We start from the raw sequence: 72,089 nt of genomic DNA, 5'->3' as shown, positions 1-72,089 counted from the left end.
TCTTCTTTTTTTTTTTCATTTTCCTCCTTCAAGTTGTTGTTGTTGCGTTTTGAGTGATAGAGGATTACGAGTTAGGGATCAATCCGTTCACTTATTATAATAATGGAATGTGAATCTGCATAATGCTAAATGAAAAGAGATAAACAAGTTTAGCGCATAGGAACATACAGTGGGGAGAGATCACCTAAATGTTAGTTGGCGTGTCCACGTGTCTCTGCAACATTAACATAATCCACAGTATAATCCAGAGGCCGCCGCTCCATAACGAAGCAGATAACGAGTGCAAGACACCACTCCTTATGGGAATAAAACTCGGCTAAATGAGATGGAACCAGGCGTAGTCCTCTTATTATGTGATAAATAGGATTTTCCAAGTTTTAAAATTTCTGGCAATTTTTTCCCCACACTTTCCCACTTGCTTCTGTTCTGATGACTACAGCAGTCATATTATTTCTCCATTCTCGCCGTGAGGAGAAAGTTTTCAGTTTCTCCCCACAAAAAAAAAGGCAGGCTAATTGCATGTCAATAATTCAATGCTTAATTTTAATGACCAGGAGAGTTCATTTATTCTCCGTCTAGGCTGGCTGACGATGTGATTAATCGGGATGAAAGATAAAGCTTGCAGAGGGGAGAGGGGGAGAGAGGGAGAAGGGAAAAGGCAAGGGGATAGATAATGTTAGGATCGTCTATTCTCTTCCTTCCTCCATCCTTCCCAGATGGCAGAAAGGTCTCGCAGACTCCTGAGTCGGCAGTTTGGAGGAGTGTGTGGGCTGCTGGGGCACATACCGAACAGGAGGAGGAGGAAGTGGAGGTGGAGGAGGGACGGCGGGGGAGACGGTGTCTCTCGATGCCCTTGACGTCTCTGAGAGCAGCCATTGAGGATCTTCTCGCATTTGAGCACTTTATATGGACGCTAACTATAGCTACTTATGGTTTCACAAACATCCCAGACAGCACAACACAACGGTTTAGGAAAAAACATATTGAAAGTTTTGAAATCCACTGTTGACTTTGCATAATCCCAAACAGGATGCAACCAATTGTTTGCACTAAAAGCTAAAGGTATTCCAGGCAATTTCTTTTAGGAATTGAGCAGTAAAGCCCCCCCTACAAGGTTTCTTCCCCAACCGGATTGGAAGAAGATGAAGGCATCACAGACCACTCCTTACAATAGGAGCACTTCCTCCGGGCCTAATGGCCTCTGAGCCACAGCTTTTGTCCCCTGATTAGGCAGTCTATTCAGGGCTCAGTCCTCTAATTGCGTAGCCTGTTTAGCTACCCAGCATTACAGTAAGAATTCATGAGACACAATTACTGCACCCAGGAAATCTCCCATCCAATCCGATCTGCAGAAGGACTTCGCTGAATAAAACCTCCTTGAGTCTAGAATTCAACCTACCGTCAAAAAAAAAAAAAAAAAAAAGTGGAGCAAGGTTTTCTCTCCCCTCGCAAGAGGAGGAAAAAAATAAATGTATTTATTCGAAGCTATCTCATAATTAGGCCCTAGAGTGAATGAGTGAGTGAGGGAGAGCAGGGGAGGAGACGGGAGAAAGAGGGGAGAGGGGTGGGGGGAGGGAGAGAGAGAGAGCGGCATTCAATAGCAAAAAGGCCCACAGATACAAAAGGCAGAAGAATGACAGGCACAAGAGTGAAACCTGCTCGGAGAAATGAGGAGGAGGGAGACGGGGAAGATGGATGAGGGGGGGTGGAGAGTCGGATTCAAACCTACAGTTTAGCTACAGATAACATTTCATCACTGTGGCTTTGTGGCAAGACTGAAATGTGGAAGCAGCCCGAGGTGAGCAGCCCACTCTATGCTAATGGTCCACAGTGACACTTTAAAGAACCTTTGAGATGGGACAGTGGTCTCTGGAGTCCCATCCACGTGGCAGCTGAGTGTTATTGCTCCGAGCCAACAGAGGACCTTTCTAGAGCCCTCTTACAATTCATACACTTTGACACAAACACACAGTTTTCTCAATGCGTGGATTGAAGTTACAGATTTTAGTCCTTGTGGTTTACTGTTCATTAAGGAAACACTCTGGACAGGCTGCCAGTCCATCACACAGACAGACAGATGCACATTTACACTGATGTTCACACATCTGGCAGCTTGAAGATCTAAAACCGGTTTGCACAACATTAAGACAACGTGGACAAGATGTGACTTTACCCAACCATTGTGCTATTTGTTTTTAAGGAATGGTGATATTTTGCTGGAAACTATGTTCAATTCACTTATTGCATTATTCCATTACCACTCTCATGTCCGTACGCCAAATATGAAGCGATTAGCTTAGCTTGGCATAAAGACTGGAAACAGCTAGCCTGGCTCTGCGTAAAGGGAAACAAATATGGAGTTCATGATGGTTCAGATAAATATTGTACAATCTTGCCCAAAAACTTTTTGGACATTTTTTCTTCATTTGCCCACACAGGTAAATGTGTCCTTTTGACCTATCCAACTCCAGTTCTGGAGGCTTGAGCCAAGAGCATTCCCAATACCTGACAGTCACGTCTTAGGGTGCAGGAAAACCAGAAAATCCAGTAAAAGGCACCCAAATACAGGGAGGACCTGCTAACGGAAGACCCACTAAGCTGTGAGACAGCAGCTCCTTAAATAAGACTCCGTCTGCTGAAGCTACTCAGCCCTTAGACAAGACGGCCAGTTAGGGAGATAGGAGATATGGTTAAAAGGGTGACTTTCCTGCTGCAATTCACGTGGACGTCTCCGTCACTCATCAACATTCCGTCTGCAGCACTTGGCTGAAGAGTTACCAATCAAAAAGCATATTGATTCCTAGCAGAGAGTTCTTATACAGTTTGGAGCAAGTGTGGGGAGAGAGCGTTTCAAGCCCTCTTATGTGGCTTGTAAGTTCTGAATTTGCCCAAGATTAGCGTCCATAAAGAGGATTACTGCTTTTCTATAGAATATTTTCAACACTGGTGTAGTCATGTCAGGAAAGTTCAGCAGGGCTCTCGGAGCATTGTGTTTACTCACCTGTCTCTCTGTTTTCCCTTTTCTTTCACTGATTCAAACAACTCACACACCTCACCCACCCTGAGCACTCACCGCGGCCGAGTCTGGTGGCGTTCTCAGTACGTTAGCCTCAGTGTTATCTGCACCGGGAGCCTGTCTGTCTCAGGCCTGCTCAGAGCGGTTTACCTGAATGGCCTTTGTGTCCCAGTGACCCCCCTTAGAGCAGGTCGCAGCCCGAAGCCATTCCACCCTGGATCTGACCCTCCTCGGGTTTCCCCGCTCTCAGAAAAATAGAAAAAAAAGAAGAGAAGGAAGGAGGGGAAGAGTGACAGAGAGATGTAAAAAGAGAGGTCAGAGGCTCAGGTGAGCTTAGCGTGTAGCCTGTCAATCAGACATCATACGGCGTAGCTCAGGGGAGGCTCTCCCTTCCACTGCGCTGCCCCCTCTCCTCAACCTCTCGTGCTCCTTTCACCTTTATACATCTTTCAAGGTGCATTCAAAAGTACTCAGAGTTCTACTTTTCTCGCATAGTGCTTTTGTAATGTTCAGATATTTTGACAGAGGGAATCTAGTGCAGTTTTCACACAGTTATTACATCCAGAGTTGGACCTGAAATGTGACCCAAAACTTCCCGCACCACAGATCTTACTTGATAATGCTAATATCAGAGCATGCTGCGTTGACTTTGGCAATGGGTGTATGTCAAATATGAAACAACAAAATGACAGCCAGAAGAGACAGATTAACAAAAATTGTTAGCTAAAATAGCAGGACATGCTAACTCGCAGGTCCAACAACCCAAGCTGTGAGGCAACGATGTTACAAGTGAGAATGTGGTCACAACTCGTGTTTATCCTCCCTGATTTTGCAATTAGTTTAGCAGCCTATTAAGCACACATGCATTGTCTGGAGATGCCAATCTTAATGGTGTCATTGGCTGATAAAGACGTTCCCAGTCTACATGGGGGGGGAGATAGCATCACCAGCTGCAGAGGCAAAGCATCATTACGCTGTGCCTTACCTGCCTGATGCAATCAGTGAAAATAAAACAAAGTGCCCTCAAAGGAGCTCAGTGAAGCCTGCTAACCTCATTACAGCAACACGGTGATTTCAATTGATCCAATTACCGTTTGCTGGAGTGGAGGGCCCCGTAATGTTAGAGGTGGAAGAGAGTGTTGGGGAGTACGCTTTAATCTCACCGCGTTGTTGCACATCGCACAGTTAGATCGGGATCGGATGGAAAGGTGCAGCCGTTAAAACCCGACAGAAACACAATATTCACTGTGTGGATGCATTTCCTGCGGTGAGAGGTAATCAAGATGCCATTGTTCTGAGTTACAGAAGGAAAGGACGTACAGGACAAAGGTTATCATGCGGTGGCATTCATACAGCCAAGTTGAACGAATGACTCGACCGAGATAATCTTTCATTTTACCTTGGGGGACGACCGGCCTTAGACCGGTGGCTCCAATAAGCCCTGTGGAGTGAATACATTATGTTACAAATAACATAAGCACGCACGTGTCCACAATCATTATTTTCACATGGCACATTAAAGTAAAAGATGCTCATTATCAATTCATATTCATTATTCAGCTGCAAACCACATGGCTGTCAGTGTTGTGTGAAGGGGGTGGGTGAGGCTCGACAAGATACGAGGCGTTGGAGTCCGTGGAGAAATGCGGGGGTGGGTGGGCAGGAAGCATGTAACAGATAAGGTCATCAGTGTCCCACTATCTGGGCTCGGGGAGTTTTCCCTCACACACACACCCTAGAGTACACCTGTACACCTGGACCTGCTCCCCTGTGGTCTATATGTCGCTGTTATGAATAAGAATTTGTCCTGAATGAGTTGCCTGGTTGAATCAAATGAAAATATAAATCCAGTGTGAAGGCTCAGCTACTACTGCAAATAATGCCTGTTTTCCATAAATAAACATGCCTTAATCAGACTGCTAATGAGCCGTATAGGATGCCCAGGGTAACTCACTGGGGGCGTCGCTCAGCCTCTGATGTGCACAGTGAGAGCAATCGGGGGTTTGATCGGAGCCCGCCAAGAATGAGACGCAAACTCCACAAGGTCGTTTGTGTTTTACACATCTGCTACCTCTCTGCTTCTCTGTCTCTCACCCTCTGGATATGGTTTCCCACTTCCCTACCACGTCGCTTTCTGCCTCTCGCTCTCTCCCTCCTTCTGTCTGGCGGTCATCCTTGCCCTCGCCATCTGTTTCACAGTACGCCACACACAGAGACGGTGGGAGGTAAGAGGGAGACGGTGTTAAAGAGAGGATAAGTGAGGAAGGGAAACATGAAGGATATACAGTACATGATTCCGCAGACATTTCTAAAATCTCTTGGGTCATGTCCTAGAGCTGCTTTCATGGAAATCTATCACAGACAGACTTCTGATAGACATCTACATTTGTCTGTAGCGTGAGGATGTGTAATTCTTGACACTTTTAGATGATTTAGAACTCATTTTCCATTAATTCTGGACAAATTAATGAATATTTTTGGTAAATATGCTTTTCCTCCATCATGCCGAGAGTCAGTTGACTACATGACAGAAGCCTGTCAGCTTAGCTTAGCATCAAGACTAAGCAGAGGGAATAGATAGTCTGGCCCTGTTTGGAAAACCAAAACTAAGGCTGCCTTAACTGTACTTTCTTACACATTTAAAATGTAACCAGCACCTGTTATCCAAGTCATAAGATTAGTTATTGCAGCAAACTGCATAGGGATCTCCTTCAAGCTGCCTGTTCATCTGCACACAAAACTAAATGCTCCCAAACATCAAGGACGTAGTTCTGCTTATAGCGCCCACTTAGATAGCACAGTAGATTGGTATGCTACCACTTGTAGTGTAGAGGCTGCAGGGACATGTCCCGGCAGGTCGGCGGGTCACAACGAATGGTGGCCTTTGCATATTGGCGGACTTACAAGGTATAACTTTCAATTAAATGTAGCCGTTGATTTAGCATACAAGCTTGCTACAGAATTATAGCTAAAAAAAGAAGAAAAAAGATTGGCAACAGTTTTGAGTGGACCCAGGTTAAAAAATACTCCAGTTTCCCTAAAATTAGAAACAGCAGTAAGAAAGTAATAGTGATGAAATGGTAAGCCTATTTAAAAACATTTTACCAAATCCGACAGGACGCTACGAAATGCTTAACAACTCTGTTTTAATCATAGCTCCTTTTGAATCAAAGATAGAGATGCCACTCAGTATTACACTAGCGCTTGCACCAGACTAGGACAAAAATCTCCCAACAGAAACCTGCAGATTAAAGTTAAATAAAGCATGCCAATGCAGTATTACTAGTGAAAGAACTGAACAGACTTCCCAAGAGTCCTAGCTGACAGTGCAAGATCTCAACAAGGGATTTTTAGCTGATAGCAATTGACATTAAGAGCCATTAGGTTAAAGGAGCAGAGGTAGAGGATGTATTCAAAGGCTGCATGAATAGTAATGAGGTGAGTTCATTAGCAGGACTCGCTTCCCCTTCCCTCCCTGTAGAAACGAATGCAGACACCTTTGCGACCCCTCTGCAGTCTGGTCCGAACTGGCTCTGAAGCAGCCAGGCCGACGCCAGTATCCCACCGCTGCGCGCTACAATAACCACAGGCAGCAGAGCATGAAAATGAAATCACCACTTTCAGGATCCAAAGACAAGTGTTCCACCCCATGTGTTGGAACCAGATGGCAAGTCTACCTGCTCAAGTGCCGCCCATGTGTCGCTCCGTGCTCGTAGGCTTCGTCTCCGGTTACACGTAGGGGTTAACAAAATTTGCTCCAGCTATTATATGGGATAGTGTGTGTGTGTGTGTGTGTGTGTGTGTGTGTGTGTGTGTGTGTGTGTGTGTGTGTGTGTGTGTGTGTGTGTGTGTGTGTGTGTTTCCTGAGTGGGAGAAATCTCTGTGGGCTCACTTACTTTTCTGGAAGGAGAGAACAAGTCGCATGCTGTTTTACAAGAGGGGAGATAAATCTGACGGGAGTGTCAAGTAGCAGGCGTCATAGCAGCCAAAAGCAAACCTCTGCTGGCTGGCCAGGTTCTTGTGGCATCAGATGGCTGAAAAGTCCAAACAATCGCACAATAACAGGCACACACACACTTAACTTGGCTCAGGGACGGCAGCCAACAACAGTCAGTTCGTTGGCTGCAGGAGAACGCTACGGATTCTCCTCACCGAGCCAATGTTGTTTTTTAATTAGTTCTGTAAGTGAAGAGTGGATCTGCTTTTGTCAAGATGTTCGCCGTAACTCATCCTACAGATGTTTTTGTTATGTGCGTATGTAACAGGTTCATATTGCTGCCTAGCAACTTATATTTAGTTTCAGTGTTTATATTAAAAGACGTTTATAACTTAATATATTCTCACAGGATTGTTTCTGCACTCAGCATGATTTTTCTACCCATTCCCACAGCAGATTGGGAAATAGTCACAAAATTGAAAACTAGTGATTCTTATATGTGAACTTTACATTTTTTTGTGTTGCTCAGCTTGTAAACGGTGCCAATGGAAAGTTAATTAAGAGCCTTTTTCATGGTTGACTCATTGATTTAACATATCCTCTTGACTATGCGACAGCCAAAGCTAGTGACGTATTCAATATTGAGAAAGAACACTGATGGTGGGTGGGGAGGTAGATGGATCAAACTACCACAGGATCATGAGACCGCTGTGTTCAAGATGTCCCAAAGCGTTTTCCTGAACCCAACGTTTTGCTGCTTTATGTCGTCCTCACTGATTCCTTTGAAAGCACCTAAGAGTTGGTTCACACAAAAGATGTCCTCCATTAAGAGGTATCCATCCATCTCTGAGATTTCTACTGCCATTAAATACAATGGAAGTAAAGGGAAGTTTGGGTACCACTTTAAAACCTTTCCATTTGGTAATTGTTACCCTTAAATTAAAGATCAACCTACCTATTTACTTATAGAGCAAGTTTCTAATCAGACTGACTTGAAGGTGACTCATCCAGCTATTAACATCTTCTTCCTAAATCCTTGCCCACTCCCTTCTCACCAGCCACTTTATACCATTTCTCCACCAAAATAAGCCCATATATGCAGTTTAATAATCCAAAACCCACTAAAACTGTTGATAGAATGAAGCGTTTGGTAACCATCAGTGATGAAAATGGCTGTTTTCTGACAGGAGTCGGTTGCTTTGTTATTTAATAATAATACATTAATTAAGTGTATGGTTTTACTGTTGTTTTACTGTTTACGGTGGCCTGAACTTCAATAAACTGTGCAAAAATAAAATAGCAACAGTTGTACTAGTTGCTGGAATTTATTTAAGCTGCAAGAAACTTTTGCTGCCAAGGAAATGTCATTTTTTGAGCCTTCGACTTGGCTTAGCCGAGGCTACGTGAGTCTTTAAAGGAGTCATCACCTGGAAATCGCAATTTCTCTTGTTAAAACATGCATATCTGTGTTTGACCTCAGTTGAAACTTGCCTGAAAGGCTGGAGTTTGAAAGTGGCGCCGTTTTTTCGCTTCTGCTCTTTTTCCGAACAGGAATAGCACACAAGGGTGTGCATTCCTAAAGCACGAGATTTTGATTCTGCGCCTTCGGTGACGTCACCGTGGCGGCTACTTGCATAAGCCCACCCCTCTTTCACCACCCAACCCCGCCCCGTCCGCTACCTGAAATCTCCGAAGCGCCGCCATTATGTTTTGGAGTCTGCATGCAGGCAAGCCCCCCCGGCTCTGTCCTTCCTGCGGCGAATCAACGCGCGCCTCATTACATATTATACAATGCACATCCGGACCAGTCAAAACCTCGCGCGTAATCTCGCGTGATAAAATCGCGGTACGAAAAAGGGTCAGAACAAGCTCAATGTTTGATTAAAATTTTTTTTTTTTTTTCTAATAAGTTTTACGAATTGATCCAAAGCGATCCAAGGGGGGCTGGATACGTATAAAACCAGGTGATGACTCCTTTAAAGAAAACCAATCATATTGAACACAGACAAACTAAAACGTTTACTGTTGATAGATTACTTTATTTCAGTTATACTGAAGCTTTCACAACAAAACAATAATACCAACCCGATGTTATAAATGCAGTATTAACAACTTACTTGTATCACTTCCCTATTTTCCTATTGTTCTTCCACTCACAGCCTCCTTGTATTCAGACAAATCAAGGCTGGAACTAAGAATGCAAAAAAGTTCAAATATCTCCAAAATAGGCAACAGTATCTCTCCGAGGATTGAATGCCAACGCAATGATCTCCAACATTCACTGAACCCCCCATCGCGTTGTGTGCCAGCTGTTTGGAGCCAGAGGAGTAGAGCTTAGGGGTCGAGGGAATCTCCACGCTTCAGTCGAGTGATGTAATGGCCCCCACCAATCAATGGTGAATGTTTACTTCTCTAAAGTAGCTCACCATTCCTATATAACCATCCTCCATTATATTCCCAGTTAGCAGGAGGATGACTGGATGGAGCTACAGAGGGCAAAACCGTTCTGTGCTTAAGATCAAACCTAGGGCCAAAATAAATATTTAGATAAACAAATATTCAGATACTTCCCATTTTCTCAGCCATGCCTGTTCGCTCGGCCTTCTCGGTACTTTCCACCAGCCCTTCTGTGTTTCCGTATACTCAATACGCCCTCTTTCATAAGGTGTGTGAGTAAAGACAATACATTACAATCACTTAATTCTTATTAATCATCGTTTAGTTCAACTTTATCAAACTTTATTTGAGTCTATTCATTCAATTGTAGTTGACATCACAGGATAAACCACATCCTTTCTATTCATATACTGATTCAGTGATGATTATCACACTTTTTATTATTATCTACTTTTAGCATTTTAAAGGTTTCTTTTCTATTTAACCTCCATCTCCTCCCTTTTGTGATGACAGTTCAGTTATTGGAGACATAGAGGTCACATGACCAGCACTGGTTCATCTTTCTCATTTTCTAGTGTAAGGTTTCCTGAATCGAGCATCAATGTCCGTTTGTTGGTTCTCTTTGACACCATCTCCAAAAAGCTCATTTTCATGAGCGAAGAAAAGTCATGTTTTCAGCTTTAGACAATGCATACTTCCAGTTTAAGTTTTAGAAGAAGGAGAATTATCTGAACACTTAATACGTTGGTGTTTTTTCTGAAGAAAAAAAAACAATGGTCACTGACAAAATGTTAATCTAAATCATAATATAAACAAATCATCTATATATTTATAGACCACTAGCAAATTATTTATTAACCATTTCCAGAGCTACTAGATTATCGTTTATACACCTGTCTTATTTGGAAAAAAAAGTGTTTAGTTTAGTGTTCACAGCAAAAAATAATTACAAAAAACATCAACAGGACATCTCTTCTCCCTTTTGTCTCACTCAGTGTGAAGCATCACAGACTGGTCGGCTGTTAACATGAGTGCAATCTGTGCAGGTTGCATGGTAAGTCCTATGACCTCTGGGTGGTGAAGTGAATTTTCTCATGCAGCTAACTCTTGCTATCATTAACTCTGCCTTGTGCTGCTTCAAGACAAGACTTGATTGTCTCACTTGGTTTATGGTTCTTACTCTACATGCAAACACACACACAAGTCCTCCCCGGTCTCACAGGGAGGGACAGTGGCTGTAAGGAAGGATTTACAGGGCCCGCCTGTCCTCCCAGCAGTAGGCTGATTGGAGGGGCTGGCTGTGTTTGTTAAGGTAATGGGCCCTAGGTGAGCTAATTCACAGGGTACACGCTCCACGCTCTGTCACCTCAGGAGAAGCGCGCTGGAAAGGGAGGTTGCCGGCGGGGGCTGGGACTATAGGTGGTGGAGGGGGGGTGAGGTTTCCAGCTCTCCCCAAAATCCCCTCAGCCTTGCTCCGTCTCCTCCAGCTCCACCTGAAAGTGATTACCAGGCCAGCCGTGAGCAAACAAGCCCCATATGGAGTGTCTATAGTGGGGCTGAGGCCGGAGCCTGGGGAGCCCTCCTCCACCTCTTTGGAGAGGAGAGGCCTGAGCAAACACAGCTAATGAAGTCTTAACAAGCAGCCCCGGGTTAGCGCGAGCCCACTAAATGCCACCGAGGCTCTTGGAATTGTGTCCAGCAGATTGGCTAAATCTCCTCGAAGCTTTCCTTTACAAGATAAAGTTGCATTAGCATATCTCTGTCTCGCCATCTCTGAGGTAAGTCCAGGATCTGGCCGGCAGTCACACTTGATGGGCTTCCTTTTCTTCAGTGGGAGCACTTGATTCCGACGGACAGAATGGGGCTTTAAATCGAACACATTAACTTGGGATCCCGATGCGTTTCTGGATTTTGTTCACTGGTCACACAGTGTTTCTGCAGGGCTCTGGTCTGGTCTCTGGTCTAGTCTCTGGTCTGGGGAGACAGTTTCTCACAGCGCGGATGAGTGGATTCCCTCAGAGTAAACCATTATCTCTGTACAGAGCAGACTCAACACCCTCTCTTGGCCTCGTCTAGCCTCCCTTCATCAATCTCCCACACTGTGACCGCCACCTTACCCTCACTCCCTCCTTATTATGTGTCCTTCTTTTCACTCATCCCAAACACCAGGGTTTATTATTGAGGAAAACATCACACCATCCGTTTGCGAGCGCAAACTCACTCAACTCCACGGCACCGGCTAGCCGAACTCTTGTTTCCTAATCAAAAGCAAACAGCCATTAACGGAGCTTATCTCACACCGGCGAGTCACTTAATCAATCCGTGTTCTCCCGATGCTCAGCTCGCCGAGGGTTATTCCATTCGTTCTGTGGGTCGAGGCTGCCTCACATGATAAAGACCTGGCTCCAATCCAAACACAATACCAGCAAACTCAAACACCAGCTCTCCCCGGCCTCTGCACACAATGTTGCAATATGCTTGGATGGGAAACTGGGAAGAAGATGCTTTTTTTTTAACACTGCTTGCACTGTAAGACCACACACTCGCCTCCTAGCATTCAAAACTTTGCACGAGTGTGTGTGTGTGTGTGTGTGTGTGTGTGTGTGTGTGTGTGTGTGTGTGTGTTCGCAGTAGAGGACAAAATGCCTATTCAAAAACACATCACTCATGTTGGTGAGATGAATATCGAGTTTCGAACAGATGCGCCGATCACATGGTTGGCTTCTCGTGCTTCGTTGCAAGCAGAAGCTGCGTGATTTTGATCCCTTCAACCGTCTTATGAAGATAATAAAGATTCTCACAACATGAAAAAATTTTAAATTGTGCATCTTTTATGTGGGTGTTTTAGGTTTGAAGTAAAACAACTTTTCAATATCAAAGAGATAGATGAGTGTGTGCAATGTGTTAGTGACTCTATCATTTGTTAATAATTATTATAATTATTATATGTGCTATATTTCAAGCAAAGTGCAAAAGTTAGAAGTTTTGCTCGTGTATAAAACCATTTTAGTATGTGTGTAACTATATTAAAGGTACATTAAATAAATATTCAGGGGAGGAAGCAGTATTTACATAATTTAAAAAGTACCAATATCACAAATAAATGAGTGAACGTGTACTTAAAGTACCAAAAGTAAAAGTGCACGTTATGCAGCAGAATGTCCCCTGAGTTATATTCTTCTTATGTATTCCAAGATTTTCATTCATTAATATGTAAGACAGAATAGTGCCATGGAGTTTAATTTAGCAGCCGGTGGAGGTGAACTAAAGTTCACCAACCTGAACTTTTTAATGTGTTGCAGTGCATCATGTTTGTATGTAGCATTTAATCAGCAAGCAACTGCAGCTGTTGGAACAAAATACAGTGTCGGAAAAAAGTACAATATGTCCCTCTGAAATATAGTGGAGTAGAATTATAAAGTACTAGACAGTAGAGAGATGAATGTAAAGTACTTAAAGACTGCATTAAGTACTTGAGCAAATGTACTTGTACACTTCACACATCCATAAAGTCCACACAGGAGATACGAATGCCATGAAGTGTGTGTCCAGACGTTATCAGACATTAAAAAAAAACTACAATAAGATCACTGTCAAACCGGGTCCCCAGACGCACAGTGTAAGCATGTTACGGCTGATATGAGCCAGTGTGTCAGTGCGCCGCGCTGCTCGCTCTTTGCCTCGCGCAATTACGCCTCCCGCGGAGCTCTATGCAAGCGTTAAACGAAACATTAGCACCTCATTTAAAAAATAAAACAGCTTTTCACAAGGACAGACAGCTCCCTGGGTAGTCTTATCATGCGCAAATTAGCCAATTTACCAAACCTCTCTCTCTCCCCCCCTCTCTCTCTCTCTCTCTCTCACACACACACACACACACACACACACACACACACACACACACACACACACACACACACACACACACACAGAAACAAGCATCCTCGTTGCCATTGTTGTGACACTAAAGACCGAGAGTGTTAAAGGAAGTTACAAGGCGCTGAACACAAAGTTCAGTCAGCCCGCGAGCTTATGGAAATAGTAGGTTATTAAGAGCGCCGCCGTCTGCTTCATACGTCTTTATAATTACTTTTTTTTTTATGGCGAGAGCGTTTGAAATGACGGTGGAGCTGTTTGAAATCGGTTTGTGGTAATTCATTACGGGGTTATTATCGGTGATTTCAGAGCAGCCGTCGCGTCTGGGATCGACATAGTTTCATAAACGCGCTGCCTATAATCTGCCTTTCTTTTTGTTGTTAAGATTGGGTTATTCTTTTAAAAGAAAACGCCGATTTCGTCTCCACGTGCGATTGTTTGATGTGTGGTCGTCATCGCGAGCTGGAGGCGGAATGATGCTCCGTCGGTTTCTAAGCATCAGCATCCCGCATCCCGCATCCCGCAGACGGACACCGGCACAGCGAGTGTGATCATAAGCGACGTGACAAAACATCTTTAGGTGGAAATACATGATTGACAGCTGGAAAGCACCGCCCTCGCGACTGTGTGATTGGAGGAGCGGGCAAAGGGGGTGTGGTCTGCCCGACTCCCATATATATTGGCACCTCTTCGTCTCCGAGCCGTTGATTTGTATGGGAACCGGGACTAAGGTGGGACGAGCCGACTGAATGTAGTCGCTGTGTTTTGGGGGAAACAACGAAGGCCCACGTTCTCCCGTTTGCAGCGATCGGACAGCAGCAGCGCACAGTTGTTGTTTTTATCCTCACAGACTGTCTGAGGAGAAGGAAAGCAGTTTCCAGAAGAAGGTGGATTCTCCTCTCAGCCATCTTGACTGCTCGCCGCCCTGAAGGCTCCTTTCTCTCCTCCTCCTCCTCCTCAGCTGAAAGTAAACACGGCTTGCACATTGCTTGCAACTCCGTGCAAGACCCCGAGAGGAGCGCGATGGGCTCGCCGCGCAACATCTAAGCGGACCAGAGGCAAAAGCAGACTGGCTGTGTGTCGCTGGTGGTACCAGAGCAGAAGAGGGGGGACACGACGCGCCGGAGGGATGGACCTGTTTGGGATTTACCTGCTCCTCTCGCTCGCTCTCCTGCCCCGATCCAGCTGCACCACGGCCAAGGAGATCACCTGCCAGGAGATAGCCGTGCCCCTGTGCAAGGGGATCGGCTACAACTACACCTACATGCCCAACCAGTTCAACCACGACACGCAGGACGAGGCTGGACTGGAGGTGCACCAGTTCTGGCCCCTGGTGGAGATCCAGTGTTCCCCGGACTTGAAGTTCTTCCTGTGCAGCATGTACACGCCGATCTGTCTGGAGGACTATAAAAAACCTCTCCCGCCGTGCCGGAGCGTGTGTGAGAGAGCCCGGGCAGGCTGCGCGCCCCTCATGAGGCAGTACGGCTTCCCCTGGCCGGACAGGATGAAGTGTGACCTGCTGCCGGTGCAAGGCAACCCGGACACCCTGTGCATGGACTACAACAGAACCGACTCCACCACGGTGTCCCCGGTCCTCTCCAAACCCACCAACCATCCCGCCAAGGGTTACAATCCGCCTAAAAATAAGCCGAGCCGACCCGGCGCGCCTGGGAAATACAAGCCGCCCGCAGCCCCGTGTGAGCCGGGGTGCAAGTGTTTGGAGCCTATGGTGCCGGTGAACACGGACCGTCACCCGCTTTACAACCGGGTCAAGACGGGTCAGATCCCCAACTGCGCCATGCCGTGCCACAACCCCTACTTTACGCACGACGAGAGAGCGTTCACCGCCTTTTGGATAGGACTCTGGTCCGTGTTGTGCTTCGTGTCAACTTTCGCCACCGTCGCCACGTTCCTCATCGACATGGAGCGCTTCAAGTATCCGGAGAGACCCATCATCTTCCTCTCCGCCTGCTACATGTTCGTGTCCGTCGGCTACATCGTCCGGCTGATCGCCGGCCACGAGAAGGTGGCGTGCAACCGGGAGTTCGACCTGGAGCACATCCACTACGAGACCACCGGGCCGGCGCTCTGCACCGTGGTCTTCCTCCTCATCTACTTTTTCGGCATGGCCAGCTCCATCTGGTGGGTCATCCTGTCCCTGACCTGGTTCCTGGCGGCCGGGATGAAGTGGGGCAACGAGGCGATCGCCAGTTACTCCCAGTACTTCCACCTGGCCGCCTGGCTCATCCCCAGCATGAAGTCCATCGCGGTGCTGGCGCTGAGCTCCGTGGACGGGGACTCCGTGGCCGGCATCTGCTACGTGGGGAACCAGAACCTGGACAACCTGCGGGGCTTCGTCCTCGCCCCCTTGGTGATTTATTTATTCATAGGCACTATGTTCCTCCTGGCAGGATTTGTGTCCCTGTTCAGGATCCGCAGCGTCATCAAGCAAGGGGGCACCAAAACGGACAAGCTGGAGAAGCTGATGATCCGCATCGGCATCTTCACGGTGCTCTACACGGTGCCGGCCACCATCATAGTCGCATGCTACTTTTACGAGCAGCACAACAGGCAGAGTTGGGAGATCACGCACAACTGCTCCAACTGCCTGTTGGAGAGGGACCGCAGGAGTCCGGACTACGCCGTGTTCATGTTAAAGTACTTTATGTGCCTTCTGGTGGGCATCACGTCGGGGGTGTGGATCTGGTCTGGGAAAACTTTGGACTCGTGGAGGACTTTTTGCACCAGGTGCTGCTGGGGCAGTAAAGGCACCAGCGGCTCCATGTACAGCGACGTGAGCACCGGACTGACGTGGAGGTCAGGCACGGCCAGCTCCGTGTCTTGCCCCAAGCAGATGCCATTGTCCCAGGTTTGAATGGGAGAAAAAAAAGCAGCTTATGAGGACTGCTAATTGTTTGGGAGATAACCCATCACTCCCTGTCTTAAGCAATTTGCATAGTAATGAACTGCTGCTGAGGTGTCCCCCCCTCCTCCTCCCCTCCTCCCTCATTCTCCCAAACATCCACACCTCTGAGGGGAGAGCTGGTTGAAACAATGTGCCCGGCATTCACACAGGTTAAAGCCTCCCTGTTTATATGCATTCGACCTTGTTGGAGACAGTGAGACAGGTTTGTTCCTAGCTTCACACAAAGCATTTTTTTGGAGGGGGCGGTGGGGTTATTGCCATTTTTTTTATCTACACAGTGCCAGATAACATTGTATGATTCAATCACATCAAAGATGGTTTAAATTAAGCCTTAATAGTGCCCAAGTATTTTACGGGTCGTTCATTTTGTAATTTCAAGAAAAAATGTATTTATATTAAAAAAAGAAGTTCTGTAAAAACATGTACATTTGTGTATAAAAAGAAAAACTTTATAAGCTATTGTAAATTTGTACAAAGTGTAGATGTCTCTTTTTTGTGACAAAGCAAATATGACCTTTATTTTGACAATAAAACATTTGATAAATCTCAAACTTCTGTGTAACTTTTGCAGTGTTTTCTCCGTGCAGAGGAGGCCGTTGGTTCTGTTGTTGTCAGGATCTTTTTTTCTTTTCGAGCCTGTGCAGGCACATTTTGTGGTTCCTTGTGGTCACCGTGTTGAGGATGGCAGCAGCAATAGCAGCTTTTGAGAGTCCCCGGCTAAAAAGGAAGCCCTTTTAACCATCAGAGACCGGTAATTAGAGGCAGGGGTTGAGTTGGAGCATCTCCATAATTGTTGAAGTCCTCTTCACATGCCTGCCGAAGCCCGCTTTCTTAATTTAGTAAAAGAGGGAGTGGGTGAATGTGGGGTATAAATGCAGGGAACGGACCCTTTTCATCTGCAGAAACTTTGATCTTTCTTTTTTTAACAGCCGAGAATAAAGGTGGTGTGTATTAGGAGTGTCTGTCTGATGTGCCAAGGTTCCCCCTAAACGTCCCCATTTGGATGCTTTGATGGACGTCCCACAATTGAAAGAGCATTTTGGAGCCCCTCGCTTTTTTTTTTCTGGGTTTGTCAGAGCTGAAACCTGCCAGAGCCCCTGCGTCTTGTGTTTGGGTGTTTTTTTTTTCCCCCACCAGAGCCTGAATTGAAACATCTTCTCCCCTCGGCTCAAGCTGTGTCAGCGAGTGCAGGGGCCTTGACATGAATGATATTGAAATAGCAATGAAAGCCCCACAGGTGGTCTGTTCACATGATCTCACATCTTAGGGCCCCCTAATCGAGGCGTTTTTTCGCGACAAATGTATCTGGTTTGGTCCCAATTAAGCCAATGTGCTGGCATAAGATGATACACTGTAACCCAGCGTAGAAATGCCTTTGATTTGCAGGTCAGTGTTGGCGGCGGCCTTTGTAGTGACTGCTTTGTTCCTGCTTTATTCCTTTACGCTCAGAATGTAGATGCGAACCCCCAAAAAGCTCCTTTTGACTGTTTGTTGGGAGAGTAAATCAGCCACATAAATCCTGCACCGCTGCTTTCAGCGAAGACACCGGGCAGGAAAGATGGAAGTCATAACAAAGATTTACTCCTCTTAAGATCAAAAGAGCGGCTTCTTTTGCTTCCATGTAGCTCATCAGAAACTTCAGGGTCGTCAGAGTGTGGAAAGAAAAAAGTTAGTCAAGATCCAGTTTGGGAGTTTAAATCTTCATTTTAAGTGAAATGCAAACATTGCACCGCTCTCTGTTTGGTGAAGATCAAGCGTATACGTTTCTGGTACATTTTGCTTTCTCTGTTGCAGCTTGTTCTTCTGGTGTTTACCTCAAAAACCTCAGTGAGTGTGTGCAGCTCCAGCTCTCACTGGCAGCCTCTCGGTGGTGGCATTAATGTGCAGCCCCACCTAGTGGCAGAAGCAAAACTGCACACCTTCCACAGGCTTCCTTATTTGTTTGTCTTAAAGAGAGCTACTTCATAAAGTTCCCATTAAACATACTGAGGTGGGACAGAGGTTGAGCTGTGAAATGCAACAGTTCTAATGAGTTTTTAAGCTACAAACATGTCACATATGGAAACACGTCATTTTAGATCTGACATGGGTCGATTCAACTGTTCAACTGTCGATTCATCTGCAATCGATTAATCGTTTCAGCCATTTTTCAAGCAGAAATAGAGCACAAAGTGCCAAATATTCACACCCAAGACATTTCAATGTCTCCGCATTGAGAAAGCGCTGCTGTTATTTGTTGTTTTACGATAAAGAAATCGAATAATTTAGGATTTTTTAACTGTTCGTCATTCACATAAAAAAATAGTATAAGGCCTCTGTAAATGAGTATCACTTAAAGTCCCAAATGTATGAAATGTATCATTTATATCATCATCATACCAGTAATAGAAATATTACATCCCACTTCACTAAAAGCTTCTCAAAGCGACCTTCTTTTAATGAGAATATTAAGACACAAAGGTCAAAGTTTAGGACTCACCCTTCAGACCATTTATTAGACGTTTTAAAAATGTATAATAGCTAAACACGTGACCTCGACCCATCATCCCCCAATCCAACTACCTGGCTCCACAAACCAAAGTCCAGGCCCCTAAAGCAGCCAACCCTGGCTCCACCGTTATACCCACACATTGTAATTAACAAGTAACAGCCTGTTTCCTCACGGAGCCGAGTCAGAGCAGTTAACAGGAGAAAGGATGAGAGTGCCATTAAAGGGACCTTCGCACAGTCCGAGGCCTCCGGGACGGCTGGGCATTAACTGGTTTATTTTTACTGGGAAGTGCTTTGTGGACATGCCACTTATCTGAATTTGTCAGGGCTTGTCCACCACTGCTGTGGCCCATTACAAACATATGTAGGTGGGGCTGCGCTGGTGCAGAGATGTGACCGTGACAAACAAACCCTCCACCAAATAAATCCACCAGCGCTGTGCATGAATCCGGGAGGCCATCTTCCACTCAGCTGATTGAATTGTCTTCTTTCCCCATCGCTCGCCGTATACAGATGTTAACGCCTCATTTGTGGGGGTCAGGAGGAGCGTTCTGATGGTTGCCCATCAAATATTAAAGGCAGCGTTTGATGGGAGGCAGACACAGAGGAGGGTAGAGGGATGATAGGCAGGTCATGCCTTTTAATAGTATTGATCTTCATGATACATCTGGGAGAAGGTTGTTTTTTTATGCACAAGGAGACGGTGCAGCTGTGGGCTGCATCGTGTAATCTGCATTAGGACTCTTCAAAGCGCCGACACGAGAGATTACATTGGGTTTCATGAAAATGCCAGTTGCTATCATTGCTCTGCATTTTCCAGATGACATCAGTGGAAGAGGAACAATAGCACCAAAGTTTCCATGAGTGTATTCTTCCATGCATCAAGCAGAATGAGTGACCTCGGCTTTCTGTGACCCGTTCAGTTTCACGTCGAAGCTCCTGACCTTCGGGCTCAGGCACATTATATTCCCAGCTGGCCATTTGAGACGGCAGATGTTGGAAAATAAAGGGGTTCGGCGCTCGGGCCTCGTGGTTATTATAGTTTCTAAGGGACGTGGACGTCATCGAGGCTTTTGGTTCAAGAGTGAATGTCTGTGATGGCGTTTTTTAAGCAATAAACGGCTTCACTTCAGCACTATGGCATAAGTGGCCGGCTCCCCGTTGGCACGGCAACAATGCCGCTGTGGTTTAGTAGTCCTTACAGTGCACCCCTGCTGCCTCTTCCAAACCAAGGACCCCCCACCGCCACACACACACACACACACACACACACGGCGGCAGAACACTGTGTTCCCTCAGTCCTTCAGTGACTGACTGACATGTACACAAAAGGAACACGTCTTTCATCTGAAGCGCCGAGTGTTTTGCCAGATTCACTCCGGGTACGTACATTAGGGAGGGGGATCTTAAACCAACAAACGTGCCCGCATTCATCATCAAAAGTGGGTGTGATGTCACGGTTCTGATAATAAATAGAAAGCAGCAGAACTATCAGACGGTAAGCGACAGGGATTTTTAAAAAGGGGGAATCCTACTTCTATGTACAAACTTTAACTCGCACATAACCTTTTTGCATTTTAAATATTTATTGAAAACAGTAGTTCTTTGTAGTGTCAGGAGGTAAAATTTCAGAACAACAATACTGCATTTTTACATTTTAAACACATCATATTAAAAATATGCTGAAAGTCACATAATAATAATAGTAATATGGTGATTGAGGACACACATTTATGACTAGGCTGTAAAGTGGTAGCATGTAATGGTCACAGGCCTGAACTGTGCATCAAACTCTCTGAATGGTTTAATGATGTTCAGCCGAGATATCAACATTGATTTAAAATATACATTTCATCTTCAGTATAACCCCATACTGTATACATCCCTTCACATTTAGCTGCCTGTTCCCTTCGCCTCTTGTAAAACTCCAGAAATAAAACTTTATTAAACGCAATAGCAAATTATGTCCACATGAGGGAGCCATTAACTAGATATCCTCTCACAGCTGCAAATTGACAATATATTGACAATATATATATATATATATATATATATATATATATATATATTGCATCTTCTTCTGTGTGACTGGTGGTTTTCTACTCTGTGGCCCTGAGCTGGACCCTCATGCTGTAAGGTTGAGGAGACATAGTGATCCCGAAGACAGGGGTGTAGTCCGGCTGTCCTGCATCCTCAGGCCAGATGAACTTGAACTTCCTCAGCAGAGTCACCATGATGAGGAAGAGCTCCATGCGGGCCAGACCCTCTCCGAGACACACACGAGGACCTGAGACGTTTCCAGTCAGTGAGCCGCGTACATGTCTTACAGTAGAAGATGACAGGTGGTCTGTCTTACCTGCAGAGAAGGGCATGAAGGCCTCTGGCTTAACAAACTCTCCCTGGTCATTCAGGAAGTTTTCAGGGTTGAATTCATGAGGGAACTTCCACTGTTCCTCCTCGTTCAGCACCGAGCTCAGGTTTTGGATGATCAGTGTTCCCTGAGGAGAAAATATTTTTAATGCCCTTCCTTTATAGACAAGTTAGTGATATGTGGGATTCTTTACAAACAGAGACAATCCATTTCTGTTGTGAACGTGATCAATTTCTACTAGATCCTTACATTTTTCTCATTTTATTTTCTTCTTTTCTTGAATTATTTGTTTTCATATTCTCTTTTATATTCCATTCTTTTAAACGCCTTGATGACAAAAACAGTATAAAATAACCATCAGAATTTCCTAGAACCAAAAGGTGGCGTCTTCAAATATCTCTTTATGTCAAACAAGCAGTCAAAAACCCTCAAATATTCTGTTTACAATGACATGAAACACAGAAAAGCAGCAAATCCTCACGTTGATCAGCCATTTAAAATCACTTTGCTTTCAGTTTTGTTTGCGACTACATATCAGCAATCAAAAGGCATCGCCAGGAAACCCTCATCAGTCCTACCCGAGGTAAGAAATATCCCATGAGCCTGGTGTCACTTGTTGTACAGTGGTAGACGCTGAGTGGGACAGTGTTGGCCAACCTTTGGACTTCATGGATCACAGCCTGGAGGAGAAATATCGCAAAACACATACGCTTGTCTAGTACACTGCCAAACATGCTACTCAGACATGTGTCTGCAAATTACATAGCAAAACAAGACTATACAGGTGTGTGGCAATGTACCTGCATGTAAGGCATGTTGTGTCTGTCCTCATAACTGGCATGATCCTTCTTTTCCAACACTTGGTCTATTTCCTGCTGACATCGCTCTGATGGAGGCAATGGAGGATAAATAAAAACACAGAACAATACACCACATTTTAAAAATATCACAGATAGACTGACTGACTGACTGACTGACTAAATGACTGAAAGCCCAGTGTCCGTACGGACCTTGTATATGTGGGTAGGTGAGGAGGTAGAGGAAGCCGGTGAGCAGGGTGTTGGACGTGGTGTCAGTCCCAGCAAAGTGAAGATCCAGAACAAACATCACGAGGCAATCCTCACAGAATGACGAGCCATTATCGCCTCTCTGGAAGGAGAAGAAGAAGAATGTTTCTGGAGCTCTTGTTTAAAATTACATTTTATAAATATAATTTATTGTGACGTGACACACACCTTATCCAGTTCCTCCAGGTAGCAGTCAAGAAAGTCTCGTGGTTGACCAGAGACCCTGGTGTCTTTGTGCTCGGTGATCCGACGAGTTATGAGTTTCTTACAGGTCTGAGAAATGAGAAAGAAGACTTTGGTGACTCCCCCAAAAAAAGACAGTGTAGATAGGATTGTGAAAATAAATAGAGGGAATAATAAATATGTGCCCACCTCAATGTTCCTAAAACCCTTTCTGAAGGGCAGTGGCAGGTTACGGATCATGGGGAAAAAGTCATACAGCTGGAAGGAAAGATTGTGAAGGTGCATTCAGTTTAACACTGCAAAGGAAAGTGTTTAATATTTGAACATTCACTACAGACAAATATAACTATTCAGAAGCTGGATAATCTTTACAGTTTTGTGTTTTTGTACAGTTCTGTCATAGACGTCCATTTGTTTGGCTTTTTAAACGTTTTTTACACTGCAAGAAAGTATCAGAGTTACCTCATTTAGATCTTTTCTGAGAGATTTCTGAGCTGAAGTTATGTGACTCACCATAGCCCAGGGTCCATTCGCTATCTTGGAGTTTTCTTTAAAGCACCCAACAACCACTTTAATGAAGTCGTCCTCGTAGTCGCACCGCGTACCAAACAGAACCTTGCAGATGATGTTGGACGCCGCGTTATGAAACATGAGTTGAGGACTCATCGTCGTGCCTGTGACAGACGTTAACGATGACAACACAGCAGGGTCACTTCATGCTGACACCGTATAAAAGGTCACATGGAGTGCACCCACACATACCAATGCTCCTTTCCAGCGTTTCCACAGTGTATTGTATCTCCCCTAGAATCCTCTGCTCCATGGACTGCTTCCCCAGACCGAAATTCCTCAAGGTCATCAGAGCGAAGCGACGATGCTCCTTCCAACTGGGGCCGTAGTCTGCCAGAATCATTCCTGTTTTGCGTGGGGGATAGGGACACACGATGCTTTGGAAGAGTATTTTCATGTCTTTTTGTCTTTTGCTGAACAGCAGCCTCAAATTTCAATCACAAGATGCTAAATGCTCATATGGAGTAAAAAACAGCCAAGTCGGGTTACACAACAGTATCCGTCTAAAGCAAACAGGCTACATTGTCTCACTTATAAGACTTACTCTGCTCCTTTTCGCGTGCATACTTTTATTTCAGGTTCCTACTAGAACATGTTAACATGCTTTAAATCTCAAAACACTATTTATTTTTCCCATCCTGTGCAGCTGCAGCTCTTGAACTCTGAAACACTCTGTATGACCTCCTGCCCCTCCCTCCTCCTCAAAAAGCCCTCCCGTCTGCTGTGATTGGTCAGTTAGCCCACTCGTTGTCTTAGTACGTCAGAAATGTCCCGCCTGTAACCATAACCAGATTAGAGTTGTGCTGTTGAGGAATCACTTGTTCTTCCTTTGGAATATAATTGGTTATAATTTACGTCGACACAACAGAAAACAGCCTCTCCTCAACGTGAAGACTCGCTCAGCTCCACTCTCACTAGCTTTGTTTGTGGGCGGGACAAACTACCTGTTGGGGAGATATTATGCTAATTCCTTACTTGATGACATCACCAATTTACGTTTGAATTACTTCAGGAGCAGAGTTTCTGGGCAGGAGAGTAACTCCCTTTTGATACTTTTTACATGAACAAAATAAACTACAATACATAGATATAATACACTAAAGTGAAGGGAAGAAGCAGAAAAGCATAATCCTCTGTAAGTGATATTAAACATACTCTGTCCTACCGTTCTTAGTGAGGTCACGGACAAAAATGTCTTGGGGTCGCCCAGCAAAATCAGCACCTTTGGTCACCATGGCCTCCTTCATGGCCTCCACCCCATTGAGGACTACAGCTGGTTTGTGTCCAATGAAGAGACTGTAGACGTTTCCGTAGCGCTTCCTCAGCTAGGGAAGTGCAATAGAGATGCTTTTAAATTACACCCATGGATATGAGTGCTACTAAGTGTATTCACATGGCTAATCTATTTCACTATTCAACAGCGAACGGCCAGATTTAGTTCAATAAACAGTCACATGAAAACATCGAGGAAGATTTACTAAAAATAAACCACATATCCAACGGTGCTTTCACACGTGTGTTTGTCTGTGAAAACAATCTTAGCCGGATTAGTAACTAGCATTTTAGTCAGCCACAGAGCTGCTTACACACTTCGTACTCCGTGTCTGCACGTCTTCAAGGTATGAATGTGTGGATGAGGATCAGCAGAATAACTACGATAAGCAACATACCCTCTCAAAGTCCTTAATGGGGTTGTCCAGGCTGAGGTTCAGCAGGTTCCCCAGGATCGGTAACGGAGGAGGCCCTGGAGGAAAGTTTTTGGGTCTCTGACATTTGAGGCAGAGAATTAAGAGGAAACTGCAGATCCATAGTAGGATGAGAGAAATAAACATAGTGGAATGGATTCAGCTGCTGTGAAGAGGCGAGCTGTGTGACTGGCTTGAAAGGAGCCCTGCCTCTTCCTCCTGCTGCTTCAATGTAAATGAGATCTAAACAGTTGTGATATGTGCAAAGACACAGCATAGAGCAAGTTGTCAGCCAGCGCGATCAGCCCCATGGGGCACACCTGGCAGCATTCCATTTTAACATGCAGCAACCTGCACACAGCCAGCATTTCACTGTTATCATGATTGCTACGGGCTGACCCCAGCAAAGAGTGCTGCTACTAAACCGGGCAGTAAGGGGGAAAAACACAAATAATCCACATTCTTGCCTGCCTTCCCAGACAAGCACTCAAATAAATCTTAAACGGTGCTTATACTTATATGAATGTATTAGGTGGTTAGTGTTTAAGGATTCAAGGACTTAGTTAAGATTATGGGCAAAGATTGGGGTTAAATATTGAAAAAGGTTAATAGTGACTCGAAACACAAGACAGGACACAGGGGCCCATGGCTCATTATTGCCTGGAGCCCTTTAGCAGTCTGACCAGTGTGTCTGCAAACAGCTTTTATCACCCTAAAAGCTCTCCTGCATGCTGGGGCTTATCGTACACTGTCCGAGTGTACGGCCTCTCGAGCTCACACATTTACAGGATATTATTAATCAGCATGGCCTGACGTGAACAAAAGGAAAGAATCGCTGCTTAACAGAGCAAATTAAAGGAGCTTTTAGTGCCATCTAATGTAGAGGTTGCAAACTGCATGCAACGGAACACCCCTCCCTTTCCAAGCGTGTCAGAGAACTACAGAACTACATTTTTATTTACCATTTACAGTTGCCATCAGGTAACGTAAAACCATGGTGGACATGGTGAAGAGTACGTGTTCTCTACATAGACATATACGGCTCATTGTGAGGTAACAAACTTTAACCGACACTAGCTTCTTCTCTTCAGTAGGGGCCACTTCAATAATGTTCATGGGACAAAACAACAAAAAATGTGACTTTAACAGATTTCTCTAAGAGACCAAAAAGCTTTAGGAAGGTAAAAATATCAATCAAATCTATCATCACAACGAGAGAGTGCTGGGTTTAATATACGGCAGCATTTCACAGTTTGCGTCACCAGAGGGCAGCATGACTGCAGCAAAATGGATGTGATCAAATGAGCAGTTACAATAAAGTGCTTGGAAATGTGACACCACACATAGAAACATAAGAGATCAAACAAACTATCAAAGAATGTTCACTTTATGAAGAAGCAATCTTTACATATGAGGTTTCACACTAGAAACATTTTATTGGAATAGGACCTGAAATAACAGTGAGGCACTGTTGGTTTTAAATAAAAAATAAATGGCAATATATAAAAAGGAATTCAATGTGCTCAATATGTGTATATTTGTATATATAACAACAAAAAAAAGCAGTAAACACAAGTGTAACTGAGTCCACTGGGTGCTAGCTGGAGGTGGGGCACCCTGCTGTGGTCTCATGAAAACCTCCCTGTGGTCACCTTGATGACGGTCGGGGTGCAGCCCTCACTAGATAGGTGAGACATGGCGCTGGGGAGCTTTTGTTGTCATCTTCAAAGAGACCAAAAGAGGAAGGAAGATCAAGAGCTATCCGTTTACACAGAGACCCGCCCCTCAGCCATAGAGCTGCAGGTGCAGCTGGGATGATTTACCGCGGGAGCCTCCTCACCATCATCTGTATTGAGTCACCCAGACATTTCAAGAGAAACATTTCAGCCAAGAAACAAGTTAATTAAACATTACAGAAGCCCCACTATTCACAGTATACCGTCTGTGACTGACGGGTGTCTCAGCAGGAGCCACATTAATCAGAGCTTTGATCAAGGTGAAACCAAAGCCACCACGGCAGATATCCTGAAGGGCAACAGGCAACACTGCTCCTTTGCAGAGATCCGCCGTGACTCTATTTCTAGTGGCCGTGTATGTTAAGGCTTGTATTCCTCCTAAGCTTCGCAAGGCCCTGAAATAGAGTGACAAGCTGTCTCCATAAATACAGAGCCCCTATGGGGGGGACATAATTGCTTTGTGAGCCAACGTCGGCTTTAGGGTCCTTCATGGCGTCCTTCACTCAGGACAGAGGAATCCTATTCCATTGTATGAGTCCGATAACACCGTCTTAGCAAGATTATTGTCTTCCATTTGGGCTTGACCCCCTTATTCCAAAAGGTCACCCAAGCACCATCCTGGAGGCTACCCATGTCCTTTAACCTCAGTGACCCTAACACAAAAGAGCTGGTGGTATCATATAGAGTTCGGGGTGGGGTTGTAAGTGTGCGGCAGGTCAAGGCTCGTCTTTGTTTATGGACAGTGTGGGGGTAAAAGACAACAAGGGTAGAAACAGGTGCGCTGCTCTATTTTAGATTGTCCTCAAGGTTGAGGTTTGCTCAAGGCTAGAGGGTCCTGTCATTCTCCACTTGTTTTGTTGAGAGAGAGTTCAGGACTTCTTGTCGCCTCGCATCGCTCAGCGTGTGCTCCTCAGAGGCGACGAGATCTGAAGGCGTGATGAAATCACAGCCATGATGATTATGCCTCGTGAGCCTAAAGGTGTCTCATTGGTGATTCTCCTCACACGGCATCTGAAAAAGGAGGTGGAGAACATGGCAGGATGTCAGCTCCAACAGTTGTTGCCACTGTGTAGGCCTCGGGTTATCTCGGTCTGTTTTGCATATTGCTCCCAAACCTATTTGTCCCATCCTTCAAAAATAACCTGGAAATAAAGCAATCCAGCTCTCACACCCACTCTGATCTTTTTTCTTGCCCGTCATCATTAGTCTGCAGCTCTGCGCCGCTACCCAGCTCGACTAGTGTATACGGTCCCACTCTTCTGGTACAAATTGCCGTTGCTGTGGAAACGTCCCCGAAGGGCCCTGCTGGCTTCCCGGGGGATGACCCGATGTCCCGTCTGGGAGGAGGTGGCGGTTTGAGTCGGCTGCGTTTGCTAACACGGATGGATCTGGGGGTCCCTATGGGCTCTGGGGGGCAGAGAGCCACCTCGCTGCCGTTCCTCTCCGGGGCTTCATCTTGGGAAACAGAGTAGCCGTTGTTCCCATTGGTGTTGCAGCCTGGATGACCTGGAGTGTGTGGAAGAGAGCAGGGTGGTTCCTGACCTAAAGCGAGCGCTCCAACTCCACAGGAGCCCTTGCTTCCTCGCCTCTTCCGGAAACTCCCTGTGTGGCCAGCCTCTGCTTCTAGATCCTGCTGAGTCAGGGAGGCGTTTGGGTCTACTCCTCTGGAGGCTCCCCTGCCTGAAAGGAAGCACTGCTCTTCCTCATAAATCTTCTCTGCCATCATCTTCCTCCTGCACTTCTGCCTCACAGAGCGCTTGATGGCGCAGATGAAATCCAACACGTTTAGGAGAAGGGACAGTGCGGCCACGCCGAGCATGAGGTTGAGCATCACCGTCTTCTCAGTGGGCCTGGAGATGTAGCAGTCCACCTGGGTAGTGCACGGTGGATGCTGGCACAGGAACCTCCTGGGGATGTAGAAACCAAACAGATAGTAGTGAGCGGCCCCGAACCCTGCCTCCAGCAACGTCCTGAACAACAGATGGAGGATGTAGGCTCCCGTGAAGAACCGGGCCCGCCCGCGCTCAGCCACCAGAGGCATCTTGTTTGCAGACGTCTTGCTGAACAGCGAGGCTCTGGCGTGCCCCGAGGAGTTCAGGTCCAAGGTGAGGCCATTCGAGACCTTGTGGACCACGTAGATGACGAAGATGATGTAGGGGAGACACAAGGTGAGGAGCTGCACCAGCCAGAAGCGGAAGAGAGAGATGGGAGAAAATAGATCATAGCAGACGTTGGCACAGCCGGGCTGAATGGTGTTGCATACGAATCGCTCCTGCTCATCCTGGTACAGAGGGTATCCAGCAAAGAGGAGGATCAGGACACGGAGGAAGATCATCACCATGAACCACACCTTCCCTGAAAAATAACCACATTGCGATGAGAATGTGCTGATTTGACAAAGAATCGAGTATGAAGGCAAATCTTGCGAATGCCTGTTTGACATTTCTGTAGTAAAGCCAACATATTGTATTGCACACAAACAGAATACAGAACCATGTTAATGTGTCAGTGGAGTCAACTCACCCATAAAAGTTATGTTGTGATTTATAGAGATAAAGATGACCTCGGAGGCACTTGAACCCGCCATGCTTGCTGTGTTCAAGGCCCTCCAAAATCTTCTAGTTCCAGGCCACTTCTCCCCTTCCCTCCCTACCAAGGGGCACAGTGGCTTCCAGTAGCACAATAACCTCCAGGTTGACGGACACACAATCTCCTCAGCAGTCTGACTCGCTCTCTCTTTCTCCTAGAGGGAATATGTGCCAGCTTCCCGGGGAGTAAAATCCAACATGATCCATTTGAGTCCCCCAAATCTCCGAAGACCTACGTCAATACTCTTACCTCCTCCTCTGTCCTCTGCAGACAACAGTCTGTCCTCAGACAACAGAAGACGGGAGCGAGCCCCATTGTGGTTCTATTCTTAACACACTTCCAAAGGCACGTCGCCGTCCTGGCATTGCAGAGATATTTTGGTGCCGCCGGTCGTCCTTACAGGAGGGAAACAAGCCTCCGCGTTTACTCACTCTAAATTGCTGTATTAAGTGCTCAAGCAAAATGTCAAACGTGTGCAAACATTCTGCTCAATAAGCAGTTACTGCTGCATCTTCCAGTGATGAATCAACATAGCATGTAGATATGCAGCTGCCATGAAAGGTCGGTAGGTTGCAAACTGTATTTTCCTACAGTGGATGCCAGTTTATGACTGATAAGGACCTACTGTATAGTCCTTTAATATAGGTATGAAATAAAACAATTTCATTATTAATCTGAAATACGGGAGTTCATATATCATAAAGGAACCAGATTTACACTGTCCACATTTTTTAATGAAATACAATTAAGTCTAAACTTAAAATAATCATCAATAAATGTTCGTCACATGGCCGATCTCAGATAAAATTATTTTACAGTGGACATGAGTTCCCTTGGTGCTCATGCTGCATCAACTCTGGTTCATGGAAAAGGTCTCTGGTGGGTCACATGGCTGCAGACAGTTGGCCTGGCCCATAATCACAATGATCAATGGTCATTAGCGCATCCATGGCTCCTCCACACTGCCCATATTCAACCAATGACAAAGCTACGATTGGGAAAATATATAAGGACTCATATATAAGGAAATAAACAGTGTGTAAAATTGAACTTTCAACTTGATAAGACAACAAGTTACACCTGCAGTTCATTTACATGGGCACTGCATCGCTGACATGGCATATAAAGGGTGGTAGATGTTGTGCGGCATTGAGGAAGTTTGAAAGAGGTGATGAACACGTGCGTTTTATTCCCTAACTAATGACAGGCTATCGGTTAAAAACAAAACAAAGTAAAAAAGTCCTAAGTAAAACCTCAAAATGTAACACACATCCAATGCTCCCTCCATCTAAAGAGTGGCTGCCGCTGTTGCATCCTCAGCCTCATTTAAACTGGAACATACCACCTGCTCTGTGAGCTCAGGGTGGGCTGAACAGGTGCAACCATTCCAAAAATACACAATAACCAATACATGGCTAATTTAGGATACTTAGTCACAGTGATAGCAGCATGTAAAGTTGGCTTTAAGCACACAGACACTCACACATAAGCACACCAACTTTATGACAGCAAACATTGTCGAGGCTTAAACCCGTCCCTCGGCTACTTGGAAGTGCCCAGTTCATGCTAGGCTAATGAGCACACCTGGTTTCAATGCTACTGATTGAGCAGACGACCTGCAACAACACTAAGACGTTTTATATTCCCAGTAATTATGATCCCAATGTGAAGCTTTCTCCAAAAAGATTCTCAGAATCATTATCATATACATGATTTTTGTTCTTACATATTGGCTCTCCTTCAACATACTTAATGTTTATAATAGTTTATAATAGTTTGTCTCTGGTGATGATTTTGGTGATTTTATCAGATGAAAGGTGCATTCAATTAAAACAAATGTAATAGTGGTTGCATATGAGCTTTGTTTATTATCAGGGAGGAATATATAATATAATAATATCTGCCTTTCGGCTCACAGATTCCCGTGAATTAGAGCGTGAATGCCCTTCATGGCTGTGTTTGAGGCCATATTGGTAATATCAACAAAAATTGCCACTGCATGAATACTAACTATCCGTTTCCAGTCCCCACCTATGCAGCAGCTGCTACTTGGCTGATTTCCCGCCTCACTCATTACCTGATCAGCCACCTGATCCCACAGCTGTTGCCCATTTTCCTATTAGCAGCGTGTTGGGCCTAAAAAGCCCATCTCTTATCAATGCACAGGTGTGACAACAAACATCCCAACACAATTTCAGAAGAATTTCATAAGCCAACAAACTGCACCACGGCACATGAAGACTGATGTGATTAAACATGATGATGCAGAAGGAGAAACCGATGGTCCCTTTCACAATGTTCTCTTCATGAAGTTCTGTCGAATTCATGATCAAATTCATGAACAAAGGATATAAGAAAAGAAGTAAGATGTGGGGACCAACACAGAGCTAAAAAGGAGTGAATAGAGTGCTGCAGGAATGCCATGTTTTTGGAGAGCAGCAGTAGCATGGTCCAGTTTTTTCTTCACGGCGTTAAATGGGAAGCTAGCATACTTGGTGTGTTCACTGCACCTTTCAGTGCTCAAATAATAGAATAGTCAGCGCTGCTATCACACTCATGGCGATCAATAAAATAACTTGCAGGACAACAGGGAAGATTAATGTATAGTTGGCAGGTTTTCAGGAAACAGCAGTGTGTTTTTAGTCATAGCTGATATATCAGGCTGCTTTGTTAATGGATTAGCAGTTTTTCAAAATGTACTTTAATTTTTCACACTAAAAGAGAGAAAAAAATGGAGGTTTTGTCATTTATAGGTCGCAAATGGCTGCACTTGTCTGGCCCACCTGAGATGAAATTGGGCTGTATGTGGCCCATTAACTTAAAAAAAAAAAGAAAAACTCAGGGACTTTACTGACGTCACCTGGTAAATGGTTGAGTGTGAGAGGCTGCGGAGACTTGAAATGACATGAATACAAATGGAGCAGCACTTGACATATCATGCTACTTTCATGAACCAAAAAAATTGTTGGTTTTTGTTTTATATTTAAGTTTTATGTGCTTATGTTTTACTATCAAGATTGAGTGTCAAGTAACTAGTTTTTGTCAAAAACAGCTTCAATAAGCAACATCTTAAATCCTTAATGTTAACGTTTCTGGGTAGCTGTAATATATCTGAACACTCATGATTTGTGGGTATTTCCCTCAGGCAAAGTCTGGAGAAATGCAGACTTACAGAAAACGAGCATAAAATGCTCAAAATGCCTGAAAGTCCTCAAGCAAAGGGAGAACCCTAACACCATCATGGGCTTTGCAGAAACACCTTAAAGTCTGTTTGTAAGGCATGGAAAAGAAGAAAAATTAACAAGAAGGGTATTTACAGACGCATGATAGGACAAATCATTAAAATCTCTTATCAATGTTACTCACTCCAAAATATTTTCAAAAATTCTAGCATCCTGCATGTTTAGCATCTCTTACCTTAATCTCATTTCTAAGTTTACAGCACCTCTTCACAGCGTTCAAATTGACTTGTATAGCAATTACCAGAGCAGCGATTGAAATGCAAATGAAGGCTAGCACAGAGGTTTAAATGTGTCCCTCAGTGACAATATGACAGTGTAATCTCCATAATAACGCTTGCTCTAAGCCATTTAAATGATTCTTTCTGACAGAGGAATCCTTCCCCAGTCACATCAGTTGTACAATAGATTACATATTGAAATAGCAGCGTGGAAAGCCCTTGTGAATGATGGGTTTGAGCAGGTTTGTTCATCGGGCCGATCGATCCTTTAGATACAACAAGAGACAGACGCTGGGTTTATTGCAAGGGTTTAAAGTTTAATTCTTGCACAGGTTTTACTAAACATTGCTTCAGAAGAGAAGAATTGAGAGCATGTTCTTTAAATCATAGTCGAAAGCAAAGAGAAAAAGAGAGAACAGAGAGGGAGATCTGAGTTTGGCAAAGGAATGGAATGACTGACTCACCGAGAAGAAAATAATCCACTGACAAGAACAACAACGGTAACAACAGAATACAGCACCACATGTTGAAAATATCAATCACTGAAAGAAAGAAAGAAAAAAAGCTACAGCAGTCGACGGATGTTAGCGCGGGGAATCATCATGATCAAAGCTGAAAATGAGAAAATATTCATCAAAGAGAGGAAGAAAAAAAATCAAGAGGAAAAGTAAAACTCTATGCAGAGGTAGAGTTCAGTGCACAAGGCTATGACACAGACGGAGAAACCAGCCGACAGGACGCCACAGGCCCAGGTCTTTGCTTGGAGTAGATCCTTTCACCTCAGGACTCATCATTGACCACATGGCATCAACCCTTACTCACTTCTAGGTGGAGACCACACTGGTCCAGGCTCTACGCACACACACAATAAATAGGATATACAATCGTTGAATACCTCTAACAGCCACTCCAGTAACATTACTTTCCTAAAGACACATTTTGCACTTTATTTTTCCACTCATCCAGCACCATGCAGAAGTCCCAACCCACCTACTTTTGTTTTTTTTAATTTATTCATACTTCATGTGCAAGCTGGGTCAGAGCAACACGTTCGACAGGATGGTCCTTCATTTCTCCACGACTTTGGTTCGGTTCTGTCCCTTCTCACGCCTGCTGCTCACGGCTAGACGTCTCCCTGTCTGAGTCTCCGGTAGCTCGCCCAACAACTGAACCCAAATCACAGACGTGGAAGTTTCCAATGAAATGCACAATAAGCCCGAGGCTTGACGACGGGTGCACACCGGTGTCACGTTTGAATTTAGACCTTCGTCTGACCTTTTTGTGTTATGAAGAAAAATGCATTAAATAAACTATTTTTGTGCCCAGGGTTATATCGTGATATTATACGTTTACTGTCCACGGAGTGAAGGTAAATGTGAGTCCAGTTGATCAGAAGGCAAACAACCACTATTATCAAGTTTATGGAATGAAAGCATGACTTCACACTTTTATCAACCCATTCAGGTGTCAATAATTAAACCAATGAAACCCAATGATTTCATAGGTTTACCCTCTCATACATCACTGTACATTTTCCTATTTCTGATTCAAGAAAAGAGCAAATCAAGTGATTTTGTTTCATGAAAAAAAACATCCGTTTTGAGCAAATGCAAGAAACTGAAGCACCAAAACATGACGAAACATTGGACAAAGTTATAAGAAAGTCAAAGTTACAATTGAATACATCAATAAATAATAGTTTTTATCTAAATTAAAAAATATATATGCAAAGCTTTAGTTTTAACTTCCAAAACTTAATTTATTATCTTTCACCATTATTTTAAAGAGGCAATTAAATTTCAACTTATTTTTCCATCTCCTTAATTTTCCAATTGTTTTGTCAGGAAAGGGGGGGTAGGGAACACATGTGCAGACCCAGGGGTGTCTTTAAGTTATCCCAAAAGGATAACCACAAAATCACAATAGCGATAAGTAGGAAAGCTGAAAAAAAAGAGACCCAGAAAAGACAAAACTGAAAGACAAAGGCAGACTGGGAGACCTCTGATAAACAAAAGGGCTGGAGGATCAACAAACTCTCCAGGACCACTAGTATTCACTGGGAAACCGACAAGAGATCCACACAAAGACCACTGACAACAGGGAGAACCTCTCACTGCCTCTCATGGTGAGATAATGAGTCAGCACAGAGCACTGGAGACTCAGGGTCTATGAAGGCTCCCCACACCTGAGCTTAATCAAGCCAATCAGTGCCACACACACCTGGTTGTAGTGAGGTGATTCATTCACTACTCTCCCTGAGCCAAAAGATTACCAGCCCTCACATGTATGGCCTTGGCCCACATTTAATGTATTCATGTACATCTACTGGTTTTACATTAGGGCATGTGACTGCTCCAGGGTGTGCGTGTGCATGTTTAAGATCAGTGCGACAATTGAAAAGAAATCCCAGTACTGCAAAATAAAAAAGCATTTTCTCCATCGACCGCTGTTATCAAAGAGACGTCTCTAAAACTTTGAAAATGTAAAATGTGAGGAAAAGGAAATGTTGCTTCAGGAAAATAGGGAATAGATAAATGATTAAAAGTGTGCCAAGACCAAAAAATTAAATGAGCTACAGTAGTGAAAGATAAAGGAGAGAAAAATAAATTAACTTCAACTGACTGAAGGGAAAACAGAAAAAAATAAAAACGTGTTCTGCTTTTTTACCAAAGAATGGAGGCTGAAGGAACACTTTAAATCTTTATAGCTATTTTTATACTCAGTTTAAATGATTTAATTAACAACACTATTTATTGATGTATTCAGTTACTGCATTTTTCTACTTCTTGACTACTACATTTTGTTACAGGGCTCCAAAAGAAACAAGCATCATGGCAATACTTTCACAGAATGGGGATAAAAAAAAATCTTTAAAAAAATGACAACAAATAACAAAATAAGCCTGAATTGTCTCTTATGATTTATATACCATATACAGTATGTAACACATAAAAACGTGGCATTTTCTGCAGTGTGAAAACATCGTAACAAGAAAACACAAAAACTCTTAAGTGGTGTCTCCCATTTAAATCGTAATACTTTTACCTTTACTTGATTTGTCAAAGGAACATCCAACATATTTACCATCCCCCTCGTGTACGGTAAAAACTGATCCAATATAAGTATTCGTTTTTTTGTTTTTACAATACGAGCCCAGTCTATGGATTTTGCACACCGGCGCTGTATTTACACTGTACAGAGACAATTTAGCAAAACGTATACAATCTATCATTTGTGTTGTGAGTAGCAGTGTTTGAATCGTCACTCAATGCTTTTTCTGTCATTTGGGTCCTCAACGGAACAACACAAAACAACCCTGAAAAATCATGCATTTGGTGGCTCCTAAATGTCACTATTCCATTTGTGCTGTTTTCTTTGTAAGCTGGAAGAACCATACAAAATGTTAAAGAAAAAGAAAATACTTCAGTTATTTGTTCTGTTCCTCCAGTAGAAAGGGGGAGAAGTGTTTAACTAGCTTATTACAGGCACCACAGGTCCGGACAATGGCAGTGAATTAAGTACAAGACAAGCTCTACAGTATGTCTCACGTCTGGATCCAGTGAGTCTCCTCCAGAGTATGCACGCTCCATCAACAACAAAGCAATGCAGCAATATTGCTTTAAGTGAATAGGTGTGTCTGGATGTTGGCTGGATGGCCTTGGCTGTGAAAGCACACGCTGAATTCTCCGGTCCTGTCGGAGCGCCCCTGAGCTAAACACTGACTCGCTTTAGCAATGTTAGCTCTCGGAATGAGAACTGCGGTTAAATGGCTAGAATGTGAAAGAATACGATGATATGTAGTCAAGGTGACAGTGGAAAAGTACATGTCTTTCCTTTTGTGTACGCTTGGATCGGCTAGCAGAGGTTTCTGGGGATGCAAAAGAACAGTGAAACTAATAGAGGAATTGAGCATTTCAAAATTCTTAAATGTGCCTGTTGGAGGAAAAAAAAAAAAAAATACGTCCCATGCTTCAGCTAAGAAAGTGACTGAACCAGAAGATTAAAAATGAAAGGAATGTACACGGTCTCCCTCAATCAAGGGTACAAGCGAGTAGAGCCTCAGAGGGAATTATGGAGCGCTGTTGTTGCTGTCGCCCGTTTCTTTTTTTCCCGCCTTAAGCTTTTCCCAACTTCACGCAGTCTCTCATATATATATTGCCAGCTGTATTTCTGTTTGGCCTCTTCTTCTGCAGTCGAGGTCTTCATCCCAACAACTTTCACTCGCACGCTTCAGTTTGGTTGAGCTCGGCTCTGTTTGGATCAGTGCAGGCAGCCAGTGGAGCTTCTCTTATGTACAACCAGAGAGGGTGCAATCGCCCTCGTGAAAGTGCGAGAGAATGTGTGTGTGTGTGTGTATGTGTGTGTACTGATCCACAGGACTGCTGCCCACCTTGTTTGCCTGAAATACAGTACAGCATGTCTGACAGTATGTCTATATCTCCGTGCTGCAGTCGGCCAGTGTTAGGAAATGATGGCGGGACACCACCGCACCACCGCCAGGTTGTCTGCGCTGACTGACCGCTTCTTTGCGTGCTTCCTCAAGTCCTTGTATATGTTGTCACACAACCGTGAGATGGCCTGAAAAACGGAAATAACAAGAGAGATAGAGATGGTGAGGTGGAAGGTTCACTCACTCATTTATTTTGGTTTGGTAAAATGAGATCAATTGCTTGAAGCATTCCTGATGGTTTTCGTGAGCTTTTCAAAAAGAGATTTAACCAGATTTTTATTTTGGAGCTAACAGCCTTCCCTTTAAAAGAAAAAAAATGTCTTTAGTTGTCTTTGTCTTTTTTTCCCCAGACTGTGTGGACCTAAACAACCGGAACACACTAATTTAATATATATATATATATATATATTATTGTCATAATTAGCATCCATCCACACGTCCATAGTCCAACAGGCGTAACGTATCTACCTCACTCTCTTGTTTGTTTTGTTGCACCTGTCAGAGGGGGACACCGTAGCCTGTTATCATTGTCATCGGCCCATCAAGTAACTGTGGAGCTTCTTTAGCACGTTACTCCAACAACAAAAGCAAATAAATGCACCTTTCCCACAGCAGACATTTTAACTTGTCATAGCAGGAAACGCCCCGATGGATTCATGACATTAACAAATCCCTCCGATCCATTAAGTACCAGCCCGGCACCATGCCAAACTAAATGGAATGCAGTCATTAATACTGTTATTAACTACACCTGTGCTTATCCTGTGGCGATATGCCAAAATGTCTGCTGTGCAAAGGCAATTTATCACCAGGGGTGCTTTAAAAGTGTACTGCAGCAAGGCAGAGGGCTAGAGAGGGAGACGCATATGTTGAGGCAGGGAAGCTAATTACACAGCAACACAGTCGCACATCCTGTCCTTCACCCGGCTGATGATCTACAGGCTGTGATTTGTGTGCACGTGCGTCTCATTGAGGCACTTAAAAACACTAATTAGCCGGATGGCCTCCCGTTCATTGTATTCCACATCCTCGGGCCACAATAAAAGGCATTCAGACTTTTCAGATTCATTATTTTCTGCACAACCCGAAATCAAAATGCGTTTTAAGTTTCTTGCATGTGTTCCACTCACCTCTAGTTTCTGGGCCTTGTCCCTGCTGAGGGGTTCCAGGGGGAAGCTGAGGTTGTTGGCCTCGGCCAGGGAGCGCAGGTCAAAGTAATACTTGGCGTAGACGCTGGATGGCACGTTGATGTTGAACTGCAGCAGCTCCAGAAACTGACGCTCCAGCTCGTTCCTTATGTCAGAGAGAGAATGGGCGAGAGGATCAGATATATAACTAGTAACCAGAGCTAGCAGAGATCGAAATTAAGTTGAAATTCAATTGTCTGTAAGGAAATAAATACTTTAATTATGAACAGAAGAGGAGGGACTAGAGAGAGGTTAATGCATCACCTCACACAGACGGCGGGTGTTATTTTCACATGTGCACATACACCAAGTAAATCCCCAGTACACCCACCAAACATAAGCCTTTCCTCTTACTGAAGAAGAGTGATATTTGAGCAAAGGGATATGAGCATTATGTGTAAGAAAGAATATGAATCCCACATCCTGAAAATGCCATTGTCATGCATTGCCTCACGCTGCACAGCTCTGTGAATCCTTCTGCAGCGCGCTGACAGACGCTTTCATCTATTTATCTTCAGACACGGACGATTCCTTCTGCATTGTAACCTGCGTAAGAAGCACTATCCATCTCTTCTTCCTAGCCTTTGTTCCCCACCCACACACATTTACAGGCATGCAGCAACACACGAGCTAAATTTAGACTCTACTGTAGCCCAACTGCCTAATAACGCTGCCTCTTTTTTATCTCGCCGTGGCAACCATTCAGCTATTCTCATCCGTTTCTTTTTGTGTTTCTCCACTCATGACGATTCTTCCCAGACTCCCCTACAGCTATTTCATGCCAATCTTGTGCCTGTTGGGCGTGGAAAGGGGGATTCAGTCGGCTGTGTTGCCGAGTGTGGATTCGAAAAGACTAAAATTGGTCTTCTGAGGAAATCTCCGGTCAAGCACTGAGTCAACGTCTGGTAAATTGCCGTATGGGAGCCCATAGCAGAACCACGTGCTGGGCTCCTCTCACACAACTCGATACGAGAGAGTCACAAACAGGTGGATTGAGTCATTGCTCCGTAAAATCTGAGCCCAAGGACAAGAATATAGAGCCTCTGGTGCAGAGGAGTGTGCACGTAGCAGAGGTCAGAGGTGGCAGCAGTGGCAACATGTCTACGGCATCGTGTTCCCCCTCAGAATAATCCGGCCAAGATTCCTGTGGATTTAAGGCAGATGTGGTTTACAGGACAGCGTGATGGAAGATGCTTCTGCCCTGTCTTACACACGGAATGTTAATTTAATTTCTAATGGAGGATGACATCCATTAAAAGCCATGCGTCTAATAAACCAGCCCGGTTTAAGCTCGGTGACATGATAGCATGAGGATTTACTTCATTTCTAAAAGAAAGAGTACTGATATAAGCTGACAGCACCACAGTTCAACCAGTGCACGGTTTTACAGGCCCATATCCAGGGCGTGAATACTTTAGGCAGGGTTGTATTTAACTGGGCCAACCGACTGTATCGCCGCTTTTTTTGGGGCCAAGCCAAGAGCCAGGACAGGGTGTCAGACAAGCTGGGCAGAGGTCGCCCTAAGCATGTCCAGATAGCCATACATGTGACTCTGACCACCTCTTGAACCCCGGCTGACCTCACAAACAGACTATTCTCAGTATGGAAACAGGTACAGCAGTTACAGTGGCTGTGGGTCAACAGCACGTTTGAAGGAAAGCTGAAACAATAAATGGATTAATCTTATAGTGTATAGAGACTATGACGAAATATTCACTGGTTGCAGTTTTGCTCTCAACAGATTATGCAACGGAAATGAAAAATTGGCTATCAAGGCTGTGTATGTGTATGTAGAAGTAATAAAATGCATCTCCTGCCACCTTCATAACACCAAAACTGAAATCTCTTTAACACATTTCATGCTAAACCTTACTGTTATGCAACCAGAAATTAAACTGCTTAACAATGAGACACTTCAGACACAAAGTACTGTCAACGAGGCTCATGTATGTTAGTAGCAGCTGGCAGCTGGTAACATTGAGACTAACTGTATGTAGGCCTTTCCGTTGTGTGTGCATTGCATTTCTGCGCACGTATTGTGACTACCTTCATAATCGATAAAATGCAATATTCTGGGTGTGTATGCAGCAACTCACATGTCCTCCACAGTGATATCCTTGAGAATTTGGCAGTAGTCGACGTTCCAGACCGCCTGGTCGTCCCACACCTTAGACGCCAGAAGGATGGCTCCGAGCACGATACGCTTCCAGTTGGCAGGACTAATGTCGATCTCAGCGTAAGTCAGGAGCCTCTCCAAATACACCTTGGACAAAGAGATGTAAATATGTAAATATCTCAGGAAATATTCAGATTGTTCACCTCTTTGAACACATGATGAACATATAACAGAGGCTTGTATTGACCCTTATGTCATTAGCATGTCCTGACTGTGTTTAATTAGCCTCTGCCCTCTGAGTGTCTACATCTACATGCAGGGTTAGTTTGCTGCTGTACTGTTCTGCAGTCTCCTGCCTACTGCTCCACCAGGTAAAAACCACGATAGCAAAATGTCAGAAGCTGATGGAATCCAGCTTCCCTGGAGCTTGCTCATTAAAATATCCGTGTGGATCCACACACTCATCATCTCTCTGCCTCTCTCCCCACTTCCATTCCCGTCTCTTCTTTGCAAGCCAGAGTTCCCACAGTCGACAGATCACAAGGCATACTGAGCCTGCAGGCACCTGTTCCTTGCATGTTGGGATACTTGTACAATACAGACGCTGATTCTTCTGGTTCCATTGATCATCGTTTTGTTAGAAAGCTGTTGTCAGGTGGCTGCAGTGATCTGTTGCATGGAAACGACTAAATGTCTAGCTTGCTAATGGAAGCTATAATATAACAGTTTTCTCATGAAAGCTCACGGATCTCCCTCTACGTACTTCCAAATAATACAATACATGTCTTCCTTTGAGTATTATTACACTATAATAGTATACTATTCTGATATTTATTGTATTAAACAGACACTATGTAACACATGCTCATTTTTTGAACTTTTTAGTCATTTTAATAAATATTTGACTTCAGTATACTTCTGTCTACTACATTATTTCTATTTTTTGGATTTGTAGTACTTATGGCAGAACTTAAATGTTCAGAACGTCATTTAGTAATTTGCTAAAGTTTGCATCAGATATGATTTAATACAAGCAATGAATCTAATTTGTGTAACAGAATGTTCCCCCAGCTGAGTAGGGACTACATATTTTATTTCCAGAAATAAAATGGACTGCAAGCTCAACAGAATCCAGACCAGTTACAGCTTTAAAATCTGTGCTCTCAGATGACAAGTTTGACACATACAAAAAAAATTGGGTCTGCAGAGATGCTGTATTTTTTATGGCAGTGTGAAATATACTGTGCTTTCAAGTTATTGTAATGCTGTCTGGATGTGCACTGTGGCAGCAGAATTGTCAGTATTATGCGACTCAAAAACCCCAACAGAATTCTGGAAGACTGTCGGCCATCTGTTAGATGGTGAGTATTCCCCTCTAATTACTGGACATAAAATAGCACCTTGTGGTTTGGGCAAATAGAGAGGCAAAGAGAGAGGTTGAGAAAAAAAATATATACTTTCATCCTATTTTGCCGCCTGGTTTGACTTGCCCACTAGCACAGCACAGGTGGCTAATTGGACAAGTCATGCTGGGCTGGTCCTTGTGCCTGCGGGCAGTGCTAACCTATCTGTGTTGTGGCCCAGAGCCTGCTAACAGACACCGCATATACACTCATCTGACGACGGACCGCAAACATTGGAGAAAGCCTGCATGAAATGAGAGCCACACCACATGCTGAGTGATATGAATGCAACAGCACAGAGAGGAAACTACACAAACAAGCAAAACAAAGAATGCAGAGCCAATGTGAAACCGCATTAAACTAAATTATTTCTTTCTGGGGCGGATGTCACAGATGAGGTTTTTGGTACAAAACAGAGAAACTGGTTTCCATGCAACTCAAAACCTAACTAACTGAGGAACAGGGTCATTTCTGAAACAGAGGATGTTCTAACTGGTCTAAATGCTGTAATAAGAAAATAGCATACTGTTTTCATATTCAAGTTACTTTTAGGGTTGTGTTCTGTTGTTTTTTAAAATAACCCTGCTCTGCCTCACGTCACATCTATTATTCATAACATTGGGCAGCCAAAGCATGAAGCACTTGAGTTAAAGTGTATGGTTCACTCAGTAAAAGGGAGGGATTGATTTGACCACTTTACTAGTTCCTTAGTTAAGAAAGGGTAGATTAAAAGGCAGCAGTAATTGAACATATCAGTCTCATGTGGGAGTTTGCAAGTATACTTAATGTTTCTAAACTGATATAAACTTTAAGTTTCTGTGCAACGATATGAAAATGTCATGATTATCCTGGCCAAAAGAATTGCAATTCACAATATTATCCCTATAATTGTCAAAATATGCTTGAAATGGCACAAAAACATACTAGTATCAGTTAAGCGAGCTCGACAGCTTTCAAGTCACAACAATATTTATGATTACCCCGAAAAAATTCACCATGATCAACTTATTGTGAGTTTTTTTTAACCCTGATCTCAGAGCAAATCTTATACGGTCCCATCCCTAGACCTTTGACCCCTGGAAATGGCTTCCGGGATGGAACAGAAGAAGAGTCTCTGTCATCTCCATCGCTTAGAGAAACCTTCCCTTTCCTCTCCGATGATGTGATGACTGGGAAAGGAAGGCTAAAGTTAGCAGTATCAGCTAAGCTAACCGCATAACCACCAGCCAGCAGCCCTATTCAATTACTGACAGCATGCCAGACTTTACTCTGGGGGTGGAAGAAGCAGGCCATTTGTCAGTGTGTGTGTGTGTGTGTGTGTGTGTGTGTGTGTGTGTGTGTGTGTGTGTGTGTGTGTGTGTGTGTGTGTGTGTGTGTCATTTAGTTAAGTCTGACACATCTTTGCTGGAGTACGCCTGCACATGGATAAAGACAGACACAGATACTGTCCATCAGTGTGGTTGCCTTCCCATCACTGGCTGGACACAAGGGACCACCCATACATGCCGTTCACACATTTGTGCATCTGTCAGGAAGCAGAGCAACTCAATACCAGGCCATCAGGCCAGCCATATTAACCCTGCACTTTACAGTCTTTGGGGACACACGTGTCGGCCAGAGCGGCAAAGTGTGGAAAGAGATGTTTCTGGGCAGATGAGTGGGGAGACACAGAGTTCATTTCCAACCTAACGTGGCTGGTAAAAGTTGGGAATCAAGGCCAAAGTACAAAACATATTCATGTTTTTATTTCAAATACATTTATTATTGCTATGCTCTTTTTACTGGAGAGAGAATATATTTCCTCGGTTTGAGCTACACTCTATTTGCTTCCAGTGTCTTTTAGAAAAAGTTTTAAGGTTTAAAGTTGTTAATGGTTTGGGAGCAAACATTGCAGACTTTGTCATTTTATAATCCTTCACAAGCTCTCACATCTCCAACTACTCGTTTTTAAATACACGCAAAAAATAACGGGCAGCACAGCCTTTTTCTAAACTATGCACCAAAATATTGGAATACCATACCAAGAGCTATAACAGTCGATTTAAATTGACTTACTAATTAACATTCTTCTTCATTTTTTCTATAAATTCTCAAATGTGTATTATTTTTAATGTTTTTTTTAAAATTTCACTCAAATATTTAATTTTTTACTTACTTTTTTACATCTTAAATGTATAAATGCATTGTCTATTTGCCCTTGTTTGAATGTGTTGTCATTGTTTATTGCACTTTGAGCTTATTATTATTATTATTATTATTATAAATAAGAAGTACAGAAAACAGCACAAGTAAATTAAGCTTGTTCCGTATTAATTCAAGAGAGGATATGCATGTTTTCTGTTTACTTGTATAATTAGATAACTCATAAATAACCTAGTCTAATTACTATACTAAAGAAATATTTGATGATGAACCACCAATAACATTTGCTAAAGAGAGAAAGAGTCGGGGGAGGAGAGAAAGATAAATAAATGAGATATACCGTGGAATAACATGTTAACATTTTTAAGACAGCTGGACAGTCAAGGATGTCATAAGTCATGGGGAGAGAACCTGCTGTACAGTGAAACACCAATTATATCCTTACAACACGCACACCAAAGCTATTCTGTCACCTATCTCGTCCCAAATCTTGTGTTACCATCTAATTCTCTCTACTGTGAGCATTAGTTCACAATTTTTGGGATGCAATCTCTGAAGGGACACATCAAGCATTTCATAGGGTTCAGGAGGAAGAAATGTGGTCCAACAATAAACAAGAATAAAGAGTCTAAGGAAGGCAATAGACAGGAGACAGCACATGAGACTAGAGAGGGCAAAAAGAGAACCAGGAAGCAACACTCCCTCCTGGTGTCAGCGCTGAAATGACACTTACCAAGGTGACAATGGCACACTCAGCGGTGAGCTGGGCGGCGCTGAACAGCGTCCTGACGAAGCGGTAGATCTGCTTCTGCTCAGGATCGTGTTTTTCATAATCAGGAGGAATTTCAGTCTTCTAGAACATGAGAGAGAAAATCAAATGAAAATGAACGACTCACTCTGTTCAAAAGTTGAGACTTGCTTAGAGACGAGTATTCATTTTGAGTGCTTTGTAGCTTTCCCATAAGGCAAAGTGGTTATCTACATTTTTGGACTGAAACCCTGCAATTGTTAAGCAAACAAAGAATGAATATATATAGCCTGTGTGATACGTCTTCCTGATGAGTCCTGACAGCTCTACAAATGTAATGCATCTTCAGTTAAGGCCTTACCGAAAGCGGGTGCAGTTTCTCATCGAAAATGTCTAACAACATTCTTCCGTCGACCTCCCTGGAATGACAAACAGATATGAGCGTATGATAGTAACATAAACCAGATTGTATGAGGCTCATTTCATTTCAAATATGACCACAACCTCTGGGATGTTAGATTGCCTGTTCAATAAGCCATTTATGGGCATTCATCTGACTTCTAACAGCTGCACGTCATGGGATTCCTCCCAGTGATCGTGAGTAGAGACAAAGAAAAGGATTTCTCTACAACCTAGAATGCCAGTTCACTCGGCTTCATGCGGAGACTGAATGTCACAATATCGAAAGAGTTTGACATCTCCACATAAGCTTTGTGGGCCAAGGTTTATCTCTGACGGTGATATTTGATGCAGCCTACAGCCTCAGAGAACTGAAAGGACTAACAAATGATGAAAACACTTATCATACCTGTTCTTTATGTGGTAGTATATTGCGAGGGCTACACTGTGAAGACAAGAAGCAAAACAAGACATTTTAGACTTAAACCAGGATAAGAGATCAATGTGCCAAAACATGTATCCTCATTGTGGACAGAGATTGAACATTATGAGTTCTTCATGTGCAGTAGAAACGGTTATGTCGTTACCATTTGATGGTGTATTTGAGGTTGGGCTGACTGACAGTGCTGTCATCAAGGAATATGGTGGAACATGAGCTGTACTTCCGTCTCACCGGGCCTGGATGATGCTGGAGTACACACACGCACAGAAAAACAGACAGACACGTGCACATCAATCTCTATTTCAGTCATACTCGCACCAGCCAAGAGGCCGGCTAACAGCTATGTAAAGTAGGGCACCTGGAAGCCCACAAACTAATTCTGTCAGCCTCACATGGTTGCATGCAGGAATGCCATTTATGGTGGAGTGCATCTTAAGAGGAGCCCTGAAATCCATTTTAGTGATGAACTTTGAACTCTGCTTGCTCCTGATGTTTTGAAAACGTATTGAAAATCATGAGCGTGTTCTAGTCCTGCTCAATGTGTAAAGTGTCCTGAGATAACTTCTGTTGTGATATGACACTATTACATTTCCTTTAATAGGCTCATTTGCTCCCATTGCTGATTTTTTCACAATAAACACAATGATTTATCACAAAACAGCTTTATCAATCGCTGAAGGAGTGATGGACAAAGATGAACTACACCATGATGTGATGAATGTGTTGCTACTACATTTTTACTACATCTAAATAATGACTTTTGAAAGATTATTCTTTGGGCTTGTATTGCCTATGACAGGAATGACAGGAATGACAGGAGGGGGGGGGCACATGCTCTACTGGGTGAGCCCCTAAAGTTACATGTAACTGCATCTTTCTCAGCTCATAACACACATGTCACTACGACGAAGAGCGCGTGGTTTGAAGAATGAGGGACAATGATAAAAGGGAAGGCTTATTTTAAGGGTCATTTTGAAGAATTTACCTTGTTCTCCGAAATGTGTGTGAACTTGCAAAAAATACAGGACAGTAAAATCACCGTTTGCACCATTATAATATTCACAGTTGTATTACACCACCAAATAATTGACAGTTGATCCATCCGCTTCATGATCTGAAGCCTGTGTGTAAGTACACTACTGCCCTTTTTACACAATGTCCTTCATCTTACTTACATGGTTGATGTAAAGGCTCTTCCGTTTTTCTCGAACTGAAAAGGAAGATGAGACAACAGGTGTCAGGCAGCAACACACACACACAAGCTCAGTCTGAGTGCAGTGCACAACCCTCACAGACAGGGAGCAGCATCTGTCCAGGGGAAATTACTTGCCCTGTCATTATATTTTGAGAAAATATTAGACCAGCCGCTTTTTTTTTCCTTCTAATTATTCTCCACTACATTAAACAAAGCATGGAAAACCGCTTATCTAATATGAGAAAAGCCTGTTAATGGCTTTTCACTCCCGCTACATTGGAAATTGTGTTTTAATGTGCAGGAATGAGTGAGGGCTAATTATTTAATCCATTCATCATTTTGGCTGACATGAGTCCATGTTAAATGAAGCATGGTGATGGCTTCTTTCAGGTGCAGATTGCCATTTGAGCTACTCTGTTTTTCAATTCTTTCTGCTCATACAGATGCTAATTCTGCTTAATGGCCGTGGTGATTTGTTAGTTTTACAGAGCTCATTGCACCGAGTGTTCGCTCTGATGTGGGAGAACACACAAAGGGGAAAAAGATAGGTGGCAAAGCAAACTTGAGCAGATGCAGAGCGAAGCATCATTCAGTGACGTAGTGAGCTGTCTGGCGCCGCTCAACCCGGCACCGTCTGTCTCTCACCTCTCCGACACACAGAAACACATAGAAACACACACACACACACACGCACGCACGCACGCTCTAATGCACATGGTTTTTTTCCCCCTCTGGGCAGACATGACTGTGTGCTCCTTTCTAGCCCAAAGCAGCAGGCTCTTACATCATAGTTAGGGCTTTGTATTTTGGTGAAAGAAATAATCACCATCGCAGTGATTTCTGAATTGATTTCTGAGAAAGAAAAATCTCATCATTCTTTTTTCTACAAATCTATACCGACACATTTAATATTCTTCCAAACAAGGTGCAGTTATGCTCATGTCAAATCACAGTTTCATACCCCCGGTTGAATCCTAACTAATCTGAAGAGATGTCTTAAGTGCTGCTTTTAGCTTATAGCTGTCATATTAGTAGTCAACACACACACACACACACACACAGACACACACACACACTGACACACACAGAACGGTATCGGCAGCTCAGCAGTGAAGGCACGTCACCCGCCAACAGAAAAAATACAGATCAAGTTCACGAATACAAGAAAGCTTGAGACCACATGTAAACCCAGCTCAAAGCACAGAATAAGCACAGTGCTACCCGCCGACCAGACGCATACATGCTTACCTTTCTTGTTGGGCACAGCAACTGAAAAAACACAAAGTCCAAGTTGTCTGTGTCCTGTATTGGAATTTATTTCTGTACATTTTGTTTGGAAAACGGGCCAGCTGACATTCACGCAAGAGCTTGATAAGACTAATAAAAGATCAAACAATGTATCAGCCTTCGGGCTACAAACCGGCGTTTCTGCAGTGTGTGTGGAAAGGAACGATATCAAGCCTCTTATCATCAAAGTAAAGAGATTGTTGCTAAAACTGGATCTTCATCGCACTTCAGTTGATTAAGATGCATTACTGTCAGTGTGAAGGGTCCAGGCTGCTACAGGATCAGTCTCTTTGTGTGAAAGATGATAAAAAACAGTGTGCCGGAGAAAATCTGAGGCAAATACAGCTACAATAACATCTCCACAGAAGGCTGTATAGCTCTGCATCCAAAATCCCTGCATCAATCAAGCCTGCGGGCGGCATAATCCATCGTTTGAAACATAAATTTACTTTGGAAATTATCTTTTTACAGGCTGTGTTCACTGCTTAGTGTGCAATCTGTCACATATATGTATGACAACGCTGCTCTTTGAATTACTTCTCTTAACAGGGTTTTGACGATCAATGGCAATTGATAAAAACATAAGAGTCAACATGAAAAGTCAAAGGGGCCTTGAGGGAGTTGGGGAAAGATGCAATAAACTGTTACAAAACATAATAAAAGAAATACACTGAAAGTATATGATGGATCAATAATGTGTGTGTTCGAGAGACGATTACTGTTGGCTTCACCATTCACCCTTGAAAGCTTTGTAGTGGATTGGTACTTGTTGCATACAATGTTATCAAGGTATTGGATGAAGCCTGCATCATTTCATAGTGCTTCAAGCTACAGTCTTCAGACTGTGTAGAATGATCCTACAGCCATCAGAGGGCCAACTTAACCAACTAAAAGTAAAGGTCATCAGAAAGTCTTTCCAAAAAGCTGTGGATGACACAACTAGAAAGAATCATCCATACCAGAGTTTCCAGGATCACCACAATAACACAGAACACAACATCACCTTGCCTCGCCAACAGTCCCTATACCTTTTTTCGGCCCCACCTTACTGACGGAGTCTCAAATGTAGGTTTGGGAGAAATACAAGGTGCTCATAATGCTCACCATCAGTCTGTGACTTGCTGAGGAAGATGGTGCTGGCCCGGGGATGATCTGAAGGATTGTACTCCATGGGCAGATCTAAAACAAAATGTGGGAAAGAAAACATTAGTCTTAAAGGCCACATTCAAATTAGGCATTTGATTTGAAGAGTTAAACTGAGTTGTACAGCATTTCAAAAACTTCAACAACCACGATGCACTTGGATTCACACTCCTGGCATGAAATAAAATTCTGTTTTTTGCGTAGTAGCTGGGCTACTACTTCGAATGTCTTTTGTGTTTAGGAATAGCAAGCAATGAACAACTCAAAGAGTGTGGACTGAAACTTTCATTCTGAGGGTAAATGTGTGCGATCAACTTGAGGGGTTAACCACCTTGATTGCAATGAACTGAACCGAATGGAAAAACAATCTGTCAGCTGACAGCGCTGTGTAAACGGCGGTTTGTAAATCGATGCGCGAAGCAAACAGTCCAGAAAGGTATAGATTTGTTTTAGATCAGTGTCTGTACACACATACCACCAAGGAACAACCATCAGATTACACAGTAGCTGGCAATAGAAACCACAATACATCACAAGGAATGGGTCTTTGAGCATTGGATGAGCTGGTGAACTCTGACAGCAGCTTTGCACAATCTATTCTCAGAGTCTGACACTGACTCCTGCAGGTGTTTGCAAGTCTTTTCAGACCTTTGGAATCAAGTACAAATGCATTATTACACTAATGTCCAAATAACAGTCGAACATTAAAACAAAAGTGGTTTAAGGGAAACTTTACAACAACATTCAAGACTGACATTCTGTATTAGCTTGCATTGGATATACGTTGAAACTTTTTTTTTCATTATTTGAAACATAATACATTTAAAATGATTATTATAAAATTATAAATGAAACTCCATCAACTATGATTTTCCCATGTCTCAAGTCTTGTAAAAGCTACTTGTATCTTCAAATTAGTTTGATCAGATTTGACAGTTAAATCGTGCCGGAGTGACAAATCTTCACCATTACCATTACATTATATAGTTGATTCTGATTTTAAAATTTAAAATTTCTAATTCTAACATGTTGGATGTTACCTGATGGAAGAGTGTGATTGCCTCTAGCAAACTGGTGTTTAACAAAGTAAAAGTGTGTTTTAGAGCTCCACAAACCTGATTATTGATTAATTCTATTGGGTATTTTTACATTAGTTGATTAAAATCACCATCTTCCCTTGTTAGGTGTGCCAAACCAGAACCAGCAACCGACACAGTTGCCTGGCAGACAGCTGCTATTTAAAACACTGAATATATGTATACATACCAATTTTGTGTCCCAGTTCTTTGCCCCGATTAAATCCCACAGGCAGACACATGAGGTTTGATTGTCAAATTATAAGCATAAAAATTGTGGCTGGTGAAATAACGAATCACTGTTTGAACAGCAGATTGCTATTATTTATTTCTCCATGGTTGCTTGAATTTCATGGTGTCCTGGTGAGGGGATTAAATATCCTGAACAGCCTTAGATAAAACATTTGTTGACATAAGGTTAAGATGATTATAATATTACAGTCTAGGTTAATCATTTACTAACACTGTCATACTAACTCTTAAAATCTCAACACAGACATGAAAGCCAAACTTAACTTAAACACACACACACACACACACACACACACACACACACTCACACTCACACTCACACTCACACTCACACTCTAGGATGAGGTCAGCGGAACAGGAAGGGTCAGAAGGAAGGGACCAACACCCAGAAAAGTAATAGAGAGAAAGAGAAACAGATGTCAAGAGGCGAAGAGTGACATGCTGATAATGAGAGAGAAAAGCGCGAAAAGGACAAGAAAGCCAAAGAGGAAGTGACAGATATGAAACATGATCGACAGAGAGAGACGAGACAGCAGGGGCGGCGAGAAGAGAAAACATGAGAGAAATGTTTTGGGGGTTTTTTTCAATAGAGATGGGAGGAGGGAGTCAAGAGGGATATGATGAAAAAGGAAAATAGAGAGAGGGATGAGAGCAAAGGTGAGGATACATTTGGGAGAATGAGAGGATGTGAAGAAGAAAAAGGTAAACCATATTCAGTATAAAGCCTTGTGGAAATGAGCATGCTTAGTTTATTCTTGATCTACCATTAAAAAACACTATGTAATGATGACGACTAGGCATGGGATGATATGAATATTTCATGACACGATTTTTTTTAATTAAACAATCAGAAATCTACATACATACATAAAGGATAAATACATGAAAAATATATTTTTTTTATATATATATATACTGATTTTTTAAATCAGGGTCTATTTTTCACTTCTCTACCTTAACAGTGTGTTAGACAGCTTTTTCCAAGTCACTTGTGATTATATTTACGATTATCTAGATAAAGGAAATTCACCAACTTATGTGGCAGTGTCTTATTTCTCAACCCTTCATAAAAATGTGATATTGTCCCATCCCTAATGACTACAGCGTGTACCTCAGATCACACAGCATCTTTCAGTACACTGCAGTGTACACATACAAGCCATTGCTATTGTGTCCAACTCTTTTGAACTACTCTTTTTATCTTTGAGAGCCACTTGAAGAGCCTCAAAGGAGCCACACACACACACACACACACACACACACACACACACACACACACACACGGCCATGATGTAGGAGGAAGTGGCACACGGTGCTGAATTAAACATAGGTGTGTGGGAAGAAGCAAACAGCAGTGAAGGAGGACTGACAGTGGATTAATGATGCTACATGCACTGCTCAACTGTTAGTGACGTATGCAGTACACTCACAAAGACATCTACAACACATCAGACATGATTCACATGAAAGCTGACGTTTTGCTCCGTGTGATAATGATAGGATTCTACTTCAAAATTGCACATAAATAATTTAGACTCGCAGAGTAAAACTGCTTTTCTCAACTCCTGGTGATGTCACATCTTTAACACAGGAAGCTGACTGGCCACAGAGCCAGGGAGTGTCTCTCTACACGACTGGTGTCAGTGACCTTCAGTGTGGTTCCACCCTCCCCGGTTTTCTCCAACCTGGGGGAGACGAAAGCACCCAACTTCCTGCGTTTCAGGAAGCGGAGGGGAAATTAAGTAGGGGGTGACGGTTACACATTGTCAGGGAGGCAGGCTGAACAAAGAGTGGAGGGAATAGGTTATTGTTTGGATTTAAGCCAGATGTGTTCAGAAAGCCTGCAGAAAACAAGAGCGCAACGAAAGAAAGATGGCAGACGAAGCCAAAAGAAGACAGACGCTAAAGCAGCCCTTCTTCCCATCGCTCTCCTCTGATATATGAATGCACTTCTGTGTGTTTCCCTCATGGAAGCTAGAGGCACATTCCAGTGCTTCATTCAAAGAATTGAAGCATTGTCTTCTCAGCGACAGTAAAACTACACAATCATACATAATAAACAGAGGTTAAGGTTGGGCAATATTATGAAAAATACCATGTGACAATATAGGTTAAAAGTAAATCAGTCTTCTCCGGATTATCAATAATGAAGATTCCTCCAACCACACGATCAAGCTGATTAAATTCATTTTTCCTCCTCTGTAAAATGAGCATTAGCAGCTTCACTTGGCTGCGAACACTGCTTTCATCATAGAGATCCATTTATTCCACTCTGGCAGCATCGTATTTTACTTTGTACATTTACACAAACATGTTTTTTAACTTCTTATGTGGTACTATTGAATAAATGTCATCCCTACCTCTTTACTCATGAACAAGAGGGAGGGTTATAGTCATTAGTGTAGGACCTGGAATAGGTTAGAATTTTCTTCCTATTCTTGTCTTCAATCTAACCAAATTCATGTGACCCCCCCTCTTGCCATCTTCCGCTAAAGACTCACGACTCACCTGTTCAGACTTCACCTCGACTGCAGAGCATGACTTTCTTTTGACAAATGTACTTATTGTAAGTCGCTTTGGACAAAAGTGTCTGCTAAATGCCCTAAATGTTAATGTAAAAATGTATTCATATAAAAATCCAGGTTGATAGATCAATGATGCCACATGTGCCTGATCTTGAACCAGCAAAGCTCTAAAACATGTAGCAAACCACACCCAGCTGCAGGACAAGAGGAGAGTGATGCCCTTCATACCTCCGTTACATAGTGAACAGGGATATCTGTATTAATGTGGTTAGCCGTTGGCCCTCTGCCTGCCTGCCTGTCATGAGGGCGGCTTTGGGTTACAACATCAGCGCAGACGGGAAAGCCCTTTTTGGCTGCTCTGCTGAGATGCCAGCCTGGGGGGATCCAGATGGTACAGCACCATACGGCTGTCAACAACATGCTATCAAACAATACGCCCACACGGACAAGACACAGAGGAGTAAAGGAGTGTTTGAGAAAAGGGCACACGCTGTAGCTGCAGACTAAAAATAGATGTTAACAGGAACACCAGTCAGGGGAACTATGTTTGTAACTTTAACTTGAGCTGTTTTGTTGCCGTTTGAATTGATGGGATCTAGTTCCACCGCAGATTGATGAGTTGGGATCTTAAAAGCATTTAACTTACACTGTCTCGGACTCAGTAGTATCTTACCTAATTACTTTTCTTAAGGTTTGTGAAAGCAAAGCAAAGTAGCGTTTAAAAAAGCAGCATTTAAATAAACGTAGGGCTGCTGTAAAACACAGTTGTTTAATTAACAATTTAAGTTGTTGCTTCATTTGACTACTGTTTCCCTCTCTCTGGCTCTTTCACACAGCACCGGCGTAAAACAACCTCCAGAGTGCAGTTTCCATACAATACTCAGTGGCACTTGCACCACATGATACTGCGAGTTGGCCCTGATATCACTCCTGTAATACTCTGTGTGTTGTAACGTGAGAGAGAAGGAATGTATCAAAAGAAGAGAGGACACAAGTAAACTCAGAGGTTAAGTCAGTTAAGGCTTCAACACACTGAAAATGTCTGATGTGCGAGTTTTGAAGTACACCTATTGTTTTAAATGGCCGAACACGCACCAAAAGGTTTATGATGCGTGTCAGGCTACTTTGACCTTGTTTTCAATTTGCAGCCTCAAATGAGGACACAGTTACCAAAGCTGCTTCTACAACCACTCGACCTGTTAGGAGAGCGCTGAATAAAAAGGTAGAAAAAAGGTGAGACTTTTCCCTTGAGGATGATATTTTATGAAAGAAATACATGATTAATTCATAATATGAATTGATAATCCTGCTACTGCCGCTTTAGTTAAAATGCTAAAAATGCTAAAAACTTTGCCAGCGGTAGGTCACATCACTATTTAATGAACATGAGAAAAATGGGACAAATAAACCAAAACGGAATAAAAAGTAGTGTATTTCTGTACTGCAGTTTTTGAATTATGTATTAGGAGGAATGCAAACTGCAGCAACAAAAACAATTATTTGGGCTGATGATCTACGTCTTAATATTAAGAATTCAAATCAACTGAATTGAAGCACTGTGCATCAACTGACAATGCTTGAGCACCAAGCATCAATGACGCAAACAGACTCTGCCTCCACTTGCCCTGTGGTGCTGTGACTGTATTGTGTCATATGACACAAGTGCTCAAGTGATAAAGACAATGCATTAGGACAGAAATGTAGTGAAATTCATGGCAGCGAGCAGACGGTGTCTGTAGCTTGACTCCGTAACACCACTGTGTCTGCAGGGAGGCATCAACTGACGTGCAAGCCAATGAAGCATTCTCACCTTGGATAACAAACTACTTTGCAGAGAGCACAGAGGAGGTATGGTCTCCTTGCACCTCTGTGAAAGAATGTTATCTGTGTTGTGGCGTTCACCGCTGTATAACTTAATGATACAGCTGCTGTTTTCATTTGAACAGGGTGCGATAAGAAGGAGCAAGTTAAAGTTAACGCTGCACTGATAAGACTAATAACACCTTAATAGCAATCTGAAATCTGCTCACATTCTAGTGATTATAGGAAGGAAATGTTTTCTGTATGAAGGAAAGGAAGAAACTATCAATTTTACACACATTTAAATATTCTGGATTAATGTGCTGAACTTGACTAAATGAATGTTTCTTAAATGTAAGAGAGGGGGGTTAACAATTATTCGAGAGAGGAAATGAATGGGAAACCAACTGAATGAACGACTAATGCATAATGACTCACCCTCCTTTTAGCTCTCTCCACAGTCACACAACAATGGAACAAACCCCCAGCAGCAGCAGCAGCAGCATCAGCAGCACAGCTTTTCCTAACAGCTGAATCCCCCCCCAAGCTCATATCACTGATTGACAACATCTGCCAAACTCAGCGGCGTGTTGCAGACTCATCAAAGCAGAGAAGAGCTGAGCTTTTATCAAAGAAAAGCCAACAGGGACAAGACGATGGAGGGGAATAGTTCTCCTGAAAACTTACTCTCGTTGTGATGACTTCAGCAGAACGTAACCACATAAGTGTGCTTCCTGCGTGTGTGTTCTTAGTTTCAGTCGATTCCCCTAGGACCAAGAAGCCATAACATTTTGTTTCCATCACTGCAGTATGCCTGAAGATGAGACATGTGTGTAGGATGCAAGCAGCAGTCGATAGTAAGCCCAAGCCACAAGCCTGATACCAAGTGTAGGAAGTGTTGCTGTGCCACTCGAATGAAACCACCGATATGAACATTTCATATCACATATTAACCTGGGCAAAATAATTGCGACATGAGGAAATCCCTTAACATTTTTTTAAGAAACAAAGTGTGTCCCAGATAGACACACACAGTATTTCAGTGCACATCCTTTTAAATTAACAATAAAAATAATCTTAAATAAGATATGATTCAAGGTCTCCCGAAATAAAGGATAAATACATCAAAAATATATTTCTGGATCCTGTATCTTTTTTAATCAGGCACTATTTTTCATTTATATCTCCATGAAGAGCTAAACAGCTTTTTCAAGTCACTTATGCTACAATATTTATGATTATCCCTAGAATGGAAAATTCACTATGATCGATTATTGTGAGTATTAAAATGCTATATCGTCCCATCTAGGCCATCCATCCAAAAATCCCCCACACACATGCTAGAGAAAAAGTCCCAGACACACACCACACCTCCTGCCTGCCGACAGCCACATCCTGTTCTGGACTCACACAACAAAAACCTCGTGAGGAGCTACAATAGAAAGTACAGGCTTACAGCACTGTGTTGGGAGGACTACAAACCAGCATCCAACCAGCCCATGTGTACAATCCATCACAGTGGATCCAGTGTAACAGACCTGCCCTGGCAGTGTATCTGGCTTTGTATACTGATGTGTCGGATGTGGAGCACTGCTGTTGATAACTTTTACTTGACGGGTGGCTGTAATTAGGTGAAAATGAAATGAAACCATGCAGGGCAGCGGAGAGGACTACAGGGGAGAAAAGGTTTTCCCAAAAAGAGAAAAAAGCACCCTAAATACTACAGATTGGGCATAAACAATAAAATGAAAAAAAAAGCCATGTTTCAGAAGAAACTTCTCTCAATACATGCTGGAGAGCTATGTTGAACTTGATATACCAAGGGAACAAAGGAGGCGGCAGCGAATGATGTTGCAAAGACAGAAAGATTTCACACAAATCATTATCGACATTTCATTTAGTGAAGCTCATATTTTTTCCCCATGCACTTAAGTATAACTAGTTTAATGTAATGGCAGGGCAACATCAGCTATTATACTTTCATCTGCTCGTTGAAGCTATTTATAAACATTGATGACAGTGATATTTAAAGGTACCTAACTTTAAAGTGGATACTGCTATTTTCTCTTCTGAATCTGTAGTGATTCAGCCCACGTTTGGGTCACATAACCCTTCAATGTCTGGTGTTTTCTAGAAACAAAAAGTCCTGTGTGCTTTCTTCGACTGTTTGGAACAACTGTTTTTAAAACACAGAAAAACAAATGGTGAGTTAGCATGAGTAGAGACAAGCACAATGGGTGAGGAGACAAGTAAAATGAGAGCCACAGTCAGAAATGTCAGCATCAGAACTGCCAAGGTAGTGGTTTAATTAACAAGTCATTACCCCACTTTCACAAAGGTGCATAATCATGAAGGTGCAAATCACATGCTGCTCTGATAAATAATATCCGGTTTTCTTGCAATATTGTATCAACTGTTGTAATTAGGGCTGCAAAGATTGTTTTTATTATCCATTTATCTGCTCATTATTTTTTCCATTCATCTTTTTGTCTATAAAATGCATTAACGGCTGTGACATCTACAGATGTCCTGTTTTATCCGACAGTCCAACATCCAAAAGGTATTCAGTTCAATAGAGAGAAATAAAAATACATTTTCTGTCAATTGACTAATCAATTAACTGAGTAATTGATGCAGCTCTAGCTGTATTTGTTGGGGGTTCCAAGAGTCCACGGGCAGGGAGAGGACTCATTTACTCTGCACCCAACTGAGAGCCACAAACCCACCATCCCTCTCTCTAACCCTCCCATCCCTGCATCCTCCACTCGCTGTAACTAGGCAACGCAGGCTTGAAACGATTCCGATGGTAGAGGCAGGCCCATCAAAGGAAAAGACAGGCAGACAGACAGTAGTGCTCCCTCTCTCTCTCTCTCTCTCTCTCTTTCTCTCTCTCTCTCAGAATCCACTGTATTGCCTTCTCATACGACACACACACCTTCACACATTGTCCAACTAGCAGAGACAGGAAGTCGTCTTTTCCAGTGGAAGGTAAATGACAATGTTGACAAATCAGACAACTGAAAACTGTTTGCTGAAGGGCGATGAGGGTGACAAATATGTAATCTGTTGTACAGACAATCAAAAAAACCAAAGAGCTGAAAGTGCTCTGCTGCACTGCTGTGGGGTCAGGGACTGTGCTGACAATAACTGTTTGGTAAAACAGCATAAAAGGAATGTGTGTGCACAGAGCTGGTAGTAATGAAAAGGATGAAGATGAAGGAAAACAAACAAGCTTTGCTGTCCAGCATGTTAAGGAATGACACAACCTTAAAACATTAAATGTACTGTTAATGTCTTTTTAAAGACATTTAAGCCCTCAGGATTAGAAAACATGCATGAAATACACCAACAATACAAACACAAATGTCAAATAAAAGTATCCTTTAAAATGAATGCTTTATTTAAACCAAAAGACACATGTTGCAGTTTCGAAGACAGCAGTTTAGAGGGAGAGGGTCTGCAAAGGTGACTTTGAGGTACTTCTACACTCACATGAGGGATGAGATGAGGAGACACTGCATGTATGCAACATCCACATGTGGTTTAAAACACACTCGTGGACTCATCATGACACATTTGTTGGAAAAAGATATGCGAGGGAAGCCTGTGAATTTTGCTGCTTTAATGACCATCCTGCCTACTAACCAGAGGTTAAAGTACTTTTCTCTATACCTGATTCCCTCAGTGTAAAATGAATACATGTCATCTTATGAATTGGTTCACATTTAATCTTGTCTAGGCGAGGCAAGGTCACAAGCAAGACGTGTCCCTCATGACTGAACACAAAGTTACCTTTAACCTAGACATAATACAGACGCCATGGCAGCATTTATGCTCTCCCAGGAGGGACAGTAGAGTGAATTGGGGTTGGTACTGCACTGTTCAGTTCTTTCTGATTTGATTCTTACGATGGCCATTGAGCATCAATAAATATTTCTGCATGAGACGTCTAAATCGACTTAAATAATCACATGTTCCTGGAGATTATTGGCATATATTCATGATCCACTCCTGGGGTCAGAGGAAATGTGAAGGTAAAAAAATGCAAGTTTAAACAGACATGTAATCTTTCAAAAGGCAATATGAACCCCCCAAATACCTCTCCTGCCATTGACCATCTGTCTCTGCAGAACATGATCACCCATGAGGAGGGATCCACATCGGTTATGCTACGTCTGGAAGAAAAGTCTGCATAGCTGTGCCTGTAGGCAGCACACTGGAAACGCATATGGGTTCCGTGATACTGCAGGGAAATGCACATTAGCTGTGTTTCTATGCAAGTATTTCAATGCAAATCGCACTGCAAAGAAATCAAACCGGACAAATTGCCACTACCCAGTAGCTATTTCACACTACACTTCTTACTATGCGTGCTCTCACTCCCTTTCATCGTAAAAGCTATTTTTGCCCTAAAGGTTAGAAATGTGTTTGCTTGGCCAGTGAAAGCTGTGATGCATTAGCCTGCCACCACCCTATGCTCCTCTTCACAGCTCCTTGTATAATCCAAACCACTGTCTCTCTTTCTCTATCTGTGAGGTTCATCCGGAGTCAAACTGTGGAAAGAGCCGAGGATGACAGGAAGACCATCTGTGCCAAGCTCTGTCATACTCTGTCATACTCCGTCTGTGTTGACATTTCCACACAACACACGCACACATGAAAACGTTGGCGGACACACACACACACACACACACACACACACACACACACACACACACACACACAGACACACACAGACACACACAGACACACACAGACACACACAGGCAAGAGCGCACATAAATCAAAACAACACAAGCAAACACACCAGAATAACAATAGATTTTATCAGTGATGCGAACACACACACACACACACACACACACACACACACACACACACACACACACACACACACACACACACACACACACACACACACACACACACACACACACACACACACACACACACACACACACACACTAGACATTTGGGTAGCTGACAGATTGGCAACATTTGCATAACGTGTGTTGGGAAAGACCTCTCTGAAATTAAGAAGCAGTTTAGAAAATACATGTATTCTTGCTCGAATGCTATATGACAAGAATCTGAACTAGAATATGATGAATGAATAAATTAGCAGAATTTAAATCAGACTTGTGAGTTCACATCAACCTCTATAGTTTTAGTGCACAAAATATGAAGGTACATGAAATTTGCCGCACCTTAATCACACTGAAGCAAGCCATAACAATAAACCATTATGCCCGTTCAAGCCATCTGTTGTTGACTGTATCGCTTGTCAGGTGTTGTTGGGCCATGATGGCATACCAGGTCAACTTCCAACAGCCAATCAGCAGCAGTTAAATTACCTCCACACCTACTCAAAATGAACCCCGACTCCACTCGAATCTGCACAAGCGACATGGCGTCACTCACCACAAACATATAGGAGAGAGCAGCATGTGATTGTACAGTAATTTCCCTTACAGGAAAGTCACATGTGGATTCAAAGTGTGTATAAATTATGAAATGCTTGCCATCTTAAGCGATGCAATAATAAGAACACCGTTGCCAGTGAGGATTACAAACATCAGACAGTCGAAAAACTGCTAATTTGTCTGTGTAATGATAGAATATTCCAAAATAAATGTTACTATGTCTACACTTTCTTCTTGGTTCTCACTTGGTGAAAGCATAAGGATGTCTATTTTAGTGATTAAAATAAAAAGGTTGTAGGCCTAAGTGTCGCCCTGCAGGGGGGACTCCTCTGCTAATCAATGTACCCATTGAATTGCAATTTACTGGTAAAACAAGGAGCTGCAGCGAATTTTAAAATGATGCTGCTTCATCCACACATTGCTGTGGATGAAAGCAGCAGTTGTCGGAGTGATGTAATGTCATGAGAATAGATGTGTGAATCTGTGAATTGTAGATCTGGAATAAGTGAAGCAAATTAGTTCATTTGTCTTTGAGCAAGCTTAAAATATCTAATTTCAGTTGCAATTTCTTTAGACACAAGCTATTTTTTTTATTAATGGACCATTATCACCTTTAAAGTCGAGCTGAAATGAAAAAGCCTTTTTAACCATTTTAGATCATATCCCCGGTCATACTGTGCACCTATTTAACAATATATGTCGAAATATATTATGAAAAAACATGTTTTATACCAAAAAAAAACATCAACATCCTTCCTGTAAAACAAAATAAGACACCTGCTATCATCAGCTAGTACCAACCCATTTCAACCAATAATATCAGGACATCCATCAATCAGTCTGTACTTCAGCTCTGCACAGAGCTGGAGAAGGTGCGGAGCTAATCTTTTCAACGATCAAATCAAATTCCTCCCAACGTTATGTCCCGCCTACCGATCCTGTTTCACTCCGAGAGTTTCAGTAGGTTTATTAAGAATAGAAGAAGTCATAGGATTAGTGAAAAATGTAAAACTTCTGCAGCAGCATTATTGTAATCCCCACAATATATTGGCCTCAGACTTGTACTTCAGTGCACCACTGGTCTTATAATACTCAATCCACCCACTACACCCACTCCCTTATCTGTTAAACACTGGTTGGTTCCACTAGAGCACTTTCAAGGATAAGTGCCTTGCTCATGGTGTTTCCAACACTGCGCACAGAAGCAGATAATTATTCACCTGTCTGTAGTTAGAAACACTCAGCCTCTTTCACGTGGACAGAACAGAGTGTCTACTTTAAATCCTATTGTGAAGAGCTCAGTAAGGTCAAACACGGTCACAAAGACTAGCCCTGCAAACTTGATCCGTTTGCTGAATGTGGATGTCTCTGTCCTCTCTGCCCAAAGCAAAGACGGCAGCAAATTTTGCGGCACAAATTGGCCAGTAATGCAAGTAGCCTGCTGACAGCTGTGCCCAAACGATCTCTTGAGCTCCCCAACACCGCATCTAATTGCCATCAAGTTCCCCAGCGTGCATGTAGTTTGAAAGCACCACTTCGCCAAGCAAACACACAGATTGCATTATGCAAGCTGATTTCTAATTATACCATTCAAGAGCAGTGATGGGAATCTACTCAACACACTCAACCATGGGCATTCACAGATTTCTGTTCTTTCCGTTTACAAGAGGCACACACACTCTTGGCAAGTTGGATTTGGGGGACACACTCCAAACAATTAGGTGAAGACTTGGATAACAAAGGCTATGGGCATTCCCATGCTTCGCTACACAGCTGTCTAACAAAAAACCCTGAGCTTAACACTTTGACTGCAAAAAACAAACAGAGGTTAATCAATTATATTGAACTAATCCATTTTTCTATCAGGCAGCATCAAGTTCTATTTACCTTTATATCATTCCACAAATAATCCACCAGATAATCTACTATCCATCTCCAAAATCACCCCATTATCGAGTACACCCCACTTCAAGCCCTCTTTAACCACATGGCCAACCCACAGATAGTGTGTAAGAAGTGTGATAGGTGTTCCAACTCAATAGCACTGAAAAGGAAAGAATTTCTGTCACACAGAGACACTTTTTCTTATTTTAATGAGAGTTTGTGACCGGTAACCCACGAGGCGGTCCCCTTTCTCTTCATCAGAACAGACAGAAGACAATTACAGTGTCAATTTCTCTGGAGACAGCCGCTCTATGAGTGAGCACAGGAGCAGGTAATATGTGGGCAGTAGATGCATCTTCCCACACGTAGGCTGAGTCAAGCCAAACGAGACTCCAGAATGAGATTGTCACAGGCAATTGGGATTTCATCAACACACTGTGAATCCGTTCATTTGTTTTTTAAGTAGAAACCATTCCTTCTGGAATGATTTATTACTACCTTTTGGGAAATTGCTGGCTTTTGTGAGCAGAAATAAAAAGTACTGACATAGATTAATTTTATGAGGCCATGATTGTAAGTAGACATGATTCAGAATCTCCCGACCGCTCGTACTACATGCTATTTAATGCAGCTATAATGGTCGGATGTTGTGATAAACATAGTTTCATACACCTGCATTGATAAGATAAACCAATGAATGTGGTGTAACAGCACTGATTAAGTAAACTGACTAATTCAGTCAGATATGGGAAGAGAAGTAATCCCAGCAGAAAGTCAGTGGTGGAATAAGACGCTGCTCTCAGCAGTAGAGAGGAGCGTCGTAGGCCGAGCAAAACACTTCATTTGGGGTAGAGATGCACTCATTTAGTGATATATTTCTAACAGAAATGATGAGTTAACCAAGTCAATAATTGTCAAATGAATCAATAATTCAAGCAATCGTTAGTTGCAGAGTCAGAGTGATAACATGTTTGTACTTGATGCAGGTTTGACCTCACCTTGGCTCCAAGGCTTTAAATCCAGAGGTGCAGTGCATATCACTTGTTTTCCTTCTTAACATTAACTATTTAAGAGGGGAAAGTGCTAGCTCGCCTTGATTGTTTTATGCAGGCATGGGAAAATGTAAAATATATTTTCATTATTGATTAATTTGACCTTTTTTTTCATTTTTTCCATTCTTCTTTTTGAGAAAAGAGTTGAAAAACATAATTAAAAAACATTGACTTTATCTTCCAACGGCCCACAGCCACATATTTGGATTACTTGTGAAATCCGGCCAATCGACTAACACCCAAACTTACTTAATTGACTATTATATATGACAGAGAAAAGCAGCAGTTCTTCTGATGTCAAATGTTTGAATTTAAAAATGTACTATAATGATGTATCAAGTATCAAAATTGTCCACCAATCTCTGCTGCATGGGTGTCTCATGTTACAATAAATGTGTTTTATATGTCAACTTTCTCCGAACCTGCCTTGTGTACTTACACTTTCATTTGAATAAATATCTTTCATTTTCCAAAATGCCTTGGCAGCTTAAGGCATTATTAAACACCAGAAAAAAAGAAAATCCTTAGCATTTTTAGGCTTTTTAAAGATTGACCTATTAAATTCAATGCTTTTTATGGATTCACAGAAACCCTGTGTTAACGTCTGTGTATGCATGAACTTGATGTTGATGAGAGGACAACCATGACAACATTGGTGAAAAGAGCAAGTTGCACAGAATAAGTGAGAATCACACCCCAATCAACAAAAACCCAAACAGCTATTTCTGCCTCTTTGATTGATTTGCCCCAGAGTAAAACTGTACCGAGAATCTGACGTCAACTCGGAGAGACTGACACCAAAATGTGACATTTGCTGCCCTGGTTTCAGACAGCTCATCAAACTGTAGTCAGGGGCATTTGGAAAAGAGCTGGCACTCAGTTCACTCAAAGTAGGCAGCTTCATTCTTATTTGGCTCGGCACAGTTTGATGCTTTTACTTTTAAAACCTGCAAATGGGGAACATACCGAAATGATGCTCAAGTATCCACCATCATTTCTACTATTTAGCTAGATGTAATGCTTCATGTTTAAATTATAATCATAGATCGGACTGAATACAAGAGCAATTCAGGTAAAATGAATAGATCTGGTCAGTTAATTTAGAAAATAATCAACATTAATTAATAAAAAAAATGAATTGTTGGCTGCCCTAGTTTACATTGCTGAAACTTGGTCAAATAAACAGGAAAAGAGACAAAATGATTTAAATAAAAAGGGAAATATACTCCACAAAGGTGGACAGTGACAATATATATACGTATTCATCACTTATTTGGTCAAAATGTATTTCGTTTTTTTCTTTTAGTTTTAAAAATGGTTGTTAGTGATTAGGTTGATCTTAGCAATTGATGCTAAGCATTTAGTGCACTGGCTAAGAGTCATATAGGAAAAGGGAAATTGTGGGTTGAATGTAAATCTACATCTTTACATAGACAGCACAGGCACAATAATGAGCATTTTTTTTCACCTCAGCAACATCCAAATAAAATCGGATCATACAACAACATCTAGGTCAACTCGTCTGGAATTCATAGTTAGGAGACTCCCCAGGCTCATCAACCAGGCATGAATAATCCATGTCCAGATTTCAATTAGCCTGCAAGCAAGACTCATCAATATGTGTGAGTGTGCCCCAGAAATATCTAACTTAAACACTGATGAGACAGAGACGAATGCTGGCCCTGGAGCCGTTGCTCATTTACAGATGTCTATGTTAAGTAAAACCCAAACAGGATGAGAGATCCATCTGTTTCATCTTCCATCTCTCGCCTTCCTTTCTCTTATTTGTCTTATTCTTTCTCTCTGAGACATAAGTGGCCTCGGTTTACCTTTACTTTGAGCTGCAACAATACAGCGCTCGCTGATCCAATTGAGCTAAAAATAGCTGAGCTGTTGGTTTGGAGGGTCTAGAATTTGCAAAGCTTCCCTCTCTCTTTTTAGCGCTGCACTGATGATAAATTTAGTTATTTTTGATTATCATTTTACCCATAAGGAGCGCAGTGTAAGTAAGAGTTGATATACTTTCACTTGTTTCCTGATTATGATCAATAAATTGAGAAATTATTACCCCCATTTCTTTCTATTTACATTCAAAATTAATTCAATTACAGTGCCACTCCCCATAGCTAGATTTGTATTGTTTAAAACAGTTGAGATACAAGTGTTAAGAGATATTTCATGCTTATAACGCCTTTTTACCCACAACACCCGGTTTCCAGTTTTATATACTTTAAGAAACACACCTTTAGGTAACTACGGGTGTTATTCATATTAAATGCATTTCGACAGTGGAACCTGCTCAGTGACCAAACAAGCCACAAGTCAAACAACGAGGGCCGTTTCACAAGTGATCTCCTCCCACAGGGAATCAACTAACCTTTGTGTTGATAGCAACCGTAAAACTTAACTACCCTTAAGGCCTTTATATCTGTGGTAGTCGACACGTCTTCATCACAATTAAACGCAAGTGATGAGGCTGTTCTGGCACAGTACACAGCATCTTTGTCCTAAGGTGCGGATGTGCTGTCCATGCTGTGAAGTACAACCTGACTGAACACTAAAAGACACAAACAGAGATAAAGAAGCATGAATCTCCAGCCTCTTTATCCCTGACTGGTGTGTAAGCCACGCTGAGAACCCACTGAGGGTCATTACCGAGAGCGAGCGATTGCTCAAGCAAATCAGATTACGCTGCATAATTGTGAAAGGGGCCACCTGAAAGACCCTCTCATACTTGGAAGGAGGCTGCTCACTGAGCACTGTGTGGGGTTTTGTTTGTGCACAAGAGTGTGAGCATGTCGTCACCGCTGTCAGCAGTTCTCATGGATGATTTTCTTTTTCTTTTTGAAATCACATGCTCAGCGCAGCCGGGATCATCATCACACACACACACAAACCACAAGCAGATGGAGGCAAACAAAACCCTACTTTAATGTTAAGGAAGAAGGAATCTAACGGTGATTAACATCAAACTGTTTCATGAGGAATGATCGACCAAAAGACATGCTTGAGCAACCATTTCCTCACTCTTTCATGAGACGGATATCGTCATGCATTTCCTTGCACATTTCTATATTTACTGCTCACAAATCCTCACGATTATATCAAATCTTTATATACAGCCAGGCTTTGGTGTGATGACCTACAGTATGTGACTAGATCAAGCAGTATTACTCCACAGGACAAGTACAGGGGTCTTCTTACTGTGGAATGCCATTAGAGGTCGAGTGTCAAGGTCAAGGGGTCATTACTTGAAGTCTTGTGTATATTTAAACAAGACAAACACTAGAATCCGCCTTGAAACCAGTTCTTGCCCTCCCCTTCCTTCAATCATCACTCCATGCTTTGTGCTTGGATTCGTTGAACATACCGACCTCATGACCAAATTACTATTTAAAACACAGCAGAAGTGAGACCTGCCTCACTCTGACACATGTAGCTTCTAACCAATCAAGCGTTGCAACCGGCCACCATCAGTCCAACAACCGCTGATTGCTGATATGTTAGAGGAGTGAGTTTGCTAAGTTCCACAAGCTCTCTTGGCTTTTTAGTCCAACCGTACACCTTCACTTTTCTCTCTTTCACCCCACTGAAACTCACTGTATTGCCTTGTTAACATATTGTAAAAGACCCTTCATTCAAACTCAACATAACAAAATAAAGCTCACCAAAATCAGATTCACTGTTCCAACTATGGTTTGGTCAAAATATACATATTTCGTCAAGTTGTAAAATGTGCTGAATCTACATGCTGTTTTTCCACAATGTCTCTATCATGAAAAAAAAATTAACAGAATCCAAAAGTGAAGTCACTATTCTTCTTTTTCAACTGACTGTTTCTGTTATTTTTGCAGCACAAAAGCCAACCAGGTGCTGGTTCCAGTTTCTCAAATGTCAGGATGATTGCTTTTTTCTGTTTTATATTATCAGAAAGTGGATATATTTTTGTTGTCTGACTGCTGTCCAGACAACACAAAGAGTCTAACAGCCATTTGTCCCAATTTTCCAAACAAGTAATAATAACAATAATAATTTGGAAGTATTTCACTGACTCACAGTAGAGAGGCTGAAACCAGCAAATGTTCAGCATATTAGCTTGAAAAATACCTGAAACTGTTTGTTAATTACTATTATTAACAGTTTTCACTGATTGTCTTTCAATCATTGCAACTCTACACCATTCTAGAAATTCCTTAATCAAGAGGTCAAGATGAGATATTACTGTATGCATGGTGGCTTTTCCATATGAATTTGGGGATTTCCCTGGCATAAAAGGGTCACACAATCATTAACACTACTGGCACTTGTACTATCAATGAGATTGCACATAGCAACCATATTTGAGAGTCCTTTTGTCTGGGCTCACTCCAACAAGCTGGGAACAAAACTGCAGCTTCTTTTTTAAATGGGAAGATTCATGTTAAGGTGGTTGAGTCATCTGATTAGGATGCCTACTGAACGCCTCCATGTGAATCCTCCCTCGGTAGACCCAGAACAACAGAGGGAGGATAAGCTATGTCTCATATGGCCCGGGAACGCCTTGGGATCCCCAAGGAGGAGGGAGCCTAACTGGGGAGGATGTTTTGGCTATCTTGCCCGCGGTGACAAGTACTGCAACCTGGATGCAGAGAAGAATTAATAAATGGACGGATGCCATCAGTTACAGTTGTAGAGGAGCGGACAGTTGAGAGCTTCAGGCTTCCTTGATTACTCACTCCAGAGAGCCCACTACTCACAGGAATATTTTATTTTTGCAACACATCATTTAGACTGAGTAATATAGCTTTTGGGGGGGATTGCCATGCCAGAGAAACTGAGCTACACACAATGCCGAACAGCATTTTGACCTTTTTGTGTGTGTTTACTAGATACACTTTAGATCTCATTTGAAATAAAACTCTTCTACCAGAAATCCATTTCAGAACTTTATAGCTTTGTGGTTGTAAATAACAGATCAAAGCATATTTGGCCTCCAAAAACTATTGTGAATGTCTTACCAGGAAAAAGCTATATCACGAAACTATTCCTCAGTTTGCTGGGGAATACTCTTAAACCTCCCAATGGGCCCCCATGTTAGATCTCAAATGTACAGTGGAGTGTGACTGTGCTGGTGTTAAAGAGCACTGAAATGTGTGTGGCTGCGTCATTTCCTATTCAGCTCCACGGAGGGAGTGAATGTACACCCAGCCATACAAACTCCCGTCCATCATAATCCCATCACCTCCCACTGAAACACAAATTCACACTCGCCCTTCGCCTACAGTGCCAATCCTACACATCCTTTCACACACAGACACATGGTGGAGATGACGCAAGCTCGGGGTCAGGACTCACACCACCAAACAACCAGGCAGCAACCTGGATGCATTCTCAGTCAGACGATGGAAGATCAGTGAAGATAATAGGTACAATAATATACTGTCCACTAATAGTGCTTTGGTACGTTTGCATCCCAGTTTGGAAACTATTGCCATATGGCTGATTTCTGACATCCTGGAAGTCCACTGAAGAGGAAGCCTCCAGTGTTGTAGTTATTGGTGTAATGGGTGGGTGGCTTTGCACAGATGTTGCAAGCTCACAAAGAGTTGTGGGTTTTTGCAGGGCGATACATCCCTGTCCGCCGCTGTTTTACAACACTAACAACAACAACAACAACACCGGTGTGTTGTGTCTTATTTTATGTCAATGTTTTTGACACACGAAAGTGAAAGAGGACGCCTCTTACCGTCTAAATTCTCCCTGTCGCTGATGTGCTGGAGGTTGCAGCCCGTGTCCTCCCGGCTCAGCTCCGGCTCCGGCCGGTAGGGCTCGAGCCTGGAGTGGTTGTTCCTCCGGTGTTTGGGGCTCGACGACACGCAGCAAGAGGTCGTATTCCCCATGGCGTACGCGGGATTTGGTCGAAGTCCAAAATCCCAAACTGGATATTCAGCCTTCTCCCGGCCGAGCTGTGAATGTTCCTACGAGAGAGGAAAAAACGGGGCGGTAACGCGGACAGCCAGACCTGGTGCAAACTACAAACCCCGGTATCCGTTAGCGTTACACGCCCTTCCCCCGAGTCCACAGTAGGCTACGCTCAGCCGGACGAGTGCGGTCATTTAAAAGGTTGATGAAACGCTAAAGGTGTGCTAATAAAGCAGACGAGTCGTCCCCGACGTCCCCGTCCAAACGCTCAGGCGAGGGCAGATAGTGCCTCTATGTAACAGGCTTCGCTTTCACACTCGGCTCCCTCAAGTACTTTCCGTCCGGTTGTGTTCACAGACACATTTTGAGACACTTTATGTCGACGCGACTGCATACGGGGACATGATTCTTCAGCTAGTCGGGAGATATTTAGCTCTCAACGCTACATGGTTGCCGATGTACTGTAGACAACTGCTGCTGCTGCTGCTGCTGCTGCTGCTGCTACATCCGCTGTTTGGTGGCATTCAGGTGCTCATCGGAAAGTCGGCTTTTTCGGTTGTACTATTCATAATAAATGGCTTCACTCATTTCAATGCATCCCGTGGAGCCATAGCAGTGTTTAAATCACGAAAGCTCAAGAGAAAACAATAGTGGGGAATGTCACCACGGCGTTTGATGTGCTACTTCTGTATCTTGTGGCATTGTTTTTTCCTTTGTTTGTTTTAACTTAGATAAGAAAGCAACGCACAGTAGCATTATCCATTGTGTTTACCTTCACGTAGTCACTCTGTATTCTGCTGTTCTCTATTACAATCCCCTTGACTGCATTGGGGGATAAAGGTCGTCGTCTACATATGCAAGAAGAAATACCAATATTTCCCGTAGCACGTGAACATATCTTTAAAAAACCTACAGCACTGTGGCTGAAATGGAAAAAAAAGGTTCCGGTTCAAGGGGTGGTTACAACTATGTAATAAATGGATAATTATGGTAGTTTATCGGAGAAATACCAAGTGTCTAGTCTTAAATTAAGTAAGATACATATAGAGTAGAAAGGGCACTCTCATCGGCTCAGGTGGGCTCCTGGAGTCTGTCAATGCTTTGTTGCATTCCAACAATATGTAGGCTATCTACAATCAATTGCATAACAGTCAACTAAGAATGCATAGCAAGTGGTTCTTGCTTTAACGAGTGGGTGAACGCCATTGTTATATATTATATTATATATTCTGAGGTTAACATGAATTGACATTTTCTTCTTCCATATATTTACGTGTCAGTTAGCCTAATTATTGGATCTGGACTCGTGACTGACAAATCCACGAGGGTTTTGCTTTGCCTGTGACTGACTGATACGGTTGCTCATGCTTAACTTCTCTGTTGAAGGATTAAGTGAGATTAGTGAAGGTTAATGTAAACAGAGGAGTAGCCTGATCCTTTGAGATGCTATCCATGTCATGCAAGACACTGTGTGTTCGTTGATGGCTCAGGCTCATCACCGATGATGCAGGATGCTTAAGAATGTATGGGAATTGATAGGTTTATTGTATGATTACATGATCAGGGATGGTGCTGTAGTGCAGCCTGCTGGTCCTGCAAATACATTACATTGAATGGGACAATAATATTCTCACGTTTCAACCTGCTTCGAGTGTTTAAGAAAAGGTTGTTATATTTTAAGAAGAGACACAGGCAACCGATGGGTGTAATTATCAGCAACCAGAGGAAATAAGGCCTACTTTTTTTAACGGTCCCATAGAAAAGTGTTCTTGTTTGTCTTATTATAATTATAAAGCAGGTTTAAGTGCTATATAAATACTGTGAAAGTACCGAAAGGCTCAATCCATGGAGAAATACACACGCCCTGTATTCAGCTACTGAGCCTTTAAAGGAGACATAGTGCTAATTTACAGGTTCACACTTGGGGTTTTTACTGAAACATGTTTTCATCCTTTAATATACAAACAACTATATTTTTTATTTTTCTCATTCAGTCTGTCTTAATATGGCATAGTGTGTTTTAGTGCGTTACAGCGGAAATGCATTGTTATGCAACAGCACAAGTCTAGGTTTGCTTCCTGTCAGCTGATGTCATTCACATATTCAGCAACTGAAAATAATTGGGACACAATTACAGTGTTTATATTCATGTCGATTATCTATCTTCTGTATGGTGAGGTATTTCAGAGTGAAGCAGGATAGGAGGCGGGACATAACATTGGGAGGAATATGATTTAATCGCTGAAAAGATTGTCTCACGCCCTTCTAGAGCCGTATAGTTGCGGATTGATTATGGATAGATGTCATGATATTATTGGTTGGTACTAGCTGATATAAGCATGTATCATATTTAGTTTTAGAAAATAAAGATAGAATAATACATTGGATTTTGATATTGTTTTTTCCGCCATGTATTGTGAAATAGGTGTACAATATGACCAGGAATGTGATTTAGGGTTAAAAAAAATCCCACAAAACAGTGAAATCACCTTTATATTGTATAGTTGTGACATCACAACTGTACAGAAATCCTGACAGGTCAGTTTGTAAGTCTAGTTCTCCATGGATTGAGCATGTCGGTATATATAGCAAAATGATGTAAAAATATTCATTTTTATAGGACATGAAAACAAACCGTCTGAATTTCTGGATTTCTGTATGGTTGTCACAACTATTCAATATATAAACCATTACAAATGTGAACATTCTGAATCTGTCTCAGTTTATTCCCTGTTGAGTTGTATGTGAATGACATCAGCTGACAGGAAGTATATATGGGCCCAAGCTGTTGCTCAGCTACGCAATTTCATTGAAATGCTATAATGTACCATTTCAGACAGAAGGTGATACATTCAGAAAGATAATGGGTTTTTTGGACATTAAAGCATGTAAACAGCTTGAAGTATAAACCTGAAAATGAACATAATGTGTCTCCTTTCCTTTTTTTATGACATTAATTCCATCTGCTTGCATTGAAATATTTGAGTGTAGTCTACTGCGACATAGTACACTCGGGACAGTATTTCCTTTTCCCTACCGGTGCATTCCAGTGTGGTTTTGTCACTACCAGGGTGGAAGTTGACTGTGTTTTGTTATAGACCGGACAGGAACACACAATAGGTCCAGGTTCAGTGCAAGTCTCGGCTCCTTAGTTGTTTTGTTTCCATGATGTCTTCACAACAAATTGCACATGTGGAGGAACAGAACAGGAACCACTGCAAGCAACATTTTGCACATCTTTCACTGAGGTGTTCCATGGAAAAGAAAACATTCCTCTGCATGTGATTTATGGAAAATGTGTTTAGACTTCCCCTTTCCCAGCAAGCACTGTGCAGCACAAACAGCGTGGCTCTTCCACAGC

General features: G+C 42.7%; 4 protein-coding genes across 7 annotated transcripts; 1 reads left to right on the top strand and 3 right to left on the bottom strand.

The window, feature by feature from the left end:
• Positions 1-13,948: 13,948 nt before the first annotated feature.
• Positions 13,949-16,673, top strand: fzd8a (frizzled class receptor 8a). Its single transcript, XM_084034006.1, has one exon. The coding sequence runs from the start codon at positions 14,356-14,358 to the stop codon at positions 16,099-16,101; it is 1,746 nt and encodes a 581-aa protein (XP_083890132.1). The 5' UTR covers positions 13,949-14,355; the 3' UTR covers positions 16,102-16,673.
• A 4,018-nt stretch (positions 16,674-20,691) lies between these two features.
• Positions 20,692-24,735, bottom strand: LOC311028609 (cytochrome P450 2F2-like). Its single transcript, XM_084033273.1, has 11 exons — positions 24,504-24,735; positions 23,999-24,158; positions 23,026-23,178; positions 22,777-22,937; positions 22,453-22,521; positions 22,249-22,353; positions 22,024-22,162; positions 21,814-21,899; positions 21,592-21,693; positions 20,999-21,140; positions 20,692-20,929 (listed from the first exon to the last, which is right to left on the bottom strand). The coding sequence occupies exons 1-11, from the start codon at positions 24,663-24,665 to the stop codon at positions 20,742-20,744; spliced, it is 1,467 nt and encodes a 488-aa protein (XP_083889399.1). The 5' UTR covers positions 24,666-24,735; the 3' UTR covers positions 20,692-20,741.
• Positions 24,736-25,973: 1,238 nt separating this feature from the next.
• Positions 25,974-29,105, bottom strand: gjd4 (gap junction protein delta 4). Its single transcript, XM_084033425.1, has 2 exons — positions 28,778-29,105; positions 25,974-28,609 (listed from the first exon to the last, which is right to left on the bottom strand). Exons 1-2 carry the CDS (start codon positions 28,839-28,841, stop codon positions 27,420-27,422), a joined length of 1,254 nt encoding a protein of 417 aa, XP_083889551.1. The 5' UTR covers positions 28,842-29,105; the 3' UTR covers positions 25,974-27,419.
• A 3,500-nt stretch (positions 29,106-32,605) lies between these two features.
• On the bottom strand, positions 32,606-69,217 carry ccny (cyclin Y). Of its 4 annotated transcripts, XM_084034056.1 has the most exons (12): positions 68,553-69,217; positions 48,777-48,851; positions 47,634-47,654; positions 46,366-46,400; positions 46,176-46,199; positions 45,336-45,436; positions 45,158-45,193; positions 44,711-44,768; positions 44,335-44,454; positions 40,037-40,203; positions 37,884-38,046; positions 32,606-36,881 (listed from the first exon to the last, which is right to left on the bottom strand). In XM_084034056.1, the coding sequence occupies exons 1-12, from the start codon at positions 68,704-68,706 to the stop codon at positions 36,765-36,767; spliced, it is 1,071 nt and encodes a 356-aa protein (XP_083890182.1). In that variant the 5' UTR covers positions 68,707-69,217; the 3' UTR covers positions 32,606-36,764. The 4 variants fall into 4 exon arrangements, with proteins under 4 accessions (XP_083890182.1, XP_083890184.1, XP_083890183.1 ...); XM_084034058.1 differs by lacking the exon at positions 46,176-46,199; XM_084034057.1 differs by lacking the exon at positions 47,634-47,654.
• Positions 69,218-72,089: the final 2,872 nt, after the last annotated feature.

The sequence above is a fragment of the Eutrigla gurnardus genome (assembly GCF_963514095.1).
Source record: "Eutrigla gurnardus genome assembly, chromosome: 18".
NCBI lineage: Eukaryota > Metazoa > Chordata > Actinopteri > Perciformes > Triglidae > Eutrigla > Eutrigla gurnardus.
Note: the sequence above shows the minus strand (reverse complement) of the source record. Positions and strands in the feature narration are given on the sequence as shown.

Coding starts and splice junctions, on each gene's coding strand:
- fzd8a (XM_084034006.1), top strand. CDS start 14,356: ATGGACCTGTTTGGGATTTACCTGCTCCTCTCGCTCGCTCTCCTGCCC.
- LOC311028609 (XM_084033273.1), bottom strand. CDS start 24,665: ATGTTTATTTCTCTCATCCTACTATGGATCTGCAGTTTCCTCTTAATT. Junction 21,900..22,023: donor CACCTACCCACATATACAAG/GTCCGTACGGAC, acceptor TGCCTCCATCAG/AGCGATGTCAGCAGGAAATA. Junction 21,694..21,813: donor ACAACATGCCTTACATGCAG/GTACATTGCCAC, acceptor TTTCTCCTCCAG/GCTGTGATCCATGAAGTCCA.
- gjd4 (XM_084033425.1), bottom strand. CDS start 28,841: ATGGCGGGTTCAAGTGCCTCCGAGGTCATCTTTATCTCTATAAATCAC. Junction 28,610..28,777: donor TCACAACATAACTTTTATGG/GTGAGTTGACTC, acceptor GTTATTTTTCAG/GGAAGGTGTGGTTCATGGTG.
- ccny (XM_084034056.1), bottom strand. CDS start 68,706: ATGGGGAATACGACCTCTTGCTGCGTGTCGTCGAGCCCCAAACACCGG. Junction 47,655..48,776: donor CAGCAAGTCACAGACTGATG/GTGAGCATTATG, acceptor GTGTTTTTTCAG/TTGCTGTGCCCAACAAGAAA. Junction 36,882..37,883: donor ACAAGGCCCAGAAACTAGAG/GTGAGTGGAACA, acceptor TCCGTTTTTCAG/GCCATCTCACGGTTGTGTGA.